The sequence below is a fragment of the Anas acuta genome, chromosome 5 (genome assembly GCF_963932015.1).
Source record: "Anas acuta chromosome 5, bAnaAcu1.1, whole genome shotgun sequence".
NCBI classification, from domain to species: Eukaryota; Metazoa; Chordata; class Aves; order Anseriformes; family Anatidae; genus Anas; species Anas acuta.
This window is the reverse complement of record NC_088983.1, coordinates 14,914,535-14,980,906: the sequence shown is the minus strand read 5'-3', so window position 1 is coordinate 14,980,906 and position 66,372 is coordinate 14,914,535. Positions and strand designations below refer to the sequence as shown.

General features: G+C 39.4%; 1 protein-coding gene across 1 annotated transcript; it reads left to right on the top strand.

Moving 5' to 3' along the window:
* Positions 1-13,900: 13,900 nt before the first annotated feature.
* Positions 13,901-58,155, top strand: C5H14orf132 (chromosome 5 C14orf132 homolog; the record flags this gene model as incomplete). Its single annotated transcript, XM_068683732.1, has 2 exons — positions 13,901-14,350; positions 50,172-58,155. Coding segments are annotated over 2 exons (675 nt in total), but the record flags the coding sequence as incomplete, so codon positions are not given.
* Positions 58,156-66,372: the final 8,217 nt, after the last annotated feature.

Genomic DNA, 66,372 nt, shown 5'->3' with positions numbered 1-66,372 from the left:
AGGTGTACTGGTTCATTTTAGGCTTCAGTAATGTAGTTGCAGTAAGTGCTATTTTAAATTGCAGTTAGTAAAAGGTACAAGATACTGTCATGTGACACAATAAATAAATATTTAATTTGGATGCATAAAAGCTTTTTAATACCCAGAAATATGCTCTTAGAAGACTGTGATTGTAGACACTTAGAGTACTTTGAGAAAAGACAGTAAATGAAACAAGATCCGACATACAGTGTACACCTACACAGCTGCTCCATCATGTGACATTTCTAAATGAGCTTCCATACAACAGTATTTGACAAGTGATGAAGGCTGGGTTGTTGAATCTGACAGTTCCTCCATCTGTATCTCCAGGACACTTTCAGTTAAAAAGTTCTCAGCTTTGGGTCTTAAACAGAACTCCTACTTTAATAAGTGCACCAACATGTTACACAAGTCCACTTGCTTATCGTCAGCTAGTTTCTAGAAGGAGTCCTACATTTAAACATGTCTCTCTTAGGCACCCAAATGAGGTTAGAGAAAATGGTCCACCCCCTCTATTCTGCACTTGAGAGACCATTTCAAGAGTAATGCATCCAATCTGGGGCTCCACAGTGTTAGAGATGTGGATACACTGGAGCAGAGCAAAAGCAGCAGAGAGTTTGGAGGGTGTCAGGAGAGCTGGAACACAGGATGTATGAGAATACCTTGAGAGGCATGCATTTGTTCAGCCCGGGGAAGACGAGATAAAAGGATGGTAGTACTGTCTACATCTACCTATGGAAAAAAAATACTTTTTGGTTAGAAACATCACCATCTTACAATATGGAAGATTATTTCAAATTGATAGGAAAGTATTTGTCACTGCAGAAGAGATTACAAAAAGTTTTTTGTTTGTTTTAACAAGTCAAGCCTAAACTTGAGACATTTTCACCAAAGCAGGTGAGGCTTTGATTAAGATTAGAACCAAATCCTAAACCTTGGAGTAGGGCACATGCCACAGCAAAATATTCTGTCCCTCCTAGAATGACAGAATAAAACTTAAAACTCATTCTTTGTCTGATTCGATAGGTGATTTCTTTCACTATGTGGTCAATGTATCTGGTTTGATTAGGTCATGATTTATTTGATTTGATAGGTGTTATGTATTGGTCCGTAAAAGATACATCAGTTATGACAGGTGACGTGGCTTGGAGGTCCATGAAAAACATTGATACTTCTGAGAGTTGTTCACATCTCACGTAGTAATGTACAGTTCAGGACAGCTTGCTAATGGGCTGCGTTTTTTAATAAGTAAAAGTTGTATTTGTAGTACTTAACTAAACATACATTTTCCCCATATACTGAAATATATAGCCTCAAATCACCTTCTTCATTACCTTTGTTTTAGGTTTATTGTCAGGAGTAGAGGAATATGGATCATACGGTATGAATGAATACACTGTGTGGCTGGTTTGGTTATTAAAAACCTTCCTAATCCTGCTTCTTGTGGAAGTTGTTGTACCTTGTTTATTATTTGCAAGCTCCTTAGGAGAAACCTTCACTTACTTAATGCTGTGTAGGTTCAGATGACATATTCTCTTCATTAATACATACACACACACACACACACACACACATATATATATATGCATGTATATATATAAAAGTAAGTTATAGGGCTAAAGAAAATTATTGGATTAGCACTTGTAAGGATGTACTTGGTGTAAAATATCCTATTCTGGGCCTTATTTACAAAAGTGGTGCAGGCTAATTAGAGGAAGTACAGAGGAGAGTAACAAGAGGTCAAGAAAATCTCATGAGGTCTAGAGAACATGAGCTGTGTAGAAAGGCTGAAACATTTGGAGTTGCTTAGCTACAGAAAGGAGAAATGATAGTAGTTTCTCTCTCTCTGAATGTTTGCATTTGAATAATATGGCACAAAAACATCCTCCAACTGAGGACAAGAGGAAAGTAATAGGTTTAAATAGTAGCAAAGAGAAAATTATTAGGAAAGGCTTGCTAACAATTAAAGTAGTTAATAAGGAAACAGGTTGCCTGGGGAGTGTGTAGCTCTTCACCACGTGACCCCACCACTGGATGTTTACAAGATCCAGCAATAGTCTAGATTTGGCTTCAGTGCGAGAGAATTTACTCTGTTGTCTCTTCAGGTCCTATTTAGTCTTACTTTCATGTTAACTCCATCTGTGTACAGTCACTGGTACTTTTGCTCTCCATGGTAGATGCTTGTGGGATTCTAAATCCATTGCATCTTTTTGCTGCCACAGTGGTAGACCTGGCACAAAAGCTAGCTAGAAACTATTGCTTCTTTCTCTGTGAAGGATGAAGAACAAATTGGTGATATCTGTGCATGTTTTGCATTTCAAAGTAAAGAACAGTGTTTTCAAGTATTCTCTTTAAATTAGATGACTAAGAGACAGACTAAGCTACCCACAGATTTTCAAAAACATGGGAAATCAGACAATAATTTGGTGTAGGAATGCATCTTACAGGCTAGTGCACTGTCCACTTTGGGTCCAAGTTATGTAATTCTAAGACAGAGCCTCTCCTTCAACTAAAAAACAAAATAACCTGGGGCATTCTTGAGGCAATTAACATTGGGAGGAACACAGAGCTTGTAAATTTGAGTATGGTCAGAAGACATTGGATTGCATTCTCTGCTGTTGGCTCCTTGCTCGCTAAACTCACTCACTGTGTATATCTCAAATATGACTTGCTTTAATAATGATTAACATTAACTGTGATGACAGTTCTGTGTTATTCCTGCTGCAACTACAGAGACAGCTTAATTTTCAGATATTTGTCTAGGCTGGGTTTATCACCAGATTTCTTAACTATTGATGGATATTTACTCCTGGCAACAGGACATGCAGTAGGAAGAGTCTGACTTGGTTTCCAGACTACATGGACTTGTGTAAGTTAGCAGCAAAATTGTACATAGAAATTACTGAGACACAGAAAATTTTAAAACACATTTCTTCACTTTCAGAGTATGACTATACAAGAAGATTTTAATGTATTTGAAACCATAGTGCTGTCCTTTTTTTTTTTTTTTTTCTTGGCAGATAAAATTTTCCTGCAAATGTACAAGCATGGAAGGTCATTTATCTGTGGTGAGTGTATACTTAGCAAGTAGCATGGCACCAATACAAGCTCCAGGTTGTCATTTATATGCATATGCAATTTAAGAGCTGTTAATGTGTTATGATGTAATTGTAATCCCACATGTGTTTACGAGTTCTGAGGAGATAGCCATATAACTTCCCTATAAAAATGCAGAGATATGAAGAACAGAGATCACCAGAACCCAACTTTTTTGTCGTATGAGGTAAATGGTAAGAGAAAATATCATAAGTGAGCTCTGGGCAGAAGCAAACATCCCTAGTTACCTACCATGATTAGGCCTTGAGAAAACACAGAATGTCTACCATAAGCTCTGATCTGTAGGTGAAAAAATTAATAATGGAGCAAACAGAGTAGCAAAGTGCATTTTAAGATATTAAATAGTAAGTACTCATATTGCCATCAAATTGCTGTTACTAAAATAGGCATAGACTAGGAAAAAAACAAACAAAAAAAGAGAGAGGGAGAAATTATATGCTAAGCCATAATTACGTCACTGAATGACAATTCTAGAATGTGACACCCTTGTACCATTTTAGATGCATAAGATGTTTGCAGTGAGTCAGTTGGAACACTTCTGCCAAAACCAGTCAAAATCTAAGTGCTCATGGTGAATCCAGTATACTATTAAAGAAAAATACAGCAAGGAGAAGGGAGGGAGGGGGAGAGAGAGAGAGAGAGAGAACAATAAGATATCAGTTATAATGCAGAAAGCTCCAAGATAGGCCACCACAGAGGGGTTTGCCCCTGTTGGAGACATTTTTCTCCATCTAATATGTCTGTGCTCAGTGTGGCTTTGAAGGTGCAAGAGTGGCATATTCAGGCAAGTGGAAAAAGAAAAGTGAAGAAGAAAAAGTTTTCTGACTTCAGAACATTTGCTCTCATTTGCTGTTCCCAAAATCATATGTCAGTACATATCCTATGTATCTATATTGCTCCTGACATCTTTTTCTCTCTCATTAACTGGCATAAATACTGTATAAATAAACTTATAGTATGAGGTTTCTTGGGAAAACATTACCTCACAAGGTGTCTGAAATTGACCCTTTTCTGCCAATCTTGCAAAGTTATCTCCACAGAAAGGTACAGACCAGAAACAGTGAGCATCTCCTTGCACAGATGGGATGGGATGAAGAACAAACCCAGGAGCAGACATTGCCTGTGCTTGGATTCTGCAGCTGGCAGCAGCCAGAATGATGTGACTTTTTGGTTCTTTCATTTTTGTCAATGCTGTTAGCAAGATCTGGCTTTTCCAGGTTCTCCCCTGTCTAGTCTGTCCTGTTTTAAGTAGGATTTTTGTTGCTCTGCTGTAGAAATATATGGCTTGTTTCACTGGCTGTTCAGCATTAATTGCTTCTCATCTAAGAGAACAGAGGGAAGGGAACCCACCAATAAACTCCTACATTTCATTCATCAAGCAAAGTGCAATCTTTGCTTATCGTATTAGTAGCTTTCTTCTTCATCAAGGAAGAGAAAATTTGGTTTGTTTCCACCCATTGTAGAAGCATTTGTTGTGGATTCCATTATAGGATCTTGCAGATCATTAGCATTTCCCTTTAATGCTTTTGCAGTCTTTAATTAAAATAAATGAAGCTGGACATGATAAGCATTGGCAAGTGGGAGGGAGGAAAAATGATGTCTGCTTTTGTAAGCTGATTATTTTGCATTATTTAGACATGATGATACAATAGTGCTGAAGCATCTCATTCATAAAATGCAGTGGGAGGTATTGATGTATCAGGAATACTAATTGGATCTGCAGAAAATGCCTCATTTTTCACAGTTTGCACACAAGATGGCCACTCTTTCTATTTCTTTATTTTCATTTTAAAACAGGGAAAAAAAGTGACTAACATTTCTGATTGTTTCTGAAACGCTTACAATGTTAAAACCATGACACCACTTTCACAGTTGCAGCATCAGCAGTGACAAAGCTTTCTTATTCCTGTCTCTCACTGCTGTCAGGCACTTTAGGTTTGGTCCATGGATGCCTCTGCTCCAAGACACCAGGCTGTTATATTTGTTTGTGTGCTTATTTCTGAGGTAGAGTGGCGGTGGCATTCAGGAAGCCTCTTATTGTTGTATTTAGAAGAAAAGTAACCTAGAGAATATTTAAAAGGAAAATAACCTAGAGATAACTTATGGAATACATTAGTATTAATGCATTAATAATTAGTATTAATTAATTAATGCAGCCCCCTAGGTGTCTTTTTTTCCACTCATTGTTTATTCTTGTTTGTATTATGCCAGTTAAAGATAAAAGAAGCTGATTTTTTGGTGTAGCTTTTTTTGATCTTTCAATGTTTGGAGAAGTGAAATCTTATTTTTTCCTAATTGTATTTTCTAATGAAGAAGCCCTAGAACCTGTAAATAATTTACAATTATTTTGAAGTTTATCAGCTTTACTTCAGCAATATCGATACAGATATCAAAAGCAAGATGAATCTTCTTGTGATACCCCTTGATTATAAAGTATTGTGCCAGAATGTTTGGAATGCACTATGAACATTACAGTGGGTCACAGCCAAGTGCATCATGGCAACACCCCTATTTCATTTATTATGCTATCCCCTGCATTTAAAAGTTACCTGCATCTTTTAAAGAGGGACATCTGATTTCTAAAGTGCTGAAACATTAAACACACAGCACGTTGCTCGGGAAGATGTCTTCATTAGCTTTGCCTCACTGGTAAGCAAAATGAAATGGCTGCTGATGACCCATATTCAGCTCAGTTCTGAGTATCAGGGACTAGCTCACACTGTATTAGAAAACTACCAGGTGGCAGAAACACTGAAATTCAATTTGAGTATTTCATGAGTGTATTATTCCACTGCAAGGGAGACAACAGGATTGCTCTGTATGAGGTGACTGGGAAGCTTTTTCCTATCTCTCCCTAAGCTTTATCAAAACAAAGCTGTCAGAAGGCAATCAGTAAGTGTGAAGCTCTTGAAAACTTGCTTCAGAGTCCTGACTCCAAGGCAGTCATTGGCAGTCCTGTCATGACTCTGCTTTGGCACAGGTTCCAGGGTTTTCCCAGGAAAGAGGGGTGGAGACAGAATGCCTTAAGTAAAACCAATAGGGGAAAAAAAAGAATTCAAATTAGGCAGGTCTCATTGCCAGCTAACGTTTTCCCCAAATCCATCCAATTGATGGATTTTGTTTGTTTGTTTGTTTGTTTTTCCTACTCCAAGGCCAGAGGCTGAATTCCACCCTACCATGGGAGAGATTAATGTATCAACTATAACAGGATAAGCATAGCTGCAAGGGGACTTACATCCTAACCCTTTGAAATGTATATAGACTACCTAACAGATGCATGTCCAACCACCGACAAAAAACTTCCAAAAAAAATAATCCTACATCCTCTCTGGTTTACTCATCAGTGTTGCCTTTCTTTGGCAACTAGAAAGCTGATCCTAACGTGAACTTGTATTTCCTTGTTTTAACTTTCTCTGATCGCCTCCTTCAGTTTCTTGTTTTTGTTTTTATATTTTTTTCGTGTGTGTGTGTATATATATTGTTCTCCATTATTGTTCTCATGTTTCATTTCAGTGTCCCTTTTTGTGGACTAAACAGACCTATTCCTTTCAATTTTCTACAAAGATTTTTGTTGTTCTTGCCCTCCTGCCACCCTCAAAACTGCTACAGCTCTTCTGAATTAAGTTTTCTTGCCACAATCATTATCCCTCTCAGCTTCTCAGTGGCTTCCACACTACTCTGAATCACCTGCTGTATTTGTGCTGTCCTGTCACATTTGTTTTTTCTTACTTTTACTTTCTTTTGCCATGTGTTGCATTTTGCAACTTATACTTTCTGTTCTTTTTCTTCTCTTCTGTATTTTCATTATACTTCTGAATTCACACTTAATTTTGTGATTTTATTTATTTATTTATTTTTAATTTCAGTTCCTGGTGTAATTATGATGACTCTTTATTGTGGCTTCTATTTCTTTTCCTCTTTAGGGTAGCTTTTTATTGTACATTAATGTAGTGAAATTGCGCTCCCTCATCCTTCTGATTACCTTCCCTGCAGAGCCTTCCTAGAGACTCTTGAATTTGGTGAACTCTGTGTTTCTGATGCTTGCGGTCTTCATTCAGAACTCTTACATTTTCTATTCCTTAGAAGACTGAAAAAAATACCCTCTGTCTTGGACTGTAAAATCCCTCTTTTCAAGGACATATGCACCTTTTCCGATACTTCTTATCAATATCCTAGTAATTATGTCAACAACTTTGAAAAGTCAGCAAGTTTTCTAGGATGATTATGGTTCTTAAATGCATGCCTACATTTCAGGTTCAGAACTGAATTCATATTGTGATTGCTGATTATAGTGTTTCAGAGCATGTACAAAGTGTGTCAATATCAAGAAATCAAACATGCTAGGACAGGAGATGCACTGCAGGGCTCATTGCTTGCCTGTAACAGATTGGTTCATCTAAGGACAGGTGAAAAGTCTATCTGCCTGGAGTAAGAAAGTAGTTTTCATTTCCATTAGAAATGTTTTAGACTGTTAGAAGCTTTTTCATAGATATTTTCTCTTGGTAGACGAACTTTTTCTTTAGGGGTAGTGTAGACTACTACAGGCAGAATCTTGAGAAATTTTCTAGCCTTACTGTTTGTGATCTTTTACTCATTCATTTGTATTGGCTAATGTAAAGTTAGAATGGGAATAAATGCTTCCAAAAGCCAAGATAATTATTCTCCTGAGTTTTTAATAATGTACTAGTATCCAGTATGTTCTGGTTTTGCTTTCCTTTTAAACTGCAGCCAGATCCATAATGAATGTCTCTGTTCTCTAACATGCAATAAACTGATTTTTAGCCATTGCCTGAACAGGCAATCTCTAAGAAAAATGGTTCTACAGCAAAATGCTTAGGACTGTAATTAGGAAGGGAGACTACGTTATCTGTCCTGTATTCTAACATTGCAGCCTCAGAACCAGGTCTGCAAGAGAGATTTTGATGTCTACGACATATTTGTATCTCCACAGAGGGTAAGTAACCCCCTACCAATTTCTTTTCCATCCCTTCAATCTCAGCTTTTCACTCCCAACTTCTTTTTAGGATGGGAGTGCCTGGTGCTAACTACACTGCAAACACCCACAGCAGCCCCATCTTTCTTATGGGAAGAGTCACCAGTGGGGTTCAGGGATGGGTCCAGGCAGATAAAGCTAGTTTAAGCAGCTGGGTTTCTCAGTCTGCCTTTGCTGCTTCGATTGCATTTTCATATCACATAAATGAGACGGAAAATGTTGATTCCTATAAGACTGACAGCAGCCAAGGATCTGGCAGGGGTTCCCTGAGAATGCTGGCTCCTGCAGGGCTGAGTGCCTGTCCGTCCCTCTGTGGAGTCCAGGGCTTACAGTGTAGTAGAAAGGATTGTTTTGTCTTGCCTCTCTCTATATTCAGTTTCCTCTGCATTGCTCCCCTGTGTCAAAGTGATTTGAATTGCTAGCTTGTAATGCTGCAATACCAGTGGTACAAAGAAAGTCTAGGATTTTAGGAACGTTCTTGCCCATTAAAACTAAGTTCTGTATTAAGATAAAAGCCTGAAATGTTAAGAATTTCAGCACTACTACAGCTCTTCTGTGTGCTAATGATACTGTTTTCAGGGGAGTTTTAAATCTAAAACTCTTTAGGGAGGAATATTGTGCCCACAGGTAATTTGAGGGTAGCAGCTGACTATTATTATTCTTGTGTGGGCCACTGTAGGGATTCAGAACTCACATAGAAAGTTACAAACTTAATTTCTCTTTAAATTATTTGGCACTAATTCATTTTGTCAGGTGGTTATGTATGACTGAGCCCTTCAGTATATAACATCTGCTGGTACTGGAAATTCAGAGGGATGAAAAGGGATGTAACCCATCCCAAACACATTAGGCCATGTTGCCTCCCCCTTTTTGATTACTGGGATACAGTGAGAGGTTAGCAGGGATGCTTCAGCATTTGTGGGGAAAAAAAGGGGTTTATTTGTCAGGTGAGTTGTCCAGCCAATGGGGTCTGAGACCCAGGCTGCTTTGCACACACGGGAGTGCCTGACACACCGAGATACAGGCAGACTCCCCCAAGTCCTTTCTTCCTCACCCAGTGACTTACACATCCTTCTGCAGAGACACCTGCTTCCAGCTTGGTTTGCAGAGCAGGTGGTCTTCCCACTCCCAGACTATTGTAGAAGACATTCTCCTAGGGAACCAGGACCTGTTTGGTCCATCATGGGCTTGGTAGTGTCACTTGATAGGCAGTTTCCCTCTTCTGGCTTTATCCATTATCTTGGTATTTTAAATAACAGGCCCTTTCCAATAGGTTACAAAGTGGAACAGTGCTCACACATTGTCTTCATGAAAGAAAAGCTGTGGCTCTCCTCTCAGGAGAGGTTATTGGATCTGGAGCCAGAGGAGACATCAGTCTGCAAAATGGACTCATACACTCATGTTTCTGAACAAAGTATTCACTTAACCACATATCTAAGCTTACTCTTTATTATTGCCTGATTCAGAGCAGCTCCATGCCCAGTTGAATTAATTTGTGTGGTCCTGGATCCCAATCAGGGGAACTGGCAGCTTGAAAGATGAGGGCTGTGCTGCGTTAAGTCACAGGTGATACTTTTTTCTCTCCTTTTTTTTTTTTGGTTGCTGAAAGACAAAATGTTGTTAGAAAGCAAAACTAACATACTTGCTGATTAATCTTTTGATTCCTGAATGAATGAACAGGAGAACAACAAAAAAAAAAGTCAAATGTTTCTGGAGGAGTTCCCTTTCAGTAATACAGTCCAAGCAGATTTCACTTGAAAAATTCAGTATCCTTGGCCTCCTTTATGTTACACTGAACAGCAGGGGTCTGTCAGAGACAATGCACTCTGTCTTCAGACAGGATACCACATGTCACGGTGGCTGATTCTTCATTAAGAGAGCTAATTGCACTGTGTCACTGCAACCTGCTGCAATGAGGCAACAGTAGGTTAATATTGGAGTTCAATCAGAACAGTGTTTATGTACATTCAAAATGCATCAAGAAGCCAACATAATGTTCCCTCCCCAAAGTGGAACTCAGTCCCCCCATATAATTGTAATATTTAAATGAGATTTAAAGGATACAAAATTAAAATTGGTCCTGACTTGCCTTGGGTCTCTAAATATAACATATGGTAATGGTAAATAGGATTGTACAGATACAAGCCCATTTAAAATCCTTTTCAGCAGCAAGACTCGATTGTCAAGTTCTGTTAGGTCTGTTTTGTGAAGCAAAGGCAGAACGTATGCACACATTCAGAGCAACGAAGGATTTCCTACTATGCCCCAGGAAATCTGACAAACCAAACTATTCTCTAATTGAATTATGTTCTGCTGTACTGAAAAATGTGGTCTTTTTAGCAAATGGCTTTGAAGCTAATTAAAGAGCGTCTTAGGCTATCATAGCTTGTTTTTAAGAATAATGTTATACAACGCTGTTTGCAGTTTCAGCTGGGTGTTATAGTGTGTGTCCAGAGCAATAGCAAATCATGACATAATCTATTTAAGTGGTCCAGATAGTCTTGATGGGAAAGCTATAACAAAAGGTCAGCAAAACAGCTATTAGATCTGAATTCAAACTCTCCATCAACATTACTGGAAGACAGAAGGTCTAAAATACTTGCTTTATAGAACAGCTTACAGGGCTATTGTAAACAATTTTCATCCAGAATGTATTTTCAGGGAAGAAGAAGGAGAAACAAAATATTATATTTTGTAGAATCATTATCAGGGCTTGCAACAAATGATTTGTTTCATAAATTATTTGCAGAGTAAACTGTACAGAATTGTGCTCACTGTGTTCTTACTGAAGACTGTTTTTCCTTTGTTGAGCTTAAGAAATACAAAAAGTAACTGAACAGCTTGGAGATTGAGGACATTGTGGTAATTAATATTTTTGTTAATGAAAAACTCCTTCTAAAACTAAATTTGATATCAGCTTGGATGACTCTTGCAAACAGAGATGCTGCTCCAGTTAATCTAATGCTCTTAAAATTAGGAAAGCAGATGACAAAGCTGCACCAGAAATGTTCCTTTTCCTTTTTCCCTCAGGGTAAAGGGACAATTTCTTTACAGGTATTTCCACAAAGGCTGATTTTGACTGACACTATCCCCCATGATAAGTTAACCAAATTCCCAGCTGAGGTGAAGTATAGTGACATCTAAAGGAATCTAGCACTGGACTCTAAGAATGCTCACAGATCACACAAGCAGGACAGCTGCCATATACAGTAATCCTTGAATTTATTTTTCTTCTACCATTTGCCATTTCAATTAAACTTCCAGGTGCTTAACAGATATCATCACTTTCTATATTACCAATAAATGTATAGCATTGGCAAGCTATAATGATAAGAACTACTTTCTGCTCTCACTCTATGTAATGAACTCTTCATTCTCTCTAACCTAGTGGGAATGTTCATATATCAAGAACAGTGATTTTGCATATCACTCAAATCTCATAATGGAATGACGCTAGTTAATTTTCTGTAATAGGAACTGAAAGTAGCTGAGTTTATTGTCCCCTGTATTGAACTACATGTATGTTTCTGCTAAATCCAATTTTTAATAGATAAAAAGGTTTTACAAAAGTCAGTGTAGAAATGAAGAATTTGAAACCTGAACAACTCACATTTATTTTTCTCCAATAATTGTTCTGCAAGGTATTCCTGAAGTGAGCAACTACATAAGACAAAAAAAAAAAAAATCATTTTTTGAAATACCAAAGATATAAAGAAAAACATGCAGAAGTATACTAATAGACCGATGAAAATGCTGGTCACTTTTTCAGTGGAAAGGTAAAATTAATGAATCTTGATGTGAAGAAATTCAAAGTGATAATGAGCCATTGCTCACTAAAAGGTCAACTATGAGTAAAGGCAGTTCAGGGGAGAACTTATTCAATTACCTGAAAGAAGTTGTAGTGGGGTGGGGGTTGGGCTCTTCTCCCAGGCACCAAGTGATAAGACAAGGAGAAATGGCCTTAGGTTGCACCAGGGGAGGTTTATGTTGGATATTGAGAGAAATTTTACCGAAGGGGTTGTGTGGCATTGGAACAGGCTGCCCAGAGAAGAAGTTCAGTCACCTTCCATTGAGGTCTTCAAGAAACTTGTAGATGTAGAACTTAGTAGCATGATTTAGTGCTGAACTTTCAGTGCTAAGTTAAAGGTTGGCCTAAATGATCTTGGAGGCCTTTGCCATCCTGAATGATTCTGTGATCTCATGCTGTTACGTGTGAGAACGAAGATGTCAGCCAGGAGCCTCTTGGAGACTACTTAGTTGGCTGAGCTTATTGAATGTCACCGTAAAACACTTGGAAATCTGACTGAACAAACTATTTTGCAGTTAGAAATTCTCCTTGATTTTAGGGGATAGACAAGATATAAAAGATTGGAAAAAAGACAAATAGAGTATCCATCAATAGCTATTGGAAGGCTTGTGGTTGTCCCTTAGAAAATAATCTCTTCTCCACATCCCTAGTAGACACAGCCTTAGGAAATGGCCAGTGGAATAAAGGATGAAATTTTCTTCACTGGATACTTTCAAGAAGAGATTGGGTAGAGGTAAAGCCCCTGCTTGAAGGGCCACAGGTATAACTCGTACTATTTTAGACATCTACATGGGGACTAAACTATTTCTTGGGGTCCTTGCCAGCTCTATTTGCCTACCATTCCTATGCTCCATGAAATTAATCAGATACAGAAAATTCAAAGCCTTGGTTATTTAGTTTTTCTAATGAAATGATCTTCACTATAGCTGCTGCTGCAAATGCATAGACAGCCCTTGCCACATTCATCAGGCAGAGATGTCTACAGAGTGCATATAAAATTTATCTGGCTGATAAAGATTAACATCATTTTGAATTTACCTTACAGCTTCTGACACATGCATCAATACCCTTTCAAAACTTTGGAGGCAGTCCACAAAGAGACAATTCCATTATTTACAGAACTGAATTTTTAAACCTTAAAATGGCACAGCCTCTTTTGGATTTTACTTGTTTTAGTTAATGGGCCTCTTCACATAAAAGCATTTTTGGCAGGCACGCTAATAGTCAGTCAAGTAAAGGACTGATTTAAAACAGCTGTGTTTTTTCACCACCACCTGCTGCAACAATGCAACTTTATACTTACCAAGCAGCATACAGTTCACAGTGTGAATGTATGTACTATTTTTTTCTTCTGGAGTTTAAAAGCCAAGTGCAAAGCTGGTTCTTCTACTGGCATACAGTCATATTCCCTCCAGCCCTGGTTTAGGCCCCTGTGTTAAGCTGAAGTACTAAATGCATGGTGAAATGGTTTAGTCTTGGAGATGAAACAGGTACATGGCAGAGGGACTATAGAAATTTTACAGCAAGAGCATTCAGCACATAAGGACTTAAATTTCTGTTATTCTGCTTTTCTAGTTGGTGTCAAAGATTTCCCAATACCATCCAATAAAATATCACTGAATTTTCACTCATAGTGATGAAAAACGTCTGTGAGACACAACAGAAAGCATATCACAAAGGACAAAACGTCTTTATTGTGAATTGTTGAATGGCAAATACGGGGAGCAAGAAGCAGAAAGGTTACAAACGAAGCTGTAGCAGCTAAGTCACGAAGAGAATCAGAGAATCGTTAAGGCTGGAAAAGACCTCCAGGATCACCCGGTCCGTGTAAGAGCACATGTCAGAAATCCCTTTCAGCTGTGGCGCTGAAGGAGCTGGCTGAGCAGTTGGGAGCCCAGGTGCTGGGTTCGCTGGGCGCAGCAGGCAGCCTGCCCTCCCCGGGCTGCAGCGGGCGCTGAGCTCCACCTGCTCCCCAGCGCCTTAACCGGGACCCCCCCGCTCCACCCCGCTCCCCTGGGGGCTCCTCTCCCCGTCCCTCCCCAGCCTCCCCCATCCCTATCGCCGTGTCCAGCCGACGGCGGGAGCCGCGGGGCTCATCCCCGGCAGCTCCATCCCGGGAGAAGCGACGAGACGGGACCGTGGGGAGCCCTCCCGAGCCCCCCCGGCCCCCTACCCGCGGGGGCGTGCCGGCACAAGCCAGGCGGGGGCCGGGCCGGGAGCCGCCGGAGCTGGAGCTGGTCCCGGTGCCGGTCCCGGTGCCGCCGCTGCTGGGGGGGGGGGAGGCGGCGCCCGCCCCGCGCCCCCGCGCCCCGCCCGTCCCCGGCGGCAGCAGCAGCGGCCTCGGCACCCCCGGCAGCTCGGCCGGCAGCTCCAGCCCCAGCACCATGGACCTCTCCTTCATGGCCGCGCAGGTAGGAGCATCTCCCGACCCATCCGCCGCGGTAACGGGGGGGAATGCCGCTAAAAATAGGGGTGGGGGGAGTTTTAGGGTGCTGCACCTGTTGGTGCTGAGCAGCGCAGCCCAGGCAGAGGTCCCTTGGTGGGGGGCATCCCCCCGTGCCCTCACATCGCCCTGTGCCGGGAAGCGGCATCTGCCCTTCCTCACGATGCCGCCTATAAATAGAAATTGGAGATGGGATTTTTCGGTTCTTTTCCTCCCTCCTGCCTATGCGTGCAGCTGTGTATTCGTGAGTTGTTGTCTTTGCGCGCTTAATCTAGTGTGGCATAGGTAAGAATACCCCTGTCTGCATGACCAAATTGACTCAGGTTGCACCCAAGTTCTGGGCTGAGGCTCAAGGGATGTTTGTAGGTATTGGTGTTCAATGTGTTGATGCTCAATATACTGAGAAGAACCTAAAGTCGTCATCCAAAGACAAAAATCATCATATGAATCCAGGTGAATTATGTTTTAAACAGGCAAACAGTAATACAGGAAAAAGTCATGCACAGGGAGAATCCATTTTGCTTTTTTTCTGGGATAACTTACTGTCTTTAGAATGGAACAGAACAGTTCAGTTGGAAGGGGCCTTCAAAGATCATCTGGTCCAGCTGCCTGAAGGGATAACCAAAAGTTACTGAGGGCACTGCCCTTTTGCCTCTTGAGCACTGACAGGCACGGGGCACCAACCACCTCTCTAGGAAGCCTATCCCTGTGTTTGACCACAATCACTGTGAAGACATTTCCCTAATGTCCAATCTGACCGTCCCCTGGTGCGGCTTCGTGATGTTCCCTTGTGATCTATCACAGGTTACCAATGCGTGCATTTAAACACAAGTTTGTGCATGGAAATAACTGTATGTATTTTTTTCAATGATTATTTGGATCCAAGTTTGAATTTAAGCCAAAAAAAAGAAAAAGTCACCTGCTGTTTAGAGGCGGAGTAGGGGCCAGACAGGCTTCCCAATGCTGTTGCTACATGAGCACATCAGCTGGAGATGGTTGGGAGCAATCCAGTGTGATCGTTGCTGTGTTGTTCTCTTTCATTAATACAAGGGCTGCTTACTCTTGTAAGTCTACTGAGGGAATATCAGGCTCCAGTGAAGGTAGCAGTGAGCTGTCTGAGAATCTCCTCTGTTTGGAGCTATTTCCAAGAGCATTTTTATTATTATTGTTTTTACTTTTCAATAAAAGACACAGTAGGGAGCAGGAAAGGAGCAATTCAAGTGGTTTGAGGTCTTCTTACTGACTGGAGTATACAAAGAAAATTTTGTGTGTGTCAGGCCATTTTCCTGTGGTCCTGCTAAGCACATCCTGTGAGCTCCCTGTGTCTGCCTTTGGTTCCCTAAGGTTCCATGTCCCTGTTCCACAGAAGCAGAGGTAAAGCACAGCAGCAGCTTTTACCAGTGATCGGAGTGGACTGTGCCAAAGCCAGGACTAATACCGCACTTTCTAGCTTCTGCCTTATTCTTGTTGTCACATATTTTACCCTAATTCCGTGTATTCCAAGAGCCTCAAGGCTGCGTGCTTTACTCCTGTCAGAGAAGTTCCCTGTGTAAATACATCCTATGCTTATTGAGGTTACTACTGCAGCAATTTACACTGAATTATGTGCATTTCTTCCTGTTCCTGTGGGGCTAGCTTATTTTCCTGTGTCTAACAAATGACAAATAATCCTTTCAGTGTCAAATTCTTGACGAATTTGGGGAAATCTGCTTTTGCAGACAGGGCCTCTGATGGGTGACAGTTTGTGTTCTAGAGTTATATGAGCGGATTTCTGAGGGAAAGGAATCGAGTTCTTAGGTTACTACATACCATTAATACTATGCTTACATCTGCTGTTCCCCCATCACAGGCCTTTTGCACTCTTCTTTCTGACCTGAGTGGCACTCTCCTTTCCTGTTGTTGCAGAGTGTCATTTCCTTAAGTTATGGATTGCTTTCCTTTTCCTTGCTGTACTTTTTAATTTTTTTTGTATTGTTTGTGGCATCTCTGGTGATGTGGTCCACTGAGGTGACCTTTACTAAAGGATGTGTGAACAGAGGAGAACTGACTTGCGTGGCACGCCCTGCTCCTAAAGATGCTCTGCTGTCACTCTCATTAACATCCTTGTGATGTTAAGCAGGGCTTGCATTTTGCTTCATGAATGCCAGGTACATTAATACTTTATGCCAAAATAGACAGTGCCTAAACTGAGATGTTTAATGGCATGAAAATGCTGATTACCTCTCAAGTGAATTTAGTTCCTAATGTCATTATGCTTATCATAACTTTACACTGCTCATCATGGACCTAAGTCAGCTTTGCTAGATGTCTTGAGAGACCCCACAAATGTTCTGTACCTTAGAGCCACGCTAATGTATGCACAGAGACAGAAGAACCATATAAGCTAGGTAAACTCTTTTTTTGGTGTGTTATAGAGGCTAAAGTGCACTGGGTGTAAAGGTAAGGCCAGGTAATGCAATAGCTATCAGTGTCTTTTAGTAAAGTTTTGGTGTGTTTGTTAAATGTTCTGTGGTAAGAGCTTAAAAATCTGGATAGCTGAGTCAGAGTTTTCATCTTCAGCACCTTCTCTCACTTTTTTTTTTCTTTTTTTTTTTTTTTTAAGCTGTCTGTAAGACTGTTTGTGCCTTAGAGGCCCTGAAACTATTCCTTGTGCCAGCAGAAAGATTAATGAAGTGCCCTCCAAATGATATATGAGGTGCCATAGAAAGGATAACATTTTGCTGATAAAAATTGTTGTTGTGGAACAGCAGATTGTCAGAGTAGTAATGCTAACAGATTTGTATAGTGTGGGTATAACACAAGGGTTTGGCTGCCCAGTTTAAGCACCCGTGTCTGAACATCTCAGCTGTAATACACTTGTTAGACATGTCATGAAGAACGGCTTTTGACTGTAACAATTAAATCCGTTGTTAAGATAAGCATCTGTGTTCATCAGTACTCGGGTGTGGAGGCTTTTGGTGTCCTCTGTTCTGCAGGTGCTTTAACTGATTTCCATAAGGTCACTTGTGGTAATAAGGATGACTCCTGTATAAGGAAAGCCTATTTGTAGTTGTTTGGTTTTGTTTTTTTTTTTTTTTTTAATTTAAATCCAGATTTTAATTAGAGTAATCCTGTGTGCATCAAGATCCTGTGCCAAAGACATTCAGCTGCTGCTGAGCTGTGCAGCTGTATGTGTGGCTCATTTCAGTGATTTCAGAACGCTCTTGTAGTCTAGGTAACCTCAGAAATAGCCGTTTATCTTAGGTAGAGATGTAAACTTCCAGCATAGGAGCCTGATTCGGGGGATTTCTGGGCTCTGGGTCCAATCTAAGAGCATTCAGTGCTTTTCAAGCCTGGCTGCATATTGCTTCTTCTGTCAAAATATTCAACAGCAAAGCAGGGGTCTGGGATTTGCTGTCAGATGCTCAGTGGTGACTTGTTCCCCTCCCTCCTTCTATATCTAAGAACTGGCTAAAGCTTTTCTGCTTGGAAAAATGTATCAGTGAAAATTGCATCTGGGTTAATAACATTATGAGCAGGGCTGAAACATGTATTCAACATGAAAAATAGAGGTACACAAAGGAAAAATACTGGGAAGCTACAAAGGAAAAAATGATGTCATTGGCTTCAGAATGATACAAGTCGATGCGAGCTGAACAGCACATGCAGTCAGTGACAATTATCTGTTTTTCAGAATTCATGTTTGCAATTTAGCTTTCCCTTAAATGATTTCTGTAATTTTTTGTTTCATATTGCAAATGCGGAATGGACTTTAGCTTGTAATATTTTTACAGTTGGGTGTATGTACATGCAGTAAAAATATTACTGTAACAGAAAAGATAATTTATCTGGCAATTACATACAGAACAGAGAAAAGCTAGTAAGAGCTTTGGGAGCATGGTCACTTCTGTGGAACTGTTTTTAATCTTATTCACATAGAGTTCACCAGTTTATCTATTGATTCTCTATGCTCTTTGTAAACAACCAAGGATTTTAAAAGCAGTAAATTGAACTCTGTGTTTAATTTCAATGATTAAAAGTGAGGTTTTAGTAATCTTTAATTTCTCTTGTGGTGCTGAGGATTTTTTACTGTAGGCATTTTGAGAAAGCATGGCTCTCGCATATTTCAGGAGTAGAAGAACCAAATAAGCTTGGTACAAAAAGCAAAACTACTTAATATAGAGAATTTAAACTTCATGGGCTTTGTGGTCTGTATCACATTTCCAGGATTTCAGGTCTGAACAATGATCATTCAAGTTACTTTGAGTCTTTCATTGTTTTGGCAGTGGTTCAGATCAGTTGTTTTCCCCAAAACAGATGACTGGTTCTTGGTGTACCTTGAAGAAAGCCTGTAGCCACCTGTAACCTTGTCAGCATAAAAATAAGGATTTCTCCATATACAAAATATATTGTTATGAGCTGTGTAAGCTTCTGGAAAGCACTGGAATACACACAGTAAATTTCCCTAGGATGTGTTCAATTTGCTATTCACATTTTCCAGGAGATGCAGGCTGTCCATGTCTATACTGCAAAATTGATGTGTATATGGGGTGGTGTTTGGCCTGGACATCCCAAAGCTGAACTTAACCGCTACATTTCCAGACATCCCAGATGGAGGTGTAATTTCCTCTAATTCCTTTCTAATTTGATTTCTGGATGGAAGAGAAGGCACAACTAGGATCTGTTGTACTCTGCTATACAAGCATAGAGGAACCAGAGCACAGGATAATCCTATATGTTTTCCCACTTTTCTCTTAATGTATTCTCCATCTAAGGGGTCAAGAGGTATTGAAAGCCTTTATTTGCTGGGTGCTCTTTCTACAGCAAAGTATTCTGAAGGTATTAAAACCAAAAGGGTTTCAGTTTGTGTTTTTTGTAGGTTATTTCCACCACCTGAAAGCAGAATCCAGACTACTTGCCCAATGCCAGCTTGCATGTGTTCCTGTGTGTTCATATATGTGCCACTTTAAAAAGTGTGATTGTCTTGCCCCTCCACTTCCTTCCTTCCCCTCCAGAAAAAATAAGTGAAACCACAAGATGAATTGGTGAATCATGATGTAAAGACTTGTGAACCTCTCCTTGTCAAAAGCTCACTTGATTATAATCTTAGATGTTTGAGACAAAAACTCTTTGATCTGTAGCACCAGACATTTATAATGTTATCTAGGAGGATGTAGGCATTCTCTTACATGATCAATTCAGTGCCAACTTATGTACAGAATAATAGGGTACTAATTTTTACTTTCTCAGCTCTGCTTCCTTCCAGAGGTCAAGGTAACTTTCTCTGACACCCTTTAATCGTCCAGAATGTCTTGATCTGTCATAAATAGAAATCAAACATCTGGAAGTTGAAAGAGCAAGTCAGAGTTTAACTGAGGGTGTCTCAGATCCTCAAAATGAAAGTTCTGATGCCTTGCTGTGATATGGCACAGGTTCAGGGACCACCTGCATAATCGAGATGTTGTAAAATTTTATTTTATGTGCAGCAATCAGTGGTATCTTCATCCAGGATGCTGCTAGCAGTTGAGGTGAGAATTGTTTTCTGGAAGAGTCTTTCTGCTGGCTGCTTGGTGCAACCACATTAGAGTTTTATGGGGAGGGGTGTGGAATAAGAACTCTCTGCACCTTTCTTATCACTGCAGTGACAGTGCACACTCCATTTCCAAGTTTTCTATAGCAGAAATTTCTGTGCCAACAAAGCTTTTGAAAATTCTGCAGAGGTTTGGGCTTGCTGGTTTTGTCAAGTGTAGATACTGTACTTTGGGACAGGGTGCTGTTTCAGGCTTGTGCTTGTAATTGCTGTCAAAGATGTTAAAAACAGTAATTCCCATCCAACAGAACACTTAAGCACTTACTGCACTTGAAGCCTGTGTAAGTTGTTCCAGTAATGTCAGTAGGACTGTACTCCTGCTTAAAATGAAATATCTCAAAACCTGGCACAGGAGGGGTGACGATGCCTTGCAATTCATAGGAAGCACTCCTTGAAGAGCAAGAAGAAACCTGTTATTGGTCATACTTTTAATTCAGGGAAGGCTTAGGCTACATATTTTGTCATGGCTATACTTCCATCAATTAACAGCAGGTACAATTTCTCATAGGAGATGTGGCAGAAAGGGTGGGGGCTATGGGGGGAGGAAATGGCTCATGCTTGTATTTGTAGTCTGTGTGCATGCTTGCATAGGAAAGCCTAGGAAATATTGAAAATAAACTTGTGTTCTGTGTGCTGATTAACCATGAGACTAATTATATGAAGTGCTTTTTGTTGTTTTTTAATTGGTTTACACAATTTTCAGTGGATGTAGACTAAAGAATTCACAAAGAATGCAGACCTCAGGTATTTTCATCTGTGCGGAATGTGAAAAAGAGGTTTGTAAGATGACTGCAAATGAACATATTCACATGCATTACAAAGATGAACCAGCATCAACAGCATAGTTGATGGCAGCAGCAGCAGCTGGGGTCCTATTGTACACAAAAAATAGCTACAGATGGCAGGTAAGACCAATAAAGACTGAAACAGTACTGCATTCACATCACACATCTTGCTTGTTCAGGTGCCTGGCATTTATTTAGCAGTAAGCATGCAACCTTGTGATATGCTGAGCAGCGGTGCTTTGGAAGACTTGATAAGAGCTGTTTACTGAGTAATCCATTGGTATTGGGTCCATAGAGTAGAAAATCTAGCTTTCATATTGATATATATATTCTAAAGCTTGTTTTTGACTAATGTACACTGAATTTCCCAGTTTGTTGATGAGCTGTGAACATGAAGTGTTGGGAAAGTTTTGTTTTAATTGTTATTGGAAATGATACAGATGCTGGCCATGAGGTTACACCATTTAACTGTTGCTAATCTTGTTCTTATACCAGACAAAAGCAAAGTCCAAAAACTTCCAAATGAATCAAAGGGTTGCATGGGATTTAGTAGAGCAGCGTGACGCTTTGGTGACCGCTGGTACACCATCAGATTAGATCATTGCTCAAAGAAAACATTAGTGTCTTCAAATGGAGTGCAGTGATGTAGAAAGCAGAAAATTTGAACAGCAACCCAAGTAAATTTAGCAGTGACCAGCTCCATTAACTTGCTACACCTGTCTGCTGGGACCTGCTTTCCCTGAAGGTATTTTCTGTCACGAGTTGTGTTATCTCCCTAACCCAGTGAGCCCTGTTAGAGCTCTCTGTGGTTTTAGTAGGCTTCTGGGCTTGATGACTGTGTAGTAACCTAAACGGGGTTGATGTCAACCCCTTCTGCTGTTCACAGCAGTAATGACTTTTAAAGTTGTGTCTAGAAATAGTGATGGCTTTCTGGTATTCTTTTGAGCATTTTTTTTTCCCAGCAGCTGCATAATCAAAGGTGAAGAAAGGTCATTGAAAACTTGGTTGTTATCTGAGGATTGTTACTTCACCAATCAGGGGCTTCAGCTACTTCTTGTGCCTGTACATAAGTCAAAAATTGTTCCATTTCAGTGGGGCAGCAGCAGTTTCACTGAGTGGAAGCCATTGGCAAACATGATGCTAACACTGCCTATGTAAGTTGTTGACAAAAAGGGTCAGAATAAGGTGTGTGACCTCCTTGCCATGTATTTTGGTGGTGCTGTCCAGGCTGTGCTCTTCTGTCCCCCCTAGCAGTGGAGTAAGCAATACTTGTCTGTACACTGAGCGTCTAAATGGGAGAAAACCTCATGGCCAGATGTGATGCCAGGCACAGCAAATGCTTGTCAAATGAACTCTTTGCAGCTTTGGAAGGTTTGAGAAGAGGCAACACTGGGTGTGAGATCTCTCCCTCCAAATACAACCATGCTGTGTAAAAGCGGATGCTTTTAGCAGCAGTCCCTGCCCACCTTTTCTCTCGCTGGCTCGCACGCCCGCGCGGCACTTTCAGGTCTGTCTCACAGCACCAGGTGCTTGAAGTGACACATACTCTTAGGCTGAATCTTTAGTCTTTCTATTCTGAGCTCTCAATTCCACACTCACAGAAGCTGCCAGAACCCAAACTTGTCAAGCAGCAGCTAATTAGAAATCATTAATATTACAGTCACTTAAGAAAAGCACAACACCTCTTTGCAGCAGACTTTGGGAGACAGAGTTGGGTATGAGGCCAATTCTTCTTGTTTTGCAAAGAGATTATCCCTAGTGGGAAAGCATGTGTTGTGGGTATTGTTTTTATTTTTTGTTGTTTTGTTTTTAAATAAAAATAAGCTTTTAACCTCAGCTAGTTCTATTAGTTGCCAATCTTCCTGTAAACCTTCCAAATGTCAGGAGGAGAGGATCGGTTTAGGGATAAGCTGTGCGTGGTTAAAACAAAAGGTTCCAACTTCCACTATGATTTTTTTTTTCCTGTCAGATCAACTGGATGAGCATTTGCAAAACATGAGGAATTGTGCTGAGCCTTGAGATGTGCTGGGAGAGATTAAGAGCTACAAGCTGCACAGGGTTGCTACATGGAAGCAGAAGGGACAGCCACGTCCCTTTGGCTGATGTGTGAGGTGTTGAGATACACACACACAGAGGAAAAATAACAGCTGAATAGATAAGGAAACAAGCATGTCAAAATATAAAATTTTAAAGGATTTCGGAATGTACAGCTGAACCCAAGGACTTGAAACAGCTATTCATGCTTAAATTCTCTCAGCCACAATTAAGTGTATGCTTAAAGTATGTGAGTAACCCTCTGAAATGCACCTCAGTTTAAATTAAGTATATAATTAAGTGCCTTGATGATGTGCAATAACTGTCAAAGCATTCTGAGGAATCATAATAGTTTTTCTTAAAGCTCAGCTCCACTTAAAGTAAAATAGATTGCTCCTTTCTGCTCTGTCTGTCTTCCTCTGCTTACGTTTTTCTGGACTCAGGGATTTTATCACACTTTTTCCTTAGTATGCACGCATAAAAATTTCCTTCCAAATTTGGTCTTCTGTCCTTTTGGGTATCCCCTTTCTATAACTCTCATATCCTCTATCCTTCCTCATATCCCATCTAAGCTTAGACATGAAAACTTTTGCAAAAATTAAATATTTCTCTTGTGTAGGGACCGTTGTCATGCCTTAAAGATTTATGTGGTTCTGAGAGGAAGTAAACTTTTGCACAGGGTTGTGTGTATCCAGTTTCATCATGTGTTGCTAGAGCTCTTCGAAGAGATGGCCAAAATATACATTGCTGTCTACAGAACTGCAGAAGAAGTATCTTAAACTGGGCAAAGATGTTTCCAAAATACATGTAGAGAAACAAGTTCTAAAGCTCAAAATCTGTTGTCTTGACAATAACAATGGTTCTGCGTGTGATCCTGGGCAAACCTCATACTCCTGCTTGCCTATATTCCATATAAACAGGTACTTGTAGATCTTTAGTTGAATCAAGCTAATAAATTACTATTGAAAAGGAGTATGTTTGTGATATTATTGCTTGTTGAAGGGGAAAGTGGAGCAGAAGCAAACTAAATTGCTACGGAATCACTGAAAGTGTAAGCAACATAGCGGAAACCTTCTCAGTTGTCTTACTAAAGATGGATGCACGTTGGTATGTCTGCATAGTCTTTCTGTGGTTGTAGGTTACTAAAATAGTGAGTAATTGGGGAAATGCATTTGCAAACACTCTCTTCATCTGTCCTATATGTTTTCCCCCAGAGATCTGGAGGAAAACATCTTTCAAATATGCGGTTATTAACATTAAGGCATGTCAAATGGGTGCTGTTCTGTAACAGGATCTAGGCTGTGAAATGGTTTATTCAGTGTTGGTCTCCAAACCATCTGACTGAGCAAGCTGTGCAGATGGGCAAGGCAGCAAGATCCTGCACTGAGTCACTGTTAAGGTGGCAGATGTTTTATTCTCTATTCTCTGGCACTTCTCACGGACATGAAATAGAATTGCTGTGCTTGCTCTCCATTGTTTTCTAAGGTAGTTTTGCAACTCATTTCTCCTATAATCTTATGAAGTGTCAGGAGACTTGTGACTTCTATAACCGTGCTTCTTACTTTCACAGGTAACCTTTACTCAGGCAGCTGTAATTTTCAGCATGGGTAGTTTTCATGGTGCATCTCTTGCTTATCACTTTAGTGTACATAACACTGTTAACCGCACTTTAAAGATAAGCAGTCATTTGGATGACTAAATGAACAGCTCTGCATCTAAAACATTTCTCTCATGACCTCCCATCTGCATAGTAGGCAGAAAAGGAGGGCACATGGAAGACAGAAAACAACATGCTGATGTAAGCTGCTGTCTAGGCTGCAGCAACAGGAACCCACTGCTGGTCAACAGAGCCTTCAGGTATGAGTGTATGTCACAGTGAACACTGAAGAAGTGAAGGGAAATGGAAGACAGCCAGCAAGGGTAGTTTTGGCCAAACTCTGATGTCTTTCTTGAGCATGCAGCATGGTATGAATTGAATTGATGCAAAGAATGCTGGCCAGCTTCTGGGAGGCTGTTTATTATTTCTGAAAGTCTTGGCTTAGGAAATGGCATCTAGTTTATAAAAAATCTTAAATTCAACTCTAGATGGGAATATATGGATTTAGGAGGGTCTCTTCTAAAATTAAAGCTTGTCTTGTCTAGCTACATTTGCTATTAGAAAACCAATTACACATTTCTATGCTTTTTTTTTTAGCTTTGTCTAAGCAAGATTATCATTTAATCCATACAAATAGATTCAATAACTTTTTCTTATTTGTTTTTGTTAAAGGAGAAAATATTCCATACTTAATATATCACTATGGAGGATTCACCTGGACTTCACCACATCCATGATATATTTTAATCTTTTTTTCCCCTCAGACTTTGTAACGTTTAGGGTATGAGTACATTTCCATACTTATTCTAGAGATCTCCAGAGCTGTAAAATATAAGTGATGATCAGTCATGTACCCTCATTTCAGGTGTATTCAGAGGTATGACTGAGAACCATCACCTGAACACACTGACCACCTGTGGCACCTGTGCTCTGGCCTGACTGTCAGGGCAGCAGTGAGGCAAGGAGAAGAACTGAATGGAGAAGCCAGCGTTGATGAAAAATCATGTACCCACAGGTGACCAGTTTGGTCGAGGTAGCCTGCCTATGCTGGCTTTCTCTCCAAGTCTCAAAAAGTATATATCCAGATAGCTGAAGCCTTCTTGTCCCTCCATGCTCTCATGTGTTGTCCCAGCAGTGTCCCACACTATGCCACCCTCCACTCCCTTTTCCACTCATAAACAGGATCTGTGTAGCACAGACAACCTGGGCAGGGTCAAAACGTTGAACAAAGCTGTCCCAAGTGGGGCAAAAGAAAGGCACGAAGGGTTTCTGGTGTGTTGGGTTGTGTGGATAACACAGAGAGTGACTGTGAACTGCTCATGGCCAGGCTGAGCCACCTGGGCGTGCACAGCCAGAGGTTGCAACTAAAATGTGTCCATCTACTATGTGTGACTCCAGGCTAAGGCATTATTTCAGGGTGGCTGTCAAACTGCTGTCTGCAGCAGTTACTTATCACTTACTCACTTCAACTTCTAATGTGATCTTCATTCACATGATCTTCAGAGTTTTTTGTGAGCTTCAAAGCTTTTTATAGGGGTCATGGAGAGGGAGACATTGTTCCCCAGTGATGCCACAGAGGAAGTAAGAATCTTAATGAGAACTGATACTCATTTTGTAGCTTTCTCAAGGGGAAAGCTTAAACTGTCTGTGAGTGGCAGGAGCGAAGTAGTAATTTAATTCCTTCTTTTGCCACAGGTATACAGTCTAGTGTCCCAGGAGGTAATGCTCTGATCATCCCTGGATTTCTTCTAGGTATAGATGAAGCTTACAGCCTAGCCTTCCAATACTGGACTTATGACTATCGAATTCTGTTATTTTATTATTAATTTAGTTATTTATTTTTAAGTATGATGTCATTTCCTTCAAAATGAATTTAGCAAGTGATCTTAGGCTTGGAAAAGAGGGCTTGTCAGACTGCACTGTTTCAGTGAAAGCCTGGCCAGCTGGCAGAATGGGGCATACTCTTCTCCAAAAATAAGCTGCATCTCCGAGTGCCGATTTTGACAGATATGTTTAAGAGTATTACAGCTCATGTATAGCTCTCTGCCTGAGGATCATACTATGCTCCTGTCAGTCCTGGTAGTCATCCCATTCCCTGCCTGTCACGCAGGAGGAACAGAGCAGTGACAGCAGAGGAGATGCTGCAGCCATCACACCTATTTACAGCTCCTCACTCACTGATGTGAGAATAAACAAATTTGTTATGCATGCAATTGCATGATTAGCAATTTATTTTGAAAGTCGGTCATTTGAGAAATACCAAGGGACAAATAAAATAGTTCTGTCAGCAATTTCTGTGCAGTTTGCTACATAGTGTTTGACTTCAGGGTCTCCCTTTCTGTTAATTTAAGATAGTTCAGGTAAAGGCCACATCCTTACCTGGTGGAAGTACATATTTCTCCTCTCAGTGGATTTGTACAAAGATGGGATCTGGCTCTCCGAATGCAGATACACAGTGATTCTTGCCTACTGCTGCATTTTTATTCCCTGGTTTTATTATCAGCTCTGGAGAGATGACTAACTACTTCACACGTAGTCAATTGTAAAAAGGCTTAGCGAAATTGTAGTTGGGTGAATGTTTAAAGAAATAACAATTAGAGATTGCTTTCATGTTTTGTTTGAAAACACTGACAAAAAATTTGAAAACATAAATGTTTTCTCTTTAATAGCCAAGAAGTAAATGCTCAAGCTCATATCTTTCAATATTGCATCCCCAGATATGTCGGCATGAAACTGACTGCAATTGTTTATTTAGTTGCTAAATATTTATTAAAGTCAAACAGTGTCTGACCATAAACCATTTCTAATCAAAGCTGTACATCAGAAAAGTTGACAGGATTAAAATGTGTGCTCTGGTTTTGGGGCTGAAGTGAGATAATCCCAGATAAACAGAATGCTGGCCAGCTCCTGATAACCCACACAGAGACAATATTTGGGCATGGGGATGTTGCTGTATGTCTTTCCTCTTGTTTCAGCTTTCCTCTTCCTCCTAGCTGTGGAGCAGACCACACACAAGAAACATTTTATGGCATGAACACACTGTCTGATTTTTGGTCATCATCCCTTAGCAGCTCTGGCTCTAAGAGATGTATTCCAGCTCAGCAGCTGCTATGAAGGGCTTTTGTGAGCAGGCTGACCTGAAGTCAGTGTTCATTACTTGAACTTACTGGTCCCTTAGGATCTCAGCTATAAGTGTTCTGGAGTATGTGGGAAACGGTGTGATTATAATCTCTGCCCCCCAGTGGGTGCTAATACATGGACAGCGTTTTGGGGGGATGTGACCTTAGAGCTGCAGAGAAACTTCCTGTGCTTCTCTATTTCCCCTTGTTTTGGCAGGCTTCATCCCTGCTGCTGCTGTCACCTGATGCAGCCTTGCACTCAACACCTAGGTGACAGCAGCATGTGACAGTGCTTGAGTATCTTGGTCGCCATTTGATCCTCTTTTGTCCAACCTTTGCTGTGTGATGCTGCCATTCCTTTCCTGCCTGCATCGTTAGCTAGTGCCAAAGCATGTGTGGTGCTTGTCTCTCAGAATCACTTAGATGTGTATTCAATAACTTTATCATCCCGCGCATGGATGCAGTGCCTCCTAATGTGGTTCCACTGGTCCATAGTAGCAGAGCTCTGCATTTCCCTAGAGTCACCAAACTGTAGCTCTCAAAATGTAGCATTCTGTATGATTGGCCTTTTTTTTTTTTTTTTTTTTTCTTTTCACACATTTTTTTCCTCCTGTTTTTCTAAATAATCACAAAGCAGACTTGTTTTTACAAATCTAGGGTTGCTGGAACCAGCACTTCAAGCAGCACAGCTTCCATTCATCTTTCAAATATGCTACCATTCCTGCTGCAGGAACATTCTTGATCTCAGTTACATTTATTTTTCTTGGTCCAAATTCAACTGTGGGCTATGCTGCCCAAACCCAGCACTGGATTTTTATGGCAGGAACTGTCAGCAAAATCCTGACTCCTCCTGAGTTGGATTTTATTTTTTTAAATCTATTTCACAGAAGTCACTAAATAGCCTCCAAATCTGTTCTTTGGAAAATATGATAAAGTTGCAAAGAGACAGGTTGATGGGAATGATTGCTGTTACAGGCTGGAGGCAAAACAGAGGTAAGGCCATATGTGCATTCACATCATGTAAACCAAACGCCTACCAGTGTGGGTCTGTGCACGCTCTCCTTGCTGCCTGGGAAAGCCCAGAAGCGACAAGATGTCTTCTGACCTTATTGCTGCTTAAGGACAGGATTAGCCCTGGCCTTATTGCCAACGTGCGGAAGCAGACGGCTCCACGTTTGCATGTCACAGGCAGAGCAGTGGCCCTTGAGTGCTAAGGAGCATGTGGGGAAGGAGGAGTGGGTGGAGGTTGCAACTGCTCTCCATCTGCTGCTGCCCACCAGCATGGCTGTTCATGTCTTTCAGAGCGAAAGTACCTTTATCCATAAAACAGAAGGGGAACCCAGGAGAAGGAGTGTTTCCCATACACCTGCTCCCTCATGTTGCTCCAGGGACTTCTCAGGTCCACATCTCTGCATGTGCAAATTGAGCACTCTGTGCTTAGGTCAGACATAAAGCATCAGTGGGAATCACTCAAGCTTTGTCTGGGTTAAGCACATATGGCCAAGGGAAAGTTATGCATTTATTAAAATTGTCATGTGTCTGAGACATATAGAAGGATTGGAAAAATATGCAGGAATCATGAGCAGGTGCAAGCCTGTTTGCTCTATTCCAGCTGGTGTCAGGTGTGCATTGTTGACAGTTGCTCTTGGGTTTTGAGTTTAGCTCTTCTTGCTTCCCACAAACTGTTCAGCAACTGCAGAGTCCTCAAGTGAAAGACAAATAGGCCTTATACACATCTGTGGAGAGAAAAATGCAAGCTGAGGAAAACAGCAAGTGACTGATCAACACACTCTTCCTTGTCTGGATGCAGAGCAAACTGGGAGTGTTATAAAGATGTGGAAAACTGACTTAATTAACCAATGAAACAAACAGCTATTTTAGTCTTAATTTCTGGCCTTGTCTGTCTCAATTAGTTTCCTGTTTTCAAAGGAGGAGCATTTATAGCATACATGTAAGTAAACTTTTGTGCTGACCGTCTTGTCCATCGCTTTGTATTTTATATCAAAATGTCATCTCCTAATCCCAGCTGGTTTACAATGACCTCTTCTGTTATCCACAGAAGTGCTGCTTCCCACATATCCCATTAATCTTGCATGTACTTTCTCACATATAGAAAAATCACTCCATTGTTTTTTCCTGAACACCTTCTGAAAATGAAAACTGTCCTTTTTTTAAAGTCACAATATACTGGGCCATGGCTGAACTGCTGATACCCAGAGCTTTCTAGTTTTAGCTCCTTGCCATCTTTGTTCATCTCCCATTCATTCTGATGAAGAATTTTCAATTAATTATCATAGTTCCTATGAGATATTTACTAATCTTTAGAATCAGAGTAATAAAATAAAATGCTTTCAAAACATGGGTATTGGAATATTCAGCCAATTGGACACATTTTGGGAAGGAATTTCACCTTTTCACAGATGTGGAGAAAACTAGTGTAATTATTCTCATACTTGCAGCCATACATGTCTAAAAGCTGTCAGTCTGCCAGTGATCTTCCCAAAATGTGCTGCAAAATCACTGGGTGTTTATCGTCCTGGTACTGCATGTCAGGTAGCTGGATCGTTTTCCTCTAAGCAATGAAGTAGGTGACACAGGAGCCTAATACTGTTCTGGGTGTATCCTGTTTTGGACAGCCCTCTTCAATGCCCTTCAAATTAGGGTTAAGGCCAAACAAATAAAGAACAGTCAATGAAAAATGAAGATTGATTACATAACTATATGGGGTGACCAGAGAACAACTCTGAAAGTGCCTAAGAGTGCTGGAGCTAGTAAATCCTGCTGGTCCTTCAGTTTTAGTGCTCTCACCTCAGCAACAATCAGAAGGAGCTCTTAAGTCAGCAAAGCTGATTCCTTTGTGGATATCCTTCTTTGTGCAATCTTTCTTTCAATCAAGCAGTTCAAGTTCAAACGTTTTTTTATCTTGGGTCTTCTCACAAGTACCCAAGTCCATCCTGCGAGTGGGAAATAAACAGAGTGAATCCACTCTGAACTATCCGCTCTACTCTGCGCTGGTGTGGCCTCACCTCGAGTACTGTGTGCAGTTCTGGGCACCACAGTATAAAAAGGACATGAAACTGTTGGAGAGTGTCCAGAGGAGGGCTACGAAGATGGTGAAAGGCCTGGAGGGGAAGACGTATGAGGAACGGCTGAGGGCACTGGGCCTGTTCAGCCTGGAGAAGAGGAGGCTGAGGGGAGACCTCATCACAGTCTACAACTTCCTCGTAAGGGGGTGTCGAGAGGCAGGAGACCTTTTCTCCATTAACACCAGTGACAGGACCCGCGGGAACGGGGTTAAGCTGAGGCAGGGGAAATTTAGGCTTGACATCAGGAGGGGGTTCTTCACAGAGAGGGTGGTTGCACACTGGAACAGGCTCCCCAGGGAAGTGGTCACTGCACCGAGCCTGACTGAATTTAAGAAGAGATTGGACTGTGCACTTAGTCACATGGTCTGAACTTTTGGGTAGACCTGTGCGGTGTCAAGAGTTGGACTTGATGATCCTTAAGGGTCCCTTCCAACTCAGGATATTCTATGATTCTATGATTCTATCTGCACAATCACCCTCCTTTCCCTCCTTTTCTTTTAGCACGGCTCTTTTGCTTTTTCACCTCAGTTTAAAAAAATAAATAAATAAAACTCATGCTGCAGCCTATGTGTGTGTTTTCATATCTGAATTTCAAAAGCATTAGTTTAGATGCAGCATTTATGCATCAGTTCATCACTCTACTCACATAGTCCATTTCAGGTTGTTAGTCTTTGTTTATACTTTTCACCCTGTCACTTAAATTGAAGTTGTCTTTATACATGTACGTCAAGGTGGGACAAATATTGTACTCTTTCCAGGACTTCTCAAGTCACAGTTGTTATAGCTTTTCTGCTTCTTCTCACTCTGCTCTATCTTTTAAAACAAGTTGTCTAACTGAACAGCAAGCTCACATTAACCAGTGGGAGTTCATAGTTGGCCAAGCGAAAGCTGGGTTTATCTAGCTCATGTTTTCAACAAAGGTGTCAATCCTGAGGACAGAAACTGAATGTCTGTGCTGACTCCCGCATATGTAGGATATAAATGAGGGTATCTCAGAAGAGATGGTTATGGCTTTGAACTAATGTCAACATCTCTGTCTTAGATGTCAGATATTTTGGGAATGTTTTAGGTCCAGTCTTACTCTGGTCCTGATTCACTTATTTTCACTGTCTCTGTGACAAAAAGCTGGAGGCTTAATTCTTCTGAAATCATTATGCAAATTAACAGCTCATTTTTTATTCAAATTATGTTTACCCTTGCTTGTAGCTTCTTTTCCTTCGTGCCCTTTTCACTTGATAGACCAAGATGGCCAACAGATGTAAAGGGTATCAGTTTGAAGACACTTTCTAAAACGTGGCTTTCATGTTTATTCATTCAGAGCTCCTACTTTGACCTGACAAGTATTCTTTCCTTATATTATTACAGTACTCTATGTTAAAGTGTTTGATTTTTCACTGAGATCTGTTATTAATAGCAACTGAAGCATTCATCTTAGTAACATGTCTCTTAATCAACAAAAGATCATGCTAACCTTTTGAGTACATCAGTATCTCCATAATTCATTCCACCAATGTCAAACTTTTCATGCACAAAATATCTCATTTGCATTTCAACAAGAAAAAAAAAAAAAGTGTCGTCATCTAAATCACATTAATTAGTAGAGTCCTAAAAAGAAAATGATATGTATGAGATAATAGTTTAAGTCTGTCAACATGTACTGGAGTCATCTTGCTCTGTCCATAGATACTCAAGTGCTGTTGGCAGATGCTGCAACCTTATCTTTCTTTTTCTACTGTCAAAACAGGAGAGCAACAGGGATCAGCTGTGCACTTTTCAGCCTGGGGACGCCAGGCAGGCTTTGACCAAAATTATGCATGGGTTAAGCAGTTGAGACAGAGGAAAGGTAGGAGAACAGGTATCAAGTAGAAGAATTAGAGTGTTAAGAGTAGAGCTTGATGAAGCAAATGAGGGAAAATAAAACTGTAATGGAAGCAGGGAAGGAGAGAAACAAAAAAGGATTCAAAATACGATTAAAATGCAAATAATTTTTGCTCTGTTTCCTCGGTTTGACTTCTTTACCACACCCAATCTAAATAACTTGGGCAATATTATCTATGTCCATGGGTTGTGCTTAATCATAAGGCTGTTTATTCTGATAAAAATCTTTTGGGGAATGGAAGTTTTCTTTTTTCTCTAGCTTAATGCCAAGAAACGATGATGCTACAAAGAACTGACATGGGGTAATTACCTTTTGTAATCAGGACCTTTCCCCTGCAGTAGCACAGACGTGATGTTTTCTGAAGAGAACAGATATGCCCTTGTATTTAGCCTCTTGGTGAAAAGTGCTCAACATCAGCCTTTTACTGATATAAAGTAAAAAAATAAAATAAAAAATAAAAATAATCTGACAGAAGTAGTGGAACAACTTGATGGATTTTGAGTTCGCTCAGTGTTGTGAAGCCACCAGTTAATTAGGACTGCTGAGACATAAACTGTAGACAAAAATGATTAAAAATGAACATTAGAATATCATCAGTTCATTACAGATCAAGGCAGCTTTGGAGTTACAGCTGAGCTGAACACTGGTAATCCATGATTCGGAGGATTTTCTGAAGTTCTTCAGCTGGTCTTGTGTTAGACATAGAGCAAATGCAGAGAACCCTGAAGCATGAATATTAAAGTAAACAAGAAGAGGCAAGAAGAAACCTAACATATGAATCAAAGGCAAAGATTAAGGTCTGCAAAGAAAATTAGTTCTGCTTTTACTTTTTCTCCTGCTTCATTGTGTAAATAATCAGATTTGTAACAAATCTTTTCTTGTGCTGAAACAAATCCTGACTGGATGGTTTTGCTGTCTACGTGGAGCAAATTTTTGCTCGCAAAATATCTTGTTTGGAGCATTCATAGGTCATGATCAACTGGCAGCCAAAGCTTGGTGCCAAGTAATAGGTAAGGATTTTCTTGGCACAAGATGCACTGTACTCTTCATTGAAAGATGCCAATTTAGTCTGAAGGCAGACATGACCCAATGATATTTTCTAAGCAATGAGTCATACACTTTCATGCTTTCTAGAAAGTTTTTATTTTGATTCATGAGGTCCGAAAGACTGGAATGAATTGTTAATGATCCTTCTTTTTTTTTTTTTTTTTTTTTTTCCTTACAGTACAACTGTAGATAGCTTGAAACAGAGGGGATAAATAATAATCAGATTTATGGGGAATGTGGTTATCTATGGACAGCTGTACTGTTGGTATTTTCCAAGCTGGGCATTTTTCCTTTGTGGAAACACAAGTGGTGCTTGCACAGCAGGAAATGGGTCCTAATGGAAGAAGAGAAGCTAACCCTTCTCCTATGACTTCGGCAGGCTATTGAACAAACCCATCTTCTTTATGTGCTAGCCCCATCTATTTTTGGGGCTAGAACATAAAATCCAGGCTCTGATTTGACCTTGGGGATGGTGGCACTGGTTTTGTAACTGTGCTGAGAGTAATTTGTTGCCTGGTGGGAAGAAAAGAAAAATGCCACTGTGATCAGAGCTGCAACATAAAGCCTGACATCCATGCTTTTGTTATTTGATGAACATGTTTAATATCAGTGGTCACCTTTATGTGCATGTGGGTGTTGAGGCATTACTCCCACTTTTATGCTGAGGCTTTGTCAGTCCCCAGAAGTGAAGGAGAGAGATTTATTTTTTTTTAAATGTTTCCTTTTTTTCCATATTTGAGTGATAAGAACAAAAATACACTATTATAATTGGTTGAAACAAGGCTCATAAAAGTAGTGGTGCATAATTCAGTCTCATATTGCTTCCAGACACCAGCTCCATTTTGATGTGTTCTCATCTGAGATGATAAGATCCCAATTTGGATCTTACAAACATGGCCTTGTACTAGGGAATGAGTATTTATTTCACATCTCATTCTTTCTAGATCTTGCAGAAAAAAAAAAAAAAAGAAAAAAAAAAAAGAAAAAAAAGTTGAAGTTGCTAAGGCCCATTATATAAAACCTTATGGGGTTTGTTCCTGAAGTAATTAAACTTCACTTTCTTTGGAGTGGTCTTACTCTGGGCCAATGCGAAGCACACACACAACAGATTGTCTTCTCCTGCATTTATTTGTAATGTACCTCTTCCTCATGCCCCCTTGCATATCTTTGCCTCTGCTCATGTCACTACCTCCTGTTATCTTTACATGTGATGATCTGGAAAAGTAGGCCAGGAAGTGTAGAGGAGGACCACACTATGACAGCCCAAGCCACAGTCAGGAAGGCCATTGTTTTTACATGCAGAAGCTATAACAGGTACCAGCATAATCTAATGATTATTCCTCTCCCTGTTAGAATTACTGAAACTGCATGGCATGATCTGGTTCTCTTATCATCACTGCAGTATCTAAATATCCCTGTTGGACTAAGCAGGGTGTTGGACTTTGCGAATATTCTTTAGCTGTGTCTTGTCAGTTTTGCCTGCAAGTGTATAAACCCTGCAGTCCTCTGAAATTGGTGACGTGATTGTGTATGACAGTCATTAGTGGGTGAAACAGAAATCTGTCTGCGAGCATCTGCTTTGAGAGAGCCAAATATAATTAAAGTTTAACCATGCTGCATTTGCTCTTTTATTTACTTTACTGGGACCCAGTCCTTCTTAGGGATTGCAGACACATTTCATGTAATCCTTCTGAGGAGGTTTGACTTGCAGCTTTTTTGTTTTTCATATAAGTGTGTTTTGTACCCTCTCTCTTGTGTTTCCTCGCATAAATGAGGTGAAAAAATTGGAAGGATGATTTTTATTTTTATTTTATTTTTTGCTTTGGGGAAATCCCCCAAATTGCTGCTATAGGGAAAAAAATAGTATAAACCTAATGCAAAGAGCTTGATTTTTACATGCATATAGCTGGCATGGATGTGCCTTGCATGGATAAAGACTATCCAGAAGCAGATGCTTGCTTATACTGTGTTAGATCTTTGTATAAAGAACCAGTGGTAGTGGCAATTACTAATTATAGTAGTTACAGTGGCAAATAAATTATACTCTTATACTGTAGTCAAGTGTCCAGAGAAGACTGGGTCCTCAGTGTGGTAGTCTTTGTGTAAACTAAAACTAAGCAACAATGCAATGGAGCTCAACTATTTCTCAAAAGAAACAAGCAAAACCCCAACAAACACTGAACTTTCGTGAAGAAGTGAGAACGAAAAAGAAATAAAAGAAGGACAGTGAAATATAAGTTTCCAAGGTACTGACTCAGGCAATAGTAAGGACACAAACAATATTTTCTTGATGAGCACAAGAGGAGCCTATGAGCACCCCGTTTGTCTCAAACTATTCTTTTTCTCTTGGGTGGTTGTCTATGGCCGTTACTGTTTCTGCTTTAAATCTGGTAGAGACTTTCCACTGGCTTCTGCAAGCCCTCTGGATTGTATTGCATTGGGATGTGGTTTGGAATTGGCCTGAAACCATATCATATTCATCTTTTAAATTCTGTTTGTTTGTTTGACTTGAATTCATAATAGTAATGTAGAAATAAAATAATTTAGAAAGACTTGCAAATTTCCCACACAAGCCAATCAGTGAAATTGGTTGGTTGGTTGGTTGGTTTTGTTGCTGTTGGTGTGTATTTTACTTGCCTGCCTCTCTAGGCCACTGGTCCCTGAACTGAGCTGAAGCTTATTTTTATGTAGCTGGTTTCAAATTTTTAAGCTGGGTGGTCCTTATTGCTGTTTTTATCAGTGATAAAAAATGATGCTGTTTTAGAAAGGGGATGGCTTAAATGTGATTTTATTCTGCAATTAATTCTATGTACTTGCCAATAAATAAGTAATGTCTTTTCTTTATCTTAGAGGAACTTCAAGTAATGGTAAACCACAGATGAAAGAAATTATATTCTCCTTTAAGGATGCACTGCAATTCTGTACAGTCTCTACAGTCAGGGAGCATATCATGTGTTATTACTTCATGGTTTCCAATTTGTCTTCAGGGGAGAACTGGATCAGGAAATGAATGTGCTGAGGAAAGCACTCTGAACATCATCTATGCTTTTAAGGAGTGAGAAGAGGTCTCACAGAAAAATTGCATAAAAAGTTCTCTTTTGTACAGGGCTACCAACAAATATGTGGAAAACATTATTTTATTTGGGAATGTTTTAAACTTTCTAATTGACCTCATTTTAATTTGGGTGAACACACTAAATCTGTTTATTATGGTCACATATTTGTTATCTGGGTCATATATTTGTTAACTGTTTTTATCTGTTTGAATATGCTTTTAGTGTATAATCATTCGTATTACAGAAGGACTCATGATTTTCAAGGCACTTTCAAAATGAGCACAAGCAGAATTGATTAAAAGAAATGACAATTTCATTTGAAAAATACTTTCCTTTTCCTCTGCTACTCCTTGTATTATTAATTTATTGTTTCAGTTACCTGTGAGATGGGTCTTTGTAGATAATTTTAGGTGTATGTGTGACTGCTACTTTTTATTTCAGCTCTAAAGTCTTAAATGTAGTAATGGAAGTAGGAAATAAGTTTCTATCAGCACCTGACAATATAAAAGTTTTTCTTACAATTTTGCAAATGATCAGGCATTTGAATGCGAAGTGGTGGAGTCACCGTCCCTGGGGGTATTTACGGAAAGGGTGGATGTGATACTTACAGGCATGGTTTGCTGTGTAATATTGGTGGTTGAGGGACAGTTGGACCAGATGGTCTTGGAGGTCTATTCCAACCTTAATAATTCTATGAATGGTCAGCGCATGCACTCCCTCAAGATCAATGTACTTAGATTCCCGTTTTGCAAATGAAGAGCAATAACTGTCTTCCAAAGGGAGATCCAGATGCCCAGTTTACATTTCTAAATCTGGTTCCTTTTGGATGGGTGGTAAATTTAAGAATGTTTTTAGGGAGACTGCTTCTGTGGGCATGAACCAGATGGAGTGAACCTCTGCCTGTTTTCTGCTTGTTTCTTGGGTCATCTGTTGGAATCCTTTTTCTTTGTGGCTTTTCTTCCTGAGTTCTCAGTATGCCATTATGTTATGGATTTGTCCATGCAAGCCACAGAATGGTGGTATGGGATGCATAACTGTACTGGAGGTATTTTTGAACTAGAGCCCTTCGGTACATCATTTCAGAATAACAGTGACTAAAGATGAGAGAGGGATGCTTGCATTTTTACAAGTACAAGATATTTGCACTGTTGTTACTGAGGGACTCCCATGCTGCCTATTAATATTCCTATGTTGTATTTTTGACGAGTGATGCTCAAACTGAAAAAGGCTTGAGCCGCAACGCTGAAGACTTTGTCACTGATGGTCTGAGTCCCTGTGTGGGTAGGTGAATATCATTGCCTCCTTTTGCCTGGATGGTCTTTTAGCTTTTTGCATTCCAGTAGTTAAAGTTTTTTGGGCTCTAGGACTACTTTTGGTTAGATTGGTTATTTTAAAATTACACATGTAGGTGCAAGATACCACTACAAAAATTTGTGTGTGGTTACATACGTGCTTGCATGTACAAGTATCAGTGTAAGGGTATGTGACTGTACATGATATCCCTTTAGCTATTTTTATTTATTTATTTATTTTAGTCATCTGAAGTTCAAATGACTCTGAACTTCAGGTTTGAAGAAAAAAATGTATTTTTATTTTGCATGACAGGCTTTAGAAAAAAAACACTGCTTGAACTTGGAGTCCATTTTCTGATTACTTTTTGACACCTTTCACATGAAAGACTTTTCAACTGTTGCATTGCTTTGGTGGTGGTTATTTATTCTGTACCTGGGTTGTGTCAGACTCAGGGACAGTCATCAAGCTCATGGACAATAACATTTCTCTCCTGTTATGTGTGACTTAAGGTGCTTGCACTTTGAAAACATTGGTCCAAAAATCCAAAGGTGCCAGGGAAGTGCAAGCTTGTATCTCCTACAAGGCTTGAGAGGCCACCAAACCACTCCACCTCCCTGAACTGTTCCACTTCTCCAGGCTAATAGCGATTCCATAGTTCAGACTCCACAGAAAAAGAAGAAAAAAAAAAGGGGGGGGTGGGAACGCAAGTCCAATAAATTTTGTAAACTTTCTTTTCTCTGTTCCCTGCTCACCATTCTATAACACAGAAATAACTGAGCAAGTTTGCAGAAGTCACTTATGAGTAGGAAAAATTAATTTGCAAGGAAAGCTGTTACATATTCATGCCTGTTAATTATCCCATGCAGCCACACCAACTGCAACAGTTCAAAGAACAAATATTGAATTGCAAATAGAAGTATGATAAATTATACATTGATTTGTGCCCATATTGTGCATATGTATATAAGCAGTCACTAAGGAGTGCCACTTTTGCATACACATATACAGACTTACACTTATCTAGAGAAAAGGAATCAATGTATAATTTATTATATTTTTCTGTAATGTACTTTGAACTGTTTGAACAGTTTTAAACATAATACAGATGACTTGGCTGTTCTGTTTTGTTTGGCGTGATAAAGATGTCATCAACTGCTGTCTAGTTCAGCCACACTTAATCATCCCTTGATAGTCTTAGTACATGAGCAAAACCTAAGTTGTGAGAATCTGGATTTGTGAAAACATATGGAATATTTGGCTCTGAGGAAGGCTGTTCACACACTTTGACGAAGGCTTCTGCCCCTCAAAAGAGCCAGTAAGTGTCCCATATGGGTGCCTCTCTTCTACTTGAAAGCAAAGTGATTGAAGCTTATTTTAAGGCTTTTGTAAAATGTGTTTAAACCAAGCCTGTTGACTTTGCACCAAAGTGAATAAGAAACACTTTAGATCTTTTCCTTGGGGTCTGCTGTGGGAACAGTAAATCCCAGAAGATGGTTGAAATGGTTGCCTGATGGCACTTGCACGGTTCTTGCAAGTGATTAAACTTTTAGCCTCTTCGTGATATGCAGCTGTATTGGGTTTACGTAGCAAGGTTTTCATAGTGGGGGGCTTTAAGGGTAGCCTCTGTGATAAGAGTCCAGAAACTGCCCCATGTTAGATAAGGACCAGGTTCAGCTGGCTGCAAAAGGAACCCACCACTGCCCAGAGCCGAGCCAACAAGCCATGTTGTTTGCACCTCTGTGAGAGAAGATTTAGGAAAGGGAAAAAAACTGCTGTGCCACAGCAGCTAGGAGAGCGAGGAGTGAGAACCAGCCCTGCAGACCCCAAGGTCAGTGCAATAGGAGGGCAGGAGGTGCTCCAGGCACGCAGCAGCAGTTCCCCTGCAGCCTGTGAAGAGGCCCCTGGTGGAGCAGGTGGATGTGGCCTGACAGAGGCCACAGCCCATGGAGAGCCGGTGCTGCAGCCCGTGGAGAGGAGCCCATGCAGGAGAAGGGGTCTGGGGGGAGCTGCTGCCTGTGGGGGACCTGTGCTGGAGCAGTTTGCTCCTGACGGATGGACCCCATGGTACGGAGCCATGTGGGAGCAGTGCTTGAAGAGCTGCTGCCTGTGGGTAGCCCCCACAGGCTCAGTTCGGGAAGGACAGCACTCATGGAGGGACCCCACGTGGAGCAGGGGCAGAGAGGGACTGTGAAGGGGTGGCAGAGACTTAGAGACTGAAAACAGCCCCCTGCAGTGCTTGTGGGGAGGAGGTGAAAGAGGGTGGATGGGAAGAAGGTGTCTTTAGTCTCTTTTTATTTGTTTGTGATTCACTGCTCTAGCTTGTAAGTAATAGGTAATACATTTTATTAGTCTCCCTATGCTGAGTCTCTTTTGCCTATGACGATAGTTGTTAAGTGATCTCCCCTGTCCTTATCTTAACCCAAGATAAGAGTGAGAGAGCTCTTGTGGTGGAGATCAGCTGCTGAGCTGAGTAAAACCACCACAGGAACAAATAGTTACCTTTGGAAGACAGATTTCTTATCACTGTGAGTTCCTCCTCGAATACCAGAAGCTAGGAAATAAACAACATCTTTTACGTTCCAATTTTAATTCTCTCATGTATCATATGGTTCACTCATGACACAAAAATGCAAGATAACACGATTAATTTTCAGGCACATTAGTGTGCTTTCTTTTTCATGTGTAAGTCACTCCTGAAGCATTACGGAATAAGTTGCAGGGGATGTGCATTCTATAGGTTGTTCAAGCCATATGTTGAGCCTGGTATGCCTGACAGGATCAAGAAGTATGGCAGCCTGCCAGATGTTGGTATTCTATCAAGTGAAGTGAATATAGAAATAATATTTGGCAGTCCTCCTTTCTTCCTAGAAGCTGGTCTGTATGCTTTACTTGACCTTCAGGCCTTCTGCTGCTTATAAGGTCTCCAGACATGAAAATAACTAATTCTGTCAGTTTTCTCTCTCTCTCTCTCTCTCTTTTTTTTTTTTTTTTTTTTTTTTGTCCATCTCAACTGGAAGACATCATTTTTGTTGACTTTCAGGGTTTTTTTTTTTGGTGTATCTTCAGCTAGGTACCAAGTAGGCAAGCAAAAGTATTTATGAAAATAGCCTTAAGACATGAGAAATATACTGCAGCATACCTCAGCCCTCCTCCCTTTTTTGTTTTTGAAAAAGTGATGCAACATGAAAATGAAAGGGAAAAAAAAGAAAATACAGAAAATCTCTCCCCTGTTTTGTGAAGGACTCTTATAGCTTATATAAACTTAAGGAAAGTAATCATTATGTTATAAATTGAGACTATTAAACTGTTTTAATTTCCCTTTTAAGACTTTCTCTTGGATGCCTGGAAGTATTTTGCATGGGTGAATTAATCTCTGGAAGTCATCACAGAATGTTTTTTTTCCCAGTGGGTTTGCATTATGATGAGGGCACTGGCCTCTTATTTTATCATATTTGAGGATAGATTCCAGGTGGCTGTCTCCAAGGTGCTGAAAATGAGGCATTTATATCCTATCATTAGGTACAGCAGAGCTGCAGTGGTAGTGATTACTTCCCTCAACAGGCAAATGTATCCCAGCCTGTCTTTGTAGAGCAACCATTAATGTGTAAAACACATCAGATGTATAATTTGAAAGCTTTTGAGTCTGCATGGAGCAGTAAATAATTTCTCTGATGAAATAGAGCTAAGCTGTATTATGCCTGTTGGTGTGGTATATCTAAACCTCAGCCAATTAATTTTTCATGGGCTGTGTAGCAAGGATTGGAGCTAGCATGCAAGAATTTTATTCCTACTGGGTTTGGGTTTGAAAATGGTCAGCATATGCAACAAAGATGAATTTGTATGCAATTATTTTTTCTCTAGAGGAATAAGAGGATGTCCAAAATACCACATCCTTCTAGGTCTAACCCCCCAAACATCTGCCCCTTAAAATTCTTTTTTTTTTTTTTTTTTTGTGAGAAACATCCTGATTACTGAATTATACAGTCATTTACAAACTCACTGCTTTTGTCCATGCCTCAAGTGTAATGATTTTTCATCTGAAACTAGTTTTTAGTTCTGAAATTATGTTGTTGCTGTGAGTGACTGCTAATTCTTATCCTCCCCCATCACTATGCCTAGGCTTTTTTCCAGGGATTAGCCTAAGCATCTTGTTAGGATAAGGGAGAGGGAGCAGAAGGAAAAAAAATAATAATAATAAAATATGGTGTTCAGCCCCTTTCTCTGCTACTGAGATATCTTGCCCAGAACAACAAATTGGTCACAGATGAGCATGACTGCAAAGATCACAGTGGAGGAAAGGTTTGTGCAACCCTTTTTCATATTGAGAAATGGGATTAGACGTCATTTAGTTTTTATTATATTCCCACTCTAGAGCTCTGTGGTTTTCTGCTTACACCTCACCATTTGGATTTTCTATTTAAGATGGGAATGTCTTTTCCTCTCGCAGATATGGAGTGTCATTACAACCAGCTTGTGTTACTCTTCTTTTCCTCTTTACCAACCAGCATACGGACAGATCTTTTGTTTTAAGAACAGCTGAAACTTCCACTGATACTGTGTAGCTGTGTGCTTGCTTCCAGCCAGCAATATCTCCTTGTGTCTTTATAGTAAAGCTATCCCATAAGACACTCTGCCATGGGCAGTGTTCCTTTCTTTTCACCAGACAGTGATTGCTGGCCTGGATCACACAAGGAGACCATACAAATTCAGTTAAATCCAGTAGCTTGGCTTTGAAGTGACCACTGCCAGAAACATCAGAAGGAAGTGAAAGGAAACCTCTAATAGGTGGGATATTCTTTCTAACGCTGTATGGTTAGAGAAGAATTAAACTCTGAAGCCTGGTGTTTGAAGTCCTTCCAAAACTGTGTTTAGTATTAAACTGACACAACTCTTGCTCTTATCTCTAAAGGAATTCCTGTTCTCTTAGAGGTCCCTAGTATGACTACGTAAGGTGTGAAAAGGTCATCCGTTCTGCCAGTCTTGAAAACTGTGAACAAATTTGAATAGCTCCTACTCAAGATAACATTAATGTGAATAAATTTGAATAGCTTCAACTCATGATAACACTTTAAAGCCTCCTACTGAGTTTTTCTGTGTTGATAAATACTTGCTCCTCTGGTTCCCTCTGTTCAAATTTTTTCTTCTATGTGCGTGTGTGCCTGGATGCATGAAAGTTATAATTGTATGCAAGTAGGACCCAGGCATCTAAGCCTGGGTCTTTTCTCTGGCGTAGTGTCCCCAGTAGAATGTATTGTATTACTGTATTACATTATCCTCTATTTTATTACGGTAATGTGGAAGGTCAGCAAGTATTGCTATGTGAATGGCTGTTCCTGACACATCCAGATAGTTTAAAACACGTCATACTTGACTGCTCTATATGTTTTTGTGGTATTCATAAACACCTCCAATTTAGAGTACACAGATTCAAATCTAAGTCACATATAATTGAAATCCTGAAGCTTCTTCATAAGGTTGTTTGGATTTCTGTTCAACCCTGAGCAAAGCTTGCTCTTTTCTTTGATGCAACATTGTTGGCATTGGCTGGAAGAAGAGGAGGAACTCTTGGAAACAAAGATGGAGTGAGAAACTCCTCCTCTTTTTCCATTTGAAACTTGTCAGAAGTAATAGGCTTTCTTGTTTGTTTCCAGTCTTCTACACCTGGAAGATGAGATCCAACAGTCAGCTGACACTGATAATAGTTTAAAAATCAGTGTTCTTTGAAATAATAAAAGCTATTTCAAGGAGGCATTAGGCAGGTGTAACTTGTGGGAATGGAATTGCAGCTTGTTTATCACTAACGTATCTTGGATGATACTTATGCAGAAATATGAGAGTGAAAAATAATCAGGGTAAAAATACTTCCATGCTTGTTATTTGCATTGTATCTTGCAGCTGGTTCAGCAGAATATGTTTGCACAGATAGGTGCTCCAGTCTGCACAAGGCATGTTCACTTATAAGGTACTTGAGATGTGGCTGTGCTTAGAGACAAAGGTTTAGCTGAGCTTGGTTCAATTACCTTAGCTTAAGGCAAAGCTGTTTCTACAGCCAAGAGCAAACTCAGAATTGAAATGCCTGCTGCAGCTCTGGTCATGTTGGGATGTACCTTTCTGAATCTCTAGACAACCGTCGGTCAACTCAAGCCTCTCTGTTGGTCAACAGTGAGGCTGAAACTTGCACCTCTGGCATGAGATATTGCTGATAAGGAACAACTCTGAACAGTGATCTCATCTAAGAGGACGAAGACATATCTAGCCTAGCAGAAGTCAGGAAAGCAGTGGAGGGAAATACACAGGTCCTAGGAATACAGTGAATTGGAAGAAAATCAGTGATTGACTGCAATAGAATAGTAGGATTAAAAATAAAAAGTGAAATCCTGATGCTTCCAAATTAGAGTGAAAGTTTTCCATTGCAGGGTGAACATTTTGACAACCATATTTTTGAAAATAAGCAGCAGTTTTTCTTAGGCTTGTCAACCTCATGCTCTGATTTTAGGGTGAAGCAGAGATCTGAATTAATTATAGTGCAAATTTGAAGTTATCTGCATAAAGCGTTTACATGGGTCCTCCCCCTTCAGAATTAGACCTATTTAATTTTGTTAAATAAGATAGCCTTAGGTGCCCTTAAATTCTATTTATGTGGGGGTTTCATGCATTTTAACTAATCCCCTTGCAGAGAACATCATATAACTCTTTTGATTGTCCCTGTGTACCTAGTCCTTGTGTTGTAAGTAGTAGAGTCATGTTCTGGCAAATGGTGGGTGGAAGAAACTGGTTTTACAGATGTTACCAGTAAATAAATGATAGCAAAGACTTCTTTATTTGCATAATAGTACATGTCTTAGATGAGGAAAATACATATATGCATGAATTTATGAAAGGCAAGAGACTTAGTGCAGGGAGAGTATTGTACATATGGGGTATTCTTTTAGTGCAAAACATTTGTTTAAAAAGGGCTTAAGAATTAAAATATGATTCTTTGGTGAACCTGTGTATTGCTGCCATCTTCAGCAACAACCGCATTAGTCAGATTGATTTGTGATTGCAGCTAGGAGGTTTTCAGACACAAATATACACTCCAGTGATCACACATTGCCAGGCCAGAAAGATGTACTCATTTCATTTTATGTGTTCAGAATATGTCATCATGTAAAAATATGCTGCCTAATTTAACCTGAAAGAAACTCTGAAAATTTAGATATTCCAAAGTAATAACAGGAAGTTTGCAAACTAACATCTGAGCTGGGGTGACATTTCACAACACAGTGTCCCGTTTCCAGAGAAGTTTACAGCAAGGGTCAACTTCCAGCATGTCTGTTAGAGCTGCTGCTGCTGTTTCCTAATATGTAGAAAATAACTACTGGAAGATTTAGCTATGCTTTCAAATCTCTATCCTGAGTCTGGTTTCCCCCTTACATAGCAGGAACAGAATGTTGAACTTTTCTAGCTGACTCCAAAATGATTTTTCCCTGATTCTCGAAGAAACAGAGCAGTATTATTGCTAAATGATGGATTTTAAATTATACTACTTAAGAAAGTTATCCTTTTTGGAGTATTGGTGACTGGGACTTTTTTTTTTTATTTCCTTCACTTGAATCCTTTTGGTTATAAATTAAGTTTTTTCTACTAACTAGAAAATGTGTCACTTAACTATTCAAGAGCCTTGTTCTCATCCTCCTGACCCTAGAACATCCTCTTGGATGCCAGCAGGAGACATTCAGCGCAGTGGGTGTTCTCATTACCACTTGGCATTTTGCTGTTTGGTTTCTCTGCCTGTTGTTATTTAATGATTCGAATCCTTTCTCCACCACTCCCAGAAGTCATTTAGCAAAAGAAGTAATAGTAACGCCACTTAGCATTATTGACATAGTCACTCAGGAAAGAGTTTAATTTCAGAGCCAAGCTACAACATTCTCTCTTCTGCCTTGTCCCACACTGCTATGTTTCCCAGTTAAGCCTTTTCTCTGGTCTCCTTGTCTGCTGATTTTGGGGAGGGTGGCACAGGTGCTGCACAGCTTTGCCCCAACTTTAAAAACCCTCTGAGAATAAAAGAGGCTGCATGTCACTTTGTAATGTCAGTGACAGAGGTGAGATTCATGGCTGAAGTAAATCATCATATATTTGATTCATGGAGGCATGGACAGACAAGTAGAGCAAGCACAGAAAGCACTGCAGGCTTTCTATCCTTAGCTTACAGTCTGTCAGGCATTTCACAACTCCCATTAGTGTTGGGAGGGGATATCTCATAATCTTAAATGCAATACTTCAAATAATACTGCAGAGGAAAGATATGGTACCTTTGGGGAGAACAAAGACATCAAAGCTAAGGATGAGATTCATCTCATAAGGTTAATATACCATAAGGATAGATTGCCAGTTGATGTTTTTCTCTGTGCTTCCCTCTCCAGTGGAGAGCTGGGTTTATCTCTCATGACTGATTTATGTGATGCTAATCACTGGGCAACCCTTACTGTTAAGTGGCAGTAAGAGGCCAGATTGAGAAGGATGCACAGCTTTAGGTGAGCTCAGGTGGAAGCTGACAAGTTCAAAGCAGCAGAATTATTTGAGTTATTAAATCCAAAGCATTATCATCTGGCTTATGAACTGCCTCAGCTCAGAACAGCAGGAGGCTGTGAGACGTTAAGGTGTAGAATCAGATATTCTTGTCCTGTTGTGCTCTTACTTTTTCCTGAGCATTTATGGCCAGTGTTGGAGCTTACAAGGGAGATGGGCTTTCTGTCAGGCACTTTACAGCCATTCCTTGGTACTTACATGAGGTCATTTTAGCAATGAGAAAGAGAGAGTGTGCATTTAGAAAGAAACTATTTCTTCCAACAGAAAATCAGCAATAAGGTTTATTTCCAGATCTGTGGTTAAGTGCTACTGACCTACAAACAGAAAAACTGGAAGTCAGTTACACAGAAAGAGTGTGTGCCAGGTGCTGAATGTCAGTGCTTTATGTCAGGTCACCGCAAACCTTTAGAAGATTCAGATGAGCTGTTTCACCATGTGTTCCTCTCAGATGGTGAAAACAGCTTGTTTGAGCCTTACATGGTATAAGGAGACTCACATTTGACATCACTTGCAGCATGGTGTGTAGCTGTGCTGCTACACAAGTGCTCCCTGCCCCTCTGACAGCACCATGTGGACTAGCAGTGTGGAAGCTTGTCAGCTCCAATAACTCACGGAGGGTAGAGAATGTGTGGCCCAAAAATCTGATTATCACTCATCAGAACAGTTCTCATGATCTTTCCAACGTTGTGGGCACATGCACATACACATATACCTGTATGTCTTTCATGAACAGTCACCAGGATGGTTTCTCCAGTTGTAAGACATTGCAGAATTGATCAGCCTAAAGACTGATGCCCTTAAAATGGTTTGCTAAAGAGACAAGCATCTCAGATCGAGCATTTTGCTGCCACTGTGGTAAATTATGCGCATGGTTTTCCATGTAGATCTTTAACTTGTGTCTCCATAGCTGTTAAATGGCAGCACTTCTGCACGTATACACTCGTCATAAGTGTTTGGGGTCAGAATTGCCTTTTATGGCAAGGTCTATGTAAAATGGAATCCTGATTAAACTAAGTGTTTTCCTTTATCAAGTCCATAAAAGAGGCTGGAGGAATTGAATTCAAAACATCAGGCTGGGCTCATTGCGAAATGGAAGCTTTTGTTCTCTTTAAAACAGTGTTGAAGCTGGAGGCAAAAAGCTTTGGGGCATATTTCACACTTGACTTTTGCAATTTCCTGTCTGGCTTCTTGCAAACTGTTTTTGTGTAGTCATATGTGCTCTCAAAGATAATTTTATTTGATGTGGATTGGGCAGTATGACGTTGTAGTCTTTGATCATTCTGTTTCATTTGGAATGTGACGTGATATGTTCTAGTACAAACAAAACTCAGCTTTTTTTTTCAGCACTCAGCTTTGAAAGAGAGACTGTCTTGCATTGCTGTAAAGTGATCTGAATATCAAAGAAAAAAAAAAAAAGCTACTTTATTGTTGAGCTTAAGAAATTCTTTGTTCTAATTTGTAGATTACAGCCACCACAGTGGGAGAAGAGAGGTGGCTTATCCCTGAATCCTCTCCTGCTTAGCAGCCTCCATAGCACACCTGCAGACAGCCAGGAGGGGTGTAGTTTGGTACCAAAGGCAGCATCAAAATGTAATGCAAGAGCTGAAGGACACAGTGTTGAAAAACACTGATTTTCAAGCCTGGTGGGTATTGGGCATGGTAATTTATCATAGTATAGCAGCCTTCTGTGATGTGGCTGAAGGAAGGCTAGGTTGGTTCCTTCATTATTCGTAGGCCATGGTGACTTCAACAGCACTATGCTGCTGCTAGCTGTAATAGTAGTTACTAGTACTGCACTAGCAAGTATTTTTATCTTGTTGTTACTGAGCAAGAGAACCCTCTGGTTTCAGCTGTAGAGGAGAGAGAGACCTATTGGGAATGGTGAAGAAAAAATATGCCAAAAAACATCTGCAAGTGAAGAACTGTGAACTTTTCCTGGTATCATTGACAAATCCACTAAGAATACCAAAGAAAACTCATTCTTCCCCAGTAGACATCTGAGATGGGAGAAGTGTTGGAAATCTGTCACTTCATTGCAATGCAGCCTTTCATAATCTAATTTGAAGTTTTCCACTGCATAGATTTATAAATCCTTTAGATTTATAGAATTATTAGAATTTATCTATTTATAAATCATACACTGCAGGTATGTTTTGCAGTGAAGTTAGAGCACTAAGTACACTTCATCTATCTAACTGCAACAACTTTTGCAATTCATATATTTTTGTGTTTACAAATCAAGGGTTCACTTCTGAGCCAAACACAAACAGGGAATAAATTCCTTGTATTGAATCCTCACTGTGCTTGCTCAAGGCCTTTGAGCAGTATGAGTCCATTGCTCATAGTCACAAAACAATCGCGGTACTCTAAACTTATGCTTTGGTATGTGAGTGCATTGTGGATAGCTATACTTGTTATTTTTGATTTCATATAATTGTGTAGGTTGACTTGGAGTGTGCATGTTAGCTCTTACGTATATTACATGTGTTATAAAGTGCTTGAAGTGCTTGACAGACTGAAAAGAAGTGCTGTTTTATCCAAGTTTTGAGTGGTGGTGCCTAATATATGGGCCCGGTGTATCTTGTGTATCTTGTGTATCCTATTTTTGCTCTTATTTATTGTTATAAATGGCTCAGGATTCAAATTAGGATTAAATAAAAAAATAGGATTTATTAAAAGAATATAAAGGAATAGAGGTAAGCAAACAGCGCTGGGTGCACCGGGAGTCTCCGCTCCACCAGGACGCACACCAGTTACATCAAGCAGCTGATTTTTATGCACCTAGACTAATACATATTCATTACTACTTCTAAAAAAGTAGATTATTATAATTAGCTTCCGGGGTCCAGTTCCTCCTACTGGAGCATGCGCATCAGTCTCCTCTGGGGGTCTCTAGGGGTCTTTCATGCTGAAGGCTCGTAGTCTTCCTCTCACCCTTTGCACTTACTCGGCACTATTCCAAGTTTATGGAACACTCTCTGTACACTCTCCGCAGGTCTTGTCTCCCAACCGTCCTTCAGCTTCTTCTTTCTTCCTCTTAATCTCTTGGCCCCCCTGGCCAGATACCAAGGATCCCATAACAGTCACCAGCAGTCACCGGTTATTATCAGTTGTTCTGAAACTCCCAAACAGGTTGGCGATTCACAAGCAATTAAAACATTCTTTCCCAGCTATTCACAGTCATCTACATAACATCTATAGCAGTGTTAAATCAATCTCAACAGAGAAGACAGAAAAGAAAAACTGTAACTGTTAGAACTAGAAGTCAGGAATAACAAAAGCAAACAGGTTCATAAATTTAAGGAGTGTTTTCTGAAGACGTGATAAACTGACTGGAATGAGGGGGAGACCGGAGCACACTGCATCTGTGGTTCAAGAATTAAATTGCCAGTGCAGGGCCCAGAGGCAGGCAGGATTCAAACAGAATTATTGCAATTATTACATTATTACAGACTTATTTATTTATGGACACGAATTTATGGACACGAGTTTATGGACACGAATTGGAATTGTTAAAACATTCCTCACACATGCAATATACATAGTTTTCCTGCAATAATACCGATTTTAACAGAAATAGAAAAAATCGTGTAAAGTATGCGTGTGATATTCCTGATGGCTTAGCACCATGTACATGAAATCTTAGTAGTTTTGCAGGTTGGCTTGTGGTTACTCTTTTGTAATACCTTTGAGACCAAACAGATACAAGTATTGGCTTTCAATCTCATTTTTCTATATCCTTCTTCACAGCTTCCTGTTATGGGAGGAGCCTTTATGGACTCACCAAATGAGGACTTTAGTACAGAGTACTCCTTGTTTAACTCCTCAGCCAATGTCCACGCAGCTTCTTCCATGCAGAATCCACCAGAAGAGACATCCCGGTCTTCAAACGATGCCATATTGTTATGGATTGCAATCATAGCAACAATTGGAAATATTGTGGTTGTGGGAGTGGTGTATGCCTTCACCTTCTAGGATGCCTGTCACTCCAAACACTGAAAGAGAGGATAACTGCAACAGTATTTGTCATGTGTATGTATGTACGTGTGTATATATACATGTATATCTATATAAATACATATAGGTAGGGACTTTGTTGATTAAGTGCTACCACAGTCATGGATGTGAAATGCAAGTTTATCATCATGAATTCCGATGGCAGAAATTTGGATGCAATTGCAAATTGTATGGAGGTGAAAGCTTTAACCGAGAACTGAGCGAATACAAGTTTCGTATGGAAATGAAAGAGAGACCAGTGTGGGTATAGTGAATCCAAAAGAAACAGAGATTTATACAGAAAGTGCTTATTTTCTACTGCTTAGATTTTTCTAGCATCTTTTCTGGGTTTTGTCAGCTTTTTTTGTGTATTTTTTTTATGGTGGTATAATGTTGTATGAAATTGTTCTGCGTTATATTTGCTGGACATCTTAGTTTTCTGGATGGAGTAAATGGTAGGCATTGGGTCAGGTCTGATACAGTACAAGGTCATCACAGGTGTGTCTTGAGCACTTTCATACACTAGGCTGTGTTCAAAATGTGTCTAACACTATGACAGGCAGATGCATGCTATTAACACTTGCCTTACTAGATGTGGTAATCTAGGAATTGATGCTCAGCATGCCTGCTGTTTGCAGGAGGAGGCACAGCTATTTCAAGGTGTGACTGGTTTGCAGCCCCTCAGCTCCTCAGAGGAAGGGTGAAGCCCATTTCTATGTAGGGATACTGGACTGTAATTACAACAATAGTTTTTCTTCCAGGAAACAAAGGACAGATATCACGCTTTCCAACTTATTTCCTTCTAATCCAGGTTTTCCACAGAAGTTATATATTTATATAGTTATAAGCATATAGTCATAGAGAAGGAACATTGTGAAGCCAAAGAGTAAGTGATGTTTCTGAGAAAAATAGATTTGAAAGACAGATGATGCTTCTGTGCTCTCAAGAGTGAATGTAAGCATTTATGTGTGCTGGCATAGAAATAGCAGAAAAAGGTAATATGTGGCAGATATACAAATACTTGTGTTTCAGTCTTAGTAAGTCTCTGGGTTGTGGTGAGGCTCCTGGAAGTGGCTCTTACATAGACTACGTTAAGTAACAACTCCAATTGTCATTTGGATTTGTTCTGTTGGGGAACAGTATTTCCACTGCACTCTTCCCATCAGCAGCTCCTTTTAAAAGCTGTATCTTTTCAAAACATGCGGAAGCCCTCCATGTTTCAAAGATTATAGAATCCTCTGGGGGGAGGGAGGGGGTATCATCTCTGTTGGAAATCTTTGTCTTCCCTCTAAAACAAAACAAAATACACAAAATATCTGAACTTTGAGATAGTAGTAGACCAATTCTTCCTCTAAGTATGCATGTGCTATATTGGTTTTCTGCCTCATGCAACTAGTATGCTAATTCCAGAAAGCCTCTTCTGAAGACACAGAGACTATTTTTGACACTTGCCTGCCACTGAGCTTGAGGCTGGGCTAAGAGCTGGCAAATGTAAAGGGAGGTTTGGATTTTCCTTCTTTTCTCTTTAGACCAATTTTCCTGCAGGGCTGGTGAGTATTTACATGAATCAAAGCAGCATGCCCCAAACCAGTATCTAGAATTGTGCAGTAGTCACTGTGCATATTTTTTCATGTCTTCATGAACTTGCTTTTAAAGCTGGAAAGATGCAAACAAACAGCTAGCAGGAGGGAGAAAAGGGACTAAGTTATTCTGGGGATGAGAAAAACAATAACAACTCACCTGAGGAATGGAGCTTCTGTGTGTTTAGGTATTTCACTGTTTGGAGGCAGGGTTCTGTTTGGAACAGAAGAAATCTGTTCTGGTGAAAAAAGAAAAAAAAAATGAAAAAGAAAAAAGTTTGAGAAGCACACTTTTGGAAACTCAGATGTGCAGAAAGCAAGTTCTGTCTAATAAAATAGCCATAGTCTTGATACAAAAGTAATGTTATTCACAGTTCTAAATGGATGTTTGCCCCTTCATAGGCAAACAGAAATACTAATAACCAACAACAACAAAGGAGCTGAATAGATTGTGTACTTCTGTTCTTCTATGCCTCTTTACCCTCTCGGAGCAGAAAGTAAACTGTTAAGTGAGACTGGAAGGCTGCAGAAAGGTCTCAAAAATGGAATAATGCAGGACAAGATCTGGTATGCAAATATCTAGGAACCATGCAAATATTACTTCAAATATATTTTTCTGATATTCTATTGCCTTTTAATTGTATCAGTGGACTTTTCTTTTGTTTTTCTCTTCAATGGCTCTCTAATTAGTTATGCCAGATCCTGCAAGCACTATTTGTGCATGAAGAGCAAAATTTTTTTCACCATGATTAAAAACCAGTTTGACACTATGGTACTTGCCCAATGGGACTATTCTGCTGCTAAATAACTTTGCCGGTGGAGTGCTTTGTTTAAATTTCCTAGAATATTAATCTAAGTGCAATTAGCAATGTTTACATTTCTTTCTCAAAGCACTAGACTAAATTCTTCACCCATGAAGAATTAGAGAGGGAACAGCAAAAACCACCACTCTGCTAATGAACCTGAGTGACACTTTTGTGTTGCTTTTCCCAAAGAAAGTGTCCTACTTTCATTTGAAACTGATAGTAATTAAAGGAGTGTTGCAAGACAATGAGTTCTGCCTCCCTCATCCAGATCATCATCATACATATTTTCATTATTAGAGGATGAGTTGTCAAAAGCAGCCAGACAGAACCTTAGTTAAAGTAATTGGCTTGACGGGTGACATGGAAAACAGGGTGCAGGAAGCAAGTGCAAGCATTTCCTATCTTGTAGCTAAAGAAACTAACAGTCCAGTTAGTTTTCTGCTGCTGAAATATATTGTCAGGCGATAAAAGATTCCTACATTAAAGTGAGCAGAGCTGGCTCAAATTATGATCTCCTTTGATCAGGATAAACACTCTGTTTCTGGATATAGCATTCTCATTGGGTCTACTACAGCCTCTTAAATCTCCTGGAAGGCTAAGGAAGGCTAAAATTCAAGCACTGAAAAAAGGAGGCTCATCCATCATTAAGTTCAGAAAGACCACAGAGGGGAGGGGAGAAGAAATGGTAAATGTTTCACAGGTGTGGTCCTGTGAAATTTGTTATCACTGCTTCATTATGTGAGTCAAAGTTATAGCCTGAACTGTCAGCATAGCTTGACTTAGAGGACTGTAGCTACTCCTTTTCCTTGAAGCAAAGCAGCTGGAGAAGTGCTGTCACTCACTGAGGAGTGATGAGTAAGTCCAAATGCATTCCCCCAAGCTGTTCTGTAAAAGCCGAAGAGGCTTCTGTGCTTTGCTGAGCATTTCGTGCACCAGCATTAGAGCAGGATTCCACTTGTAGATCTCTCCTTTAGGTACGTGCATCTAGCACAGATAACAGCTACAAGATCCTGATCAGAGTTTGTTCAGTAGTGGACAAAAGAAGAACATTTCCTACCTGCAGCATTAGACCCCTAGCTATGTTGTAAACATCATCCTGCAAGCACAAGAAGCCATGCTGCCTGTGCTCTGCAATTATGAGTGATCCATGGGATGCAGGGGAATAGACTGGATGCCCTTACAAGTCTTTTCTTGCCATGGCCCCTAGGGATCTATGACAACATATCAGATAATCAAACTGTCACTTAAGAATTTTGTTTTTTGCTCTAAGCAGCCAGCAGCTCAACACAGCAGCTGTGCAGCCACCACAGCAAGGAGACTCAGCTTGGACTTGGCTTCGATGATCCTTGTGGGTCCCTTACAACTCAGGATGCACTATGACTGTGATTCTGTGAGACTGAAGGCTGAACAGTTCTGGAGGTAGGTGCAAAGGCATGTTAGATGGGAGAACTGAGTGAGGCAACTCATAGAGCCACTCCTGCTATACATTTAGCTCCAAGGCTAGGCACCTGTTCTTGTCCACAACATTAATATCCCCCTAAAATAAAGGGAGGAAGCAGCATGTATTGTCATGTCAATGCATTTGCAAAAAGGAACAGATTTTCAAACTGATGCAACAGTAGCAGAGGGATTCAACAGCTACAATAACATATTTAGCCATTTAAATGGGAAAGTGAGCTGATAGTTACCTCTGAAGTAATGAAATCCACTCTCCAAAATCCTTGTTTGCAATGGGACTTGAGGGTCGTCAGCATCCCACCAACTGCCTGTAATAACAAGACCCCAATCAAGAGTGAATAGAAGCAGCCAGCTATTGTACTCTGAAAGGGAAAACCTGCCTTTATGTCTGGGACACAAATTAAAACAGCAGTCTTTAGTCTATAGGAAGTTCTGCAGTTTGTCTATTATTAGAAGCTTTCTTTTTGTTATTATTGAACTATTCCAGTTCTTAATATCCTTTTCACATTTCTCTGCAGGCTGCTGAGAGTTATTAATTTCATGTAGCTCTGTCCATTTATACAGGGTAATTTTGCTGGGCTTCCTGTGGCTAATCACAGAGCAGAATTTGGAAAATTATTCATTTTGAGGCTGATTTCCATTATTAAGAGAAATAGGCTGAAAATCAAAATTGCAGATCAAACGCTTCTGTGCTTTTAAAGCACTTAGAGCTCTGGATAAGTGGATTTCATCTGGCTAACACTCAGAAAGAAAAAGGGCAGTCAGGTCTCTGATGGTAATGTCAGACATCAGGGTTCTGACAAGCAGAGCTTAGCGCTTCATTAACTCCTCTTCTGCCCCTCTGGCTTTCTGGATGCACAGTCTGAGTGAGCTAACCATCAGGTACAACGTGTCCCTCCTGTCTTACAGCATGCTTATCCTCAGGGGACCAAGGCCATTTGTGCCCCTAGCAGAAGAAGAGCTGGAGATCAATATTCTATTAGGTATCTTGTTACACAGCATATTGGTCAGTCATGGTAAGATCAAGACAGGAATGGTTTAAGAAGTAGTTAGCCCCTTTGCCCCTAATCTGGGAAAACACTTAAAAAAAATCAAAATATTCAGAGGTCTTAAACTTTCGTACTGGTCTTGATGTGATTTTTGTCTTTCCTCATACAACCCCTTTTACCTTGACCTTTTACCTGTCTTTCCAACTCAAGACAATGAAAATGAAGTCACCGCTACCCTTGTTTGTGGGCATGTAGGGAAATCCTAGCAGGTTAGGAAAAAACATATCGCATTTTAGTTTTTGGCTGTTAAGGCACAAAGTAATAGGAAAGACTCCAGTTCTCTATAGAGAAATCTCCAGGGAAATACGTGCCTTTGCAGAACAAAATGCATTGCAATTTTGTCCCATTCTGATCTGTACCAGAGTACTTACACTGAGACAACATGGTGAGATCTACAGTTGCTGTAACCTGATTTAGGAATTAATGCAAGGCAGACAGGTAATGGAAACAAAATGGTGATACAAACCTGTCGTGTCTAATCATCTCAATGGATTGCTTCAAAGGCAGGTAAACCTGAGTGTCATCAGAAAGCTTGATCTGTTGGTACCAAAGTAAAAGCCCTTTTATATAGGCACAACCAGTGTTTCCATCTTTTTCAGAAGTCTTTAGATCCTTATGCTACCCACTCTTATCTTTGCAGTGCAGGCTTCTAGTGAAGATATTTTTCAGTTGTAGAAAATACTGAGGAAGCTTCCCATGTGGATAGAATACATAAGATTAATGCCCAAAAGTGCTGATTAGTCTCCCTGCTAAAACAAAAAAACACCAAGGTTTCTTACACAAGGCATGTTAAAGAGTCAAATATCATCTGTACAATAGCATCGCCTCATTTTTTTCTGCAGCTTTATGCTAGTAAATCTCAATGTCTTATTGTTATTAACCACAATTAACAAAAGTCAAGACAGAGACAAATAATTTTTCAGGAATGTCTTAAATGTCACTACCTGATCCTTCAGACTGTGTCATTCCTCTTACCTCCCCAAAATACCCTGATGGGAAGTCTCATCTATCCCTTTAAAATCTCTTGGCACCAGGTGTCTTCATGCCTTCATTTTATTTCTCTTCTTGTCTTCTCCATCTTCTTTTCATTCCCTGGCATCAGAGCACACAAGCAATTGGAAGCCAGCAATGTTCTTCAGCCCTCCTTAACCAACCACCTCTGTTGACCTTCAGAGGAATACTACACAAAGATGTAGTATTAATCTTTGTAACTCTATCATCAGTATCCATACAACCCAAAACATACGTTTTAGAAATTCCTGTTTTTACTATTACTGCATCATTAATTGAGCTTTCCCCACCCAAAATCCCTTTCTTTTCTTCCCAAATCATAATCAGCATTAAAGTACTTAGGGTAAGGGAAGGGGACTGAAACAGGCACTGAAAAGCACCACAAAAGGTAGAAAAACCCCATGTAGCATCATGGCCATGAACCACTATTCTATCCAGTGAAGAGAAAACACAATGTGCTGACCCATGGGTATTTCAAATCTAGTCACACTTATAGTTCTCAGATGCATCGTAAAGCTGCTATAGTCAGATGGAAAATTTCTAGATCTTTTTGTGAGCAAAATGAGGTTACCTTAAGAACTTCAAAGTGTTGAGCAACCTCCTCGTCAGTCCATGCTTGTTCTGGTATTGTTTGACAAGCCTTCTGAACAGCAGTCATTAAGGTTATGTTGCATTTCCTGTGGAGTTCAGTCCTATTAATGAGTGAAAAAGATTAAACTATGACAAGATTTAGGCCTAGAACTCTTTCAGTTACTGCCTTCACAGGGATGGTTGAAGCTCCGGAGCCTGCAAGCTGCTTTGTCCAGAGGGATCTTTGCCTCCACCTGGAGACAACTGGATTAATAACACATGTATATAACATCTGCTTCAGTGGAACATCTTGTAGGACTAGCTCCAGGTTGCTGGTTTTTTTATTTTAAACACATCTAAAGATGTCCATACTTCCCTAATCAAAAATAAAATTAAATTAAAAAAAAAAGCAGAACACTGTATTTTTTTAAAAGAGAAGGTAAAGAAAACAAGACTGAGTATTTTGATAGATATGCTAGAAGGATATTTAATATAGCAAACAGTTGCACTATTTTTTCTATTGTATGAACACCTAACTGAAGAAATATATGTTCTTTCTCCAATAAAGACCTTTTCAGTTAAGAAGTTGTAAAGTTGGGAAGGAATAGAGTGCAAAGCCTCAATGAAGTTTTAAACTAATGTAAATAATCCAGTAGCTAGCTTTGTGAGGTAGCTTATAACATTTACTTTTCTGTTACCTCATCTCAAATATTGCCTAATTGTTTGTGTTTTGTGTTTTTCCCCATGATAAACTAAATAGTAACACTTTGAAAGCATCTGTACTTCTCACAAAATTGCAGTCATTTGGAAATGTCATCCTTCAGCTCATGTAAAACAAGTTTACTGGAGCCCTTTAGAATGCACTGTTATTTTTTTCATAATAATTCTGGAAAATTTAACTCTCTTGTTCTTTGTCTCTGCTACCCTGTTTTGTACACTAACGGATTTGCAGGGCTTCTTTGTATTGTTTTTGTAGTATATGGGTTGGTTTACAGAAAAAAAATTGCTCTAGTAATAGTTGTTCTTGAAATGTGAATCGCTATCTGTAAAGAGAAAAACTTCTTAAAAATATGTTTTCTCTAATTAGCAAGTTTATTTAACAGAAATGTATTCTTTTCTGCTCCTGTTATATTCTTACACAGTTGATGACTGCTTTCACTATGTATGTACTTGGTACTGGTTTGTTCTTTTACTATGATGAAAATGACACCTTTTGTTAACAGCAGATGGAAATTGTGTTTTGGGATAAAGTTCTTCAAATTGATGGCAATGTGCGATTTTTCATTTTATTCTCTTTAGTTGACAGCATTTAAAAATCTGTAAATGCATCAGTTTAATTACTGTTACCTCCAGTGATATACTGACACTAATAACTTGTTGCAATTTACAAATCTGCATGATTTGTCAGCTTTTGGTAACTATCTCTATTACATATATGGCACAAAGAAAAGACAAGAAAAAAAAAAATCTCATCTTCCTCAAACTTCACCTCAGAAGCCCTCATACCATGAACACTTGTGAAAGTTATCACTGTCCCAGATCACTCCATTTAGCATGACCATATTGTCACAATATGCAGCATGGACATTTTTCTGATTGTGGCCCCATACTGCTGCAAACTCCTGTTCTAGGGCAGCCATTCAGAAGACTTTTGGGGATTAGAACTGGGGGGAGGAGGGCTCAAACCTCACTGCAGGTTGTTCAGCAAGTTCCATAAAAACGAACAGGGAAAAGAGGAAGAGAGGAAAATATGGTTGTGCTAATGCAATACTACATGTAGATTAACACTTGCCTTCCTTACGATTATCGAAAGGGAACCAGTGAGGCAAGTACACTCAGATTGACTGAGGAAATGACAAAATAACATGTGACAAGTGACCTCTCATGCACAGTTTTGAAAAATAATTTGACTTACCTTTAAATGAATCAAACCCAGAACATCACAAAGCTACCTATGCCAGTCCTTAGAGCGAGCCTGACAAAAATTCATAAAAATCAGACTTTTTTTTTTCCCTGAGTCCCAGTCTATCAATCTAGCCACATAACATATTCCAGACTTTACCCATCAGAATGCAAAGAAGTGCAGTTACTACGCTACAGTGACATCTAATTATAAGTCACTTTTCCACTGCAACTGTTGAGCTCTGGCTGCATATCAGAATTATACAAATCTCAAATCTGTTCATTTTAGAATTCTATAGAATAATTAGAAATGAGAATAATTTAGAAATTGAAGGGAATGTCCTGTTGAGCAGTCAAGGAGGAAAACATCAGCTTTAAGTATGTGTGTTCATATCAATAAAACCTGCTCAGAATGTTGGAGCTATATATCTACATAAACACTAACGTAAATTCTTTTGTAAAACTACTAAAGAAGGAGAATCAGTCTTTTAGCCCAAAGAGATCCTGCCCATTATATGGTTTCATCTGCCATATTTTGCTTTGTCAAAAGCTATGTTATGGTTTTATTAAGGCTAAAGAATAATTCATTTGGGAATAAATTTGTGACTTCACTGCAGCATATATACTGCTTTCACTGGGGCTAATGGAGTACATCTGTAAACAGCCTGCTTTCTATTTCATTGCCTGTCATGATAAAGGAAACATTGCAATCAAATAGCAGCTTGAGTTTTGCTTTGTATATCTTGTAACAGCTTCATCTTGAGCTAAGAAAATCATCCACAAGGTTTATATTACAGCTTACAAAGCTGCACTTTGTAATTTTCAGTATATTGGATCATCTGGATCTCATTTTTCCTTTACATATTCAGATAATCCGTGCGTGTTAAAGGAAAGAAGGATGCTTATTTTATGAAAAAGTTTATCCTGTAATTTCCATTTTGACTTACAAAGATTTTATGCTTATAAACGCTAGTTGGCTACAAATGCAAGGCTTACTGGTCTTAAGTGGCTCCTTAAAGCATAGGTAAAGTGACCTACTCCCTGGGCCTCCAATGCAATGAGCAATTTTAAACAGAGCTCTTCTGTTTTCTTGGCAGATCAGCTCTTCTACCAAGCACCTCAGATTTTTTTATTTTTTTTTTTAATCTTTCTACTCTATCATTTCCTACTCTGTGCTAATACCCAAACTCTTCTGATCTCTGGCAACATTCATTACTTGAAAAGAAAATGGTTAGGGTAAATATTCCTCAAAGTCCTCTGTGATAATAGCTAATGCAAAGAAGGTACTTACAAAGTACTTATTTCTCTCACTTTCTGGGAAATCAAAGTATCCATTAATTCCTTTGAAAGCCTCACACTTTTGTTTGTGTTTCTTTTTTAATGGCCTGTATAACCACACAAGTTTCTTTTAGCCCTTCTAGTTTCTATCATCTTTGCAAACTTCCCTTGTAGTTTCTGCTCACTAATTACTGGCTTGGTTTTGTTTCAGATGGGTCCCAACTTCTGAAATACATTTTGACTGGGGTCTCCTAGAGTCAAACTCAGACTTTGACCATGTAAGAATTGTCCTTACCTTCCTGCTTCTTTTGTAGAGGAAGGTGTGAGAGCTCATTCTTAAGACTGTTGTCCAAGTTGCCTCTCTTCTGATTGTATGGTACTTGAGACGAAAGCTGATTTTTTTTTCATCTTCCAGTTACAGTCTAGACTTTCTATCCTTCAGGTAGTTTTGGAAAAAAGAAACCCATTCTAAATGTAGACAAAAAAAAAAAAAAAGGAAAGGTCAAAATGTTTTGTCCAATTTTAAAATGAAAGAACAATGAATGACAAGTCAAAGCATTTTTTGTATGGTATTATGTGGAAGTGTAATTGTAAACAACTTTAGACTTTCGTATTCTAAAACTTGCAGTATACATGTAAACTTGTCATTGAAGCAACTTTTAAATATAACAATAAGAAAACAGCACACTGTATAAAAATCACACTGAAATTTTTCATAATCTAGTGTCTCTTCTGTGAGGAAAATGTTTTTTTTTTGTTTGTTTGTTTGTTTGTTTTTAAACATGTTAAAGTTCAGGGGTTATGAATGCCTCCCCCAGCAAAGCTGATTTGTGTTAGATGTGAGCCACCCTTACTTTATCACTCAACAACCACCCCTGCTTCATTCAATGCTTGTGTCCTTATCATTTGTTAATTCATGCTGAGCAGGCAAGAGCTTCCTCAGAAACCAACAGTGCAGAGAACAGATGACTTAGGAGTCTAAAAAGCTCTTCTTCAAACTGAAGAATTACTTGAGCACTGCAGGAAGTCATCACGAGCACTGCAGAAAACTGCAGAAGGGCTGCTCTGCTGAGAAACTTGTGCACTTCTGGTGAGAGTGAGCACAGCACTGGGCTGGAACCAAGGATGGCAAATGGGCTGAGTCCCTTCAACGTGGGGCAAACACAGCTGACCTGGAAATTACTGCAGAGTAACCACAGCTTGTAGGCTACCTTCGCTTATCTGTGCAGATGAGCCCTATGACTCAGTCCAGGGACATAGGAAGCTCATCCTTCAAATTTGTGTGGTACGGGACCTCCATTGTAACACATCCAACAGGAAAGAATCACTGGAAGAAAATAATGTTAAATCAAGTGTTGAAGCATTGGTTTACAAAAAAGGCAGAGTAAATTTGGCATAGAAGTGAGCATAATGTCCCTCTTAATCTACTCAAGTATTTCCTCTCTGGCATAATACAAGCCAGGGAAAATGCCACCACACCATATTAGCCACATTAGATTTCCGGAATATAAAGCCATTCAACAACTGGAAATAAATAAAACCCTAAACGTTCATTTTTCCTGCACTGCAGGCCTCAATTGCCTATTGTATGCACATACCACATACAAAAGTGTACTGCAATACCAAGGTTAAAAAAAACAAACAAGCAAACAATACCAAAAAACAGGTTCAGAGAGGCAAATTTTACCTAGAAGCTTTATTTATTTGTACTTTTTGTGGCCTGCCGGAAAGGCTACAAGTCTCTAGGAGCAATTCTGTGACTGGCACTTCAGTGACAAGAGTGACTGTAGAGTAACTTATGCTTGGGATATGGTCAGTGGAGTTCACTTTTCATTTCTCACGCACCTCCCTTGTAATGTTGCAAGTTTTTCATGACCAAGGGCTGCAAGACAGGACTTTATTTTCATATACAACGTAGTATCTTGTCAGTGCAGTCATTTTCTTCTGCCACAGTATGTAGTATACTTACAATCATGTTAATTTATTTCTAATGCATTCAGCTCTTGCCAGTGATAAGAACATACTGAAAAGCTGCCAGAATTCATATCTCAAGTTTCTACTTTTCTGTAAAGAGTTTCTGTGAAAGGTTATGGATGGTTTTTATCATCAATAATACTTCAAAGCTCACATGATAGCCTACAGTGATATTTCTCCTTTCTTGTTTTGGAGATGAGTAGCTCTGACATAACCATAACTATACTATTTTCCTTCCTTTTCCATCAGTAATAAATACTGTTTAATGCAACTTTATAACCCTGAGTTAGAAGTAAAATTCACCACTAGAATGCTAGTTTATCTACAATTAACTAATCATTATATCATATCACCATTACAGTGAATGATGAATCCCTTTATTAATAGGTTATAAAAACAAAATTACTCATATTCTACCTCTCCATCAGTATATGAGAAATTCAAAGTAGCCACACAAGTACACACCACTCCCTTACTTCTTTCTTTTTCCTAAGTAATAAAGGATACAGTTCTGTTAGTTGCTTAGAGATGAAACACAAAATTAAAACAGATATTAAAATTAAAATATAGCTCATTTCTTCTCCTAGATATGACTTGCCACATAGTGTAGCTTTGAAAAAATACTCATCCTAAATATACGGAACTCAGTTACAGAAAAGATTCATAAAATGAAGGTGGTGAGAAAGATTGTTTGGAAATATGTGGCCCATTTATAAACAAGTTCAAGTTAAATAATAGAAGTATCCTTTGGCTTTAGAATCCTTTTAAGAATTCCTGTCAAGGCTTTTTGAAGGTCTATAAAATAATACAACCTTGAAAGTTTCCTTTCTTTCATGCACCTTAATAAATAAATAAATAAAAAGAAACATGTAGGAAAGTTATTTCCAAGCCCGTCTATGTATTTTCACACAAACTGCTGAGAGTCCTTGGAAACAAAGGCATTAAAATTTCATTTCCTTTACTTAAATAACATCATAATTTATCAATTTCACTAAATTGAGCAATATTTTCAGTAAACGTCCAAAAGATAATCTTACTCATCTGTTTCACACACATTTTAAATGATTCTGCCTAATACAATATTGGCTCCAATAGCTTCCTTTTTGAGTTAGACCACTAACGGCAAGCACAGTCAGACTCTATTTCACATATAGCCAAGAAAATGACCAGCAGGATGATGACTAAGTGCAAGCCTGGGAGAAAAACAATACAACAATTTCTAGTCACCCAAGTTATCGTGCTTTAGCAAAGCCAAAAGCCAGGGGAGTTCGAAAATTCTAACCCCCCCTAGTATTGGTGTGATCCTTGTCAATATTTCCATTTGCAGAATGATGACTCAACTTTCCCTTTTTGAACCAGTACATTAAGGGAGTGAATCTCTTCCTCTGCTCCTTCTAGTACTTTTCCTCCTTTGCTGTGGAAACCTGCATCCCTGAAGAAAACAAAGGGAAAGTTCCCTGCATAAGGGTATGAGAACTACTGCTTGGCTGATATATAAACATCTATTGTCCTTCTCTGGTTCTGGATTTTTAAAAGCAATACATCCCAGGAGCAGGGAACCTTAAAAATATTTGCTGGTTTTATGTTTCCTGTCACCACCCTTGGTCGTTGCTTTTCTATGAGTGATATTGTGTCTCAGCAAGGTATACATCAACAATAGAATGTTTCCACTTTCTGGTGTTTCACTTTAAAAATAATAATAAAGATAATAGAATACCTAAGTGGACATTCAATCTTTTTTTTTTTTTCCTTTCCTTTTTATTTTGTCCCTAAATTATACATAGTGTTTTTTCTGTGTTGCCTCAAAGTGCAAATGCTTAACTCATCTCCTTGTAAGAAATAAAAGGGAGACAAATAAAATTGGTGGTTTTTTTTGTTGTTGTTTATACATATACATATATATATATATAAAAAATTTAGAGTCCAATTTATATTATAGGATGTCTGCCACTCATACCTAAACTGTCACAATTTTTCCCTTATACATGCAAACTTCTTGTTCTGTTCTCTGATAGGATATCTGAATAGGTTCAGCAAAGGGCAACACGAGAGAGTAAAGAAAGTGCGTGCTTTCAAAAAGAAATCTGATAAAACTAGAGCTCTCTAGTTGAAGATCTGGAAAAAAAAAAATAAAAAATAAAAAGACAATTTATATTTGATAGTAAACTATAAAGTTATGACTGGCACAGACAGGTTTAGTAGGGATGAGCTGGTCACCATCTCTTCCAACACAAAAATTAAGGACCAAAAAATGAAACTAGCATAAAACAGGTTTCAAACAAATTAAAATACATGATTCTTCACATAGGAGGTGGTCTGCCTGAGGAATGTTGCAAAATCGTACTACAGTGTTTGGAGCACTCCTTAAGGAACTGAGAGACCAGGTTGAATCTCTACAGTTCCTATAGGTGTCAAACACAGGCACAACTTAGCCCAGGACCAAATCTCCCAGATCTAGAGAACTAGAGTGGTGTATTGGTAAAATAATACTAGTTTGAAAGTTAATGGAGCTATAACTGTTACTCTTCCAAAAAACAAACAAACAAACAAAAAGGTATCTGGAAATGCCCAACAACTGAAGTTTTTATGCATTACAGTATCAGTAGAAGATTGTGATTAATTGAGCCACAAGATTTGCCTTCTCCCAAGTATTTAAGTCAGGAAAATAGCAGTTAACTAATAACATTCCAAAAAGTACAAGAAGACGGTATATACTTTGCAATCTTGTATGGTGTGGGTTTTTTTTTTAATCTTTTTCATAAAATTTACATAATAGGTCTCCTAAAAAAAGTGACTGTTTCCCTAACATGACCATAAGAATTTCAAGCGATGAGAGGAAAATTACTAATAATTAAATACATAAATAATCAGATTTCACAGAAGACTGATTTCTGCCCTCACTTTCTGCATACTTTTAAGGGTGACACAAGCAGAATGGAAGGCAAGTTTCTTCAGATAGACATTGACTGTAAGGAACTTGACTAAGCGGAAACATCTGAGTAAATTATTGTGAAAGAGGCAAAAAACTGTTAGGACAACAAAGCCACATGCTACAGCTCAGAATTAACTAAAAATAAATTAAGTCCACAACATAACAAATTATCAGAAAGACAGATGGCCAACAAGAGGAAAAGCATAATTGTTTCCTCTGTGGATGTATTTCTGAAAGTAAGCACTCAATCTAGTCCCGGCTTTGTAATGGAAAAAGAAATTCAATAGCATGGAGGAAACCCAGGAAAAATCATACAATGGTGTACTACAGGATTTAAAGATTTAGCCATATTAGGGAAAGGACCAGTGACAAAAATTATTCTTTAAGTGCTGAAAACAGTCAGAGGAAGTTTGGTCTGCCAGAGGCAAGAATCTGGGTGCTTGGAGAACTTGGTTCTCATCCTGGCCCCCCCATACTGCTGGCTCTCCTGTTTGCTTGAGCTCTCTGAACAAGACATTGTCTCCCCTTGTTTATATGGTACTTCCAAAAGGATACTTCTGTCTGGGAAGGATCATGGCGTTCAACACCTTCTAAACCAGAAGTTGACAAAATTTTTTTCAAATATTATTACAAGAAGTCAACATAAAAAATTTGTTCTGAGAGACCGTTATAGGGCAATAGTATAGATTGTCATTATCAAAGAACATGGTACATCTGTCAGCTTATTTTTTTTTAAACACACCAAAAACATTTAATGAATTCTAAAATTTCATTAAAATCCTGCCTTTTATTCCCAAAAAAATTCCTAGAGAGCCACTGCTCAATTTTCCTATGTTTGTAGAATTGACCTTTGATCAAGTTGATTGAGGTTTTTCCCAAATAAAGGAAATTTGGCATAGATGAGAATTTTCCTGGCAAAGACTCCAGCCCAAGCAATTTTGAGCATGGATAATTATATGATTGGAACTGCCCCAAGGATTAGTTAGGTGCCACACTAGTCTGGAGAAGTCTGTAGGTCTTTCCAAGCAGAAAGAATTTCATCTATGAAAGCTGAGATGCAAACACATTTTCTTAGATACATCGTTTAAAAGCAAACAAATACCGAAAAAATACTGATGCCAGGAGGAGCTAGGCTAAAAAGCATGCTACAGAATTCAAACTCATGCTAGTATTTCTCCATTATTTCCAACGCAAGTTCTGATGCTAATAAAATCTGTTCAGCTTTTCTGAACAATTAAATATTTCCTTAATAAATTGCTTGCCAGAAGTAATAAATTGATGGCCAGAGTATCACTTAATTAAATTGGCCTCATATCTGGGGACAAATTCTGCTGGCTGTAAATAACTCACAAGCAGCCACGTGCCACAGCATGACCCAATCTTATCATCTATGCT